Source organism: Daktulosphaira vitifoliae, unplaced genomic scaffold, assembly GCF_025091365.1.
Source record: "Daktulosphaira vitifoliae isolate Bord-2020 unplaced genomic scaffold, ASM2509136v1 Scaffold_5, whole genome shotgun sequence".
NCBI lineage: Eukaryota > Metazoa > Arthropoda > Insecta > Hemiptera > Phylloxeridae > Daktulosphaira > Daktulosphaira vitifoliae.
This window is the reverse complement of record NW_026099576.1, coordinates 27174033-27241032: the sequence shown is the minus strand read 5'-3', so window position 1 is coordinate 27241032 and position 67000 is coordinate 27174033. Positions and strand designations below refer to the sequence as shown.

The 67000-nt window shown below is 31.3% G+C and overlaps 2 protein-coding genes across 3 annotated transcripts; one reads left to right on the top strand and one right to left on the bottom strand.

The window, feature by feature from the left end:
- Window positions 1-7028: 7028 nt before the first annotated feature.
- On the top strand, window positions 7029-13986 carry LOC126907755 (alpha-tocopherol transfer protein-like). 2 transcript variants are annotated; one of them, XM_050689342.1, is made up of 9 exons: window positions 7029-7158; window positions 10939-11207; window positions 11754-11913; window positions 11995-12145; window positions 12193-12202; window positions 12286-12380; window positions 12454-12564; window positions 13516-13609; window positions 13688-13986. In XM_050689342.1, exons 2-9 carry the CDS (start codon window positions 11030-11032, stop codon window positions 13840-13842), a joined length of 954 nt encoding a protein of 317 aa, XP_050545299.1. In that variant the 5' UTR covers window positions 7029-7158; window positions 10939-11029; the 3' UTR covers window positions 13843-13986. The 2 variants fall into 2 exon arrangements, with proteins under 2 accessions (XP_050545299.1, XP_050545298.1); XM_050689341.1 differs by having other exon boundaries at window positions 12454-12570.
- LOC126907761 (low-density lipoprotein receptor-related protein 2-like) lies at window positions 13968-55765 on the bottom strand. The gene is made up of 48 exons (XM_050689351.1): window positions 55328-55765; window positions 32111-32260; window positions 31870-32001; window positions 31124-31384; window positions 30764-31015; window positions 30556-30672; window positions 29550-30485; window positions 29331-29474; window positions 29058-29267; window positions 28789-28984; window positions 28469-28722; window positions 27935-28378; window positions 27505-27770; window positions 27229-27442; window positions 26874-27150; window positions 26626-26803; window positions 26363-26546; window positions 26095-26297; window positions 25835-26019; window positions 25476-25776; window positions 25182-25413; window positions 24913-25118; window positions 24588-24847; window positions 24354-24525; window positions 24049-24274; window positions 23765-23989; window positions 23158-23678; window positions 22659-23096; window positions 22291-22598; window positions 21576-22231; window positions 21314-21495; window positions 20795-21242; window positions 20021-20642; window positions 19282-19861; window positions 18924-19215; window positions 18534-18858; window positions 18119-18414; window positions 17296-18054; window positions 16974-17234; window positions 16763-16903; window positions 16170-16688; window positions 15932-16103; window positions 15790-15881; window positions 15570-15722; window positions 15345-15500; window positions 14993-15248; window positions 14813-14924; window positions 13968-14740 (listed from the first exon to the last, which is right to left on the bottom strand). The coding sequence occupies exons 1-48, from the start codon at window positions 55443-55445 to the stop codon at window positions 14435-14437; spliced, it is 13938 nt and encodes a 4645-aa protein (XP_050545308.1). The 5' UTR covers window positions 55446-55765; the 3' UTR covers window positions 13968-14434.
- Window positions 55766-67000: the final 11235 nt, after the last annotated feature.

Genomic DNA, 67000 nt, shown 5'->3' with positions numbered 1-67000 from the left:
ACGATAACAAATTAGTGAACATGGTGTCCACTTATGTTGGAAGTCAGCCAATTGGGGAAAAAAAAAGATTTTTTAGAAGTGAAAAAAAATACAAAATGGTTCCGTGCCCCAAGGCAATTGATACATATAACTCTTATATGGGGGGAGTCGATTTGCTCGATTCAATGCTAGGCTACTACAGAATAAGTATCAAGTCCAAAAAATATTATATCAAAATATTTTTCCATGTTTTGGATTTGTGTGTGGTGAATGCATGGCTGCTATATCGTCGAGTTCATACCGATAACTCTTATTTACCACTAGTAGACTTCAAACTCTTAGTATCGGAAGTTTTATGTGAAAAACAAAAAGTATCACCGAAAAGGAGAGGGAGACCAACTTTAGAAGAAAACACAACTGAGTATATGTATAATGAAAAAAAACGGAGGAGAGGTCCTTGCAAGGAAATTCCTGAACAAGAAGTAAGACTGGATGGGTATGATCATTATCCTATTCATACCAACAATCGTATAAGATGTAAATATCCTGATTGCAATTTTAAGACTATGATAACCTGTCAAAAATGTACAATACCTTTATGTATAAACAAGGAGAGGAACTGTTTCCTTCTTTTCCATACAGTTTAAAATATGCCATATGTATTACAAACATTGTTTAAATTTTTTTGTTACAAGATATGTGATTGTTATTTATGTGTAAACATTTTTTAATTTTTTTGTTACAAGATATGTGATTGTTATTTATGTGTAAACATTTTTTAATTTTTTTGTTACAAGATATGTGATGGTTATTTATGTGTAAACATTTTTTAATTTTTTTGTTACAAGATATGTGATGGTTATTTTTATATAAAATTGTTTAAATTTTTTTAATTACTAGATATGTGATTATTTTTATATATGTTATTATATAAAATTGTTCAAATTTTTTTAATTACAAGACAAGTGATTTTTATTTTTATACACAAAGTAAAAAATATAGTGTGTTATAGTAATGTAAGTATTATTTCATAGCTGCATATGTCCCATATATGGCACATAATAGTGCTGTATACTCTAACGCATAAGATCCAAATATGGCACATAAATAAAAAAATCGACTTAGTCCCGGAGAGTGAAATCTTGAGTAGATTGTCGTAGATTTTGTGTCTTTAAAAATCGCCGAAAGAACTGGTTTAGACGGGGCAAAATGGCTTTTTTTAGTCTGAAGGGGGTAGACCAACGATCTCTACCGTGATCCTGGAAGCTGAGGCTTTGTATTCTAATTGGTTAACTACATGTAGGCGTTACTTAATAATTTCTACAAGAGGGAGATTTTATCGCAATTAAAGGGTTATTTTGTATCTTGTATAATCATAATATGTGACATACATGTACAAATGATATCATATTATATGGTAATATTGTAAATAAAAATATAATATAGCGCTGCGTGGAGGTGGAGGCAAGTGTTTGCGAATGGTTGGTTCAATAATTCGCATTACACGAAGTAACACAAATGCTCCATCTTAATGCGTCGCAATCACTGCCTAAAGTCTTCTTGGACAACAATTTTTAGTCAAATCGTTTAAAAAGAACTTATGATATATTTTTTTTAATACTGTTATCATATTCATTATAATAAAATTAAGGCATCGATTCACAAACATTTCTGGTAAAACGTTTTATGTACTAGTTGTGACATCTTGATTAATAGTGTATACTTACGTTATTACCACCATAACCGCTGCCGTCGCCGCACAGAATAATCTTCTGGATGATGCCTTTTGAATAATTATATTTGATAATCAGCCATAGTCTGCTATTGCGTTAGTTAAACATTTTCACCCTATTTATTAATATTGATGACTATTATCAGACTTCTTTTCTTCCATTTATAGACATAAATTTTAGTAATAAATTATTTTAATTCTGTATGCAATAATGCCTATATTACAAATCATTTAAATTGTTTTTCATGATTTGTTAATTGTTTTATATTATCTTAATAATATTACTACTAAAATTTATACTTCTATCATTGCCCTTGTGCACTTATAAATGAATAAATTAATTAATTATATTGCACACATTTCATGAATTAATCTATAGAATCCCTCAAGTATTTAAAATACGTCAGCAAGCAACTATTATAACTGAGTAGGTGAATATCAATTATTTGTCACTATTTGTTCAGTGCTGAAAGAAAATCTATTTGTTAATACTTATAACCTAAAACAAACATTGAGTGTTATTTTGGTTAAATACCATTGATACAAACTAAAATCTTCGTCATTTATTTGCATTTACTTCATCACGTTCAAACTGGCAATATCAAGTAAGTCGTAAATAACACAAAGACATCGCCTTAATGAATATAAACGAAAAAAGGTTACTCAAATTTTATTAACAACAATAAACTATTGAATGGTAGTAAAGCATAAAGTTAATCTAACGTATTTTTGTAATATATTTATAACAATGTACAATATTTTTTGTTTTTAGAAAATAATGATAAAAAAAGTATAAAAGTCATAATAGTTTTGTAGGAAAAATTGAATAAATTTTACATCATAATGAAAATAAATATTAAAAGTAAATAAACATTGACTTTCATTAATCAAATATATTATATTAAACCTATTCTAATAAAAGGGTAATCTGAAAATTATACTAACGATAAAAAATCAATTATTTAACTTGAAATTAAATTTTTAATATTGGTTAATGCGGAACATTTACTTTTTTTACTGAAAACTACAATTTTCTTAACAATTTAAAATTTAAATTGTTAAGAAAACACAAATATATTATATATTAAATATACAACAGTGGCGTGCGGTCAGGGCAAGCTAGGTAAGCGACGCATGCCCGGCCAAAAAGGAAGAAATAAAAGGATTAACAATTATAATGTTAAATGACAATTTGACTTATACATTAAAATTACAATTATTCATTAACTCTTATTTGAGTATTCAATTTAAAAAAATTTATTAGGTTTCTTTGAAAGAAATTAAATGAATTTTTTCCGTATAGGCAATTTCTTTACAGAAGCGCTCGTATTTTAATTCCAATATTTTTAACACGCTTATATTATTACGATACATGTCGGATTATTTTCGTTATTAATATAAAGAACTTCTGCATAAAGAAAAAAATAATCCGGAATTTTATGATAAAGTTATAAATTAATTTTTGAAACAAGAAAGACGAATGGAATTTATCTATAAATAACTTTTAGATTGTAATTTTTATTAATAAAATACCTTTTTTTGTTTTAACTTTAAATTTTATTTTAGCGCTTACTCAGCATAAAATATCACCGCACGCCACTGATCTATAATATATTAAATAAAACACAATGGAGATTAAATTTTAATCTACATTTTTCATCGAACTTATTCTTGTTCTATCTTAATCAAATTGCAGCTGGATATATATTTTTTTAATCGGCTAATAATTTTTGTTTAAAATAATCAAACAGCAGGTAATGAAAATTTATAAAGAACAAAATGTGCTAGACCATATAATTCTAAGAAACATTAATATAATTCTGATATTACGTAAACATTTTATCTCTTCTTCTAAACTAATTATTAAATTAACTTTCATTGAATTTATACGTTTGTAATTATCTTATTTTACTTTCATGAGCAAATCTTGGAACATGTTTAGGAAGCAAGTGGCATAAAAAATACTAAAAGAAAACTACTGGAAATTTCAACATTCATAGCTAATTGTTTATTATGAGTTAACTGTAAATGTTTTTATTTTACAATTGTCTCATCATAATTAAATTATAAATTTTATAATATGCATTAAGTTTTCTTTAACAATACTTTTAATAAAACTGAAGAACAAGTAATATAATCTGTCCGGGAGATCAGGATATAAGTTTACCTAACATTATGATGACAAAATAAAATGCATATCATTTCTCCAACAATTGACACTTTTATAAGTCTATTCTAAAATAATATAAAATTAATTAAGCATTATGTAATATACATTAATTACATTAATATACATAGCATACAATTATCTCGTAAATAATGTATACAAAACAACGTTAAGCTTGTACTTTTTTATTAACTTTTAATATTACTAAATTACATAATAAGTCCATGTATAGTTTTTATGATGTATCACATTATTTGTCTTAGAAATATTAGACTAATTTATAATAAAGTTTTATTTATTCATTTTAAGACCCTTGAGATCAATTCAGACCACTGAATAATTAAATATATTATCCAATAGAAAAAAGATACCGAATCGTAAAATTATAATTTTCTTGATTTTATATTTCTTGTGTACTCTATATCTTCTGGTTAGTTATAAATTATGTAAGTATATAACCAAAAAAAATTATGTAATATATAACTATATTTCTTTAAGTCTCACTTAATTTTCTAATTATTTGGATATCTTGATTTAAATTACAATTAATTTAAATTGAAACAATAAAACGATGTATTAAAATAGTTGACAAAAACTAGACTGTAATTTACAAAAAATTTTCTACGTATTAAAACGAAATAAATTGAAAATATAATTGATGTATGGGAACGTAGTACTACGATTCATAATATTTAGATTCGCCTAAATTAATAATTTATGTCTAAACGATCAAATTACAACATTATCAAACTTAGATTTAGAAAATTAAAAAAAATAATTCGGAAAGAAAACAAGGCAGGTTTGAAATAAATATCGTCAAATTACTATTATTAAATGAGTTGAGTTTTTACCCATTTAATTGCGTATTAGGATTCAAATTTTTAACTTCAATAGTTTTAGTTTTTATAGAGGTGGCCAAGAACTGTTCATGCACTCAAACCTATTTTAAAAATATTTCAATTATTTTTATAAACAGAAGTGCGCAAACAGTGTTAAATGATATATACGCATCCTAAACTTAATTCAAAATGTTTTTACATTAATCTAACGTACTTTAAAGTGTTTATTTAGTAAAGATTAATAACTTGTTGATTCATATTATTTTGATCATTTTATTTTTACTCCTACTGAAATGGTTTATCACGTTTTTTCTGGACACTAAATTATTAAATAGAACAATAACAATTGGAGACATAATTAAAAACTTTCTGTATTACATTTTGAATTGCATAGTAAAAGAAACTACAAGATTAATAGATCTATATTTTTTTTTTAATTTCTTACTTATCAACATCAGTCGTAGATGACTATCTCAGACTAGATAACTAATCTCAGTGACTAGATAAATTTATTCTATTGTAAAGGTGATTTTGATGATATACAATAAAAGTATACACGTTAAAAAAGAAATCAAGTGTATTATTTTTCAAACTTTAACAACTAACATTTATTGTAACAAATCGAAAAAAAATATATGCTATGCAATTAAACAAACATAACTTATAATTCTTAAAATATTCTATCATATTTTGATTAATGAAGATCAAACGATACAAAATTTAAAACAGATCAATGTTTACATCAGAAAATCACAAATTATATCTAGTTACTATATAATTAATAATTAAATATTTTTGAAAAAACATAAGATCATTATTATTTTATTATATAAAAACATTTATTTAAAGTAGTGATTGGAAATATGTAACTATTTTATAGTCATTCAAAAACTATTTAATAGTTATATTCGAATTTTATGCAAACTATTTGATAGTTTTTTAAATATTTGATTTTTTATGCTAAAAATGAACTATACGGTTGTATAAAAAAAAAAAAATCGAATAGTTATTGGATAGTTCAACATATTCGGATATGTCCATCACTAATTTAAAGTGTTGAAATATAAGGGATTCAATAAGAAGTTTTGAAGAGAAACTTTTGAGAAAAACTTTTCAAAACTGATGTTAAAAAAAAAAATGCGGGAAAGAATTATTTCGAGAGACTTAAGTAATTTTATCATATGGTAAAGGACTCAGATATTAAAAATATAATTTTTTTTTTAAATAAGCACTAAAAATGGTTTTTAGTAAAAAATTAAAAAATTTTAATGTTACTTCCCTAAAACAAATAATAAAATATAAATTTTTAAATTCGTTTAAAACTACAACTTTTGAATTTATAGAGGAGATTGTAGTATGTTGACGATTGAGGCAAGGTGATTATGATTACTACTTTCATTAAAAGATTTAATTAAAGCTTAAGAGTGTCAATTTATTCTAGCCTCCACTATATCATGGTACAATATTGATGATTTAGAAATTTTCTTCTTGAATTAACAATAATAATCTTTATTGTCTGTATAACATCGTAAAAAAAAATGTTAAGTACTATTTTACATATTAGAAAATAAAAAATAATTCTTAACCTTAATCGTTTTGATGCAGAATTACAGACTTAACAGACTTTTATCGGAACACTTTTTAAAATCATCATTATTTAAGTTATTTTAAAAGGTTTCATTTGAAAAAATTTTTAGATTTTTTTCTGAACATTTTTGAAGAGAAGTAACCAGAGTATATTTTTTTCTTGAAAAAAAAAAAATAATAATAAAAGTAAAAATCTTTTGACACTTTTTAAATAATAATTGTATTTTTTAAGTAAGAAATTCTTTAATTTAATTCCATTTAAGTTTTATTCAGTGTTTTATATTAATTGCATAGAAATGAATCATTGCTAAAAAAAACTAAATCGTATAGGTGAAATTAATAAATTTCTTAGATAATACACAATAGATACAAAATAAATTTTATTTAAAAAATTCTGTAATTCATTCAATTTGCCTTAAAATTCTAGAATGCTATTCTATTTGAGAATTTTCTCAATAATATTTTAGATGCCAAATTTTTGTTTGTGGTCTTTGATGGTATAAAATTGAAAATGTTGTCCATATATAATCTTATGTTTGATGATGAAACTTAAGGATAATATTCTCATGTAATACTACATTGTTACTGTCATGTATCAATCTTATGTACGTAACATAGTTTAACATTGTAATTATGATAACCATGTCCATACCTGTAAGAGCTGATATCATGGCCCATTGATTTTTATGGAAAGGGAACAGAGTGACACGCGTTTGCAATAGAAAGGGAGAAGTAAATACTAGTAGGTCGTCCAAATTGTTTTCTTTTCACCGCTTACTTCTAAACCTGCAGCCAATCGGTTAGGAATCGCATCGACGACGACGACGACGACATCGTCTGCTGCAGACAACCAGGTAAGTCATTTTTTGAATATTGTCATTTAAAATTGTGATCTAATTCTTTCCAAGTATCGAGTAACTTTTAGAGAAACTTTAAGTTTAAAAATTGTAACGAGTTCTATATATAAGTTGGAAAAGTTTTAATATTCTGAATAATAGTATTAGTAGTGAACATGAAAGAAAATAATTAAGAAGGTGGTGGACACCTACATCCAGTTTTAAAAATGTTTTCGCACATAAATTCAAAAAACATATGTGTATAATTGTACTGCTGCAGACTTCGTTATGCTTCAATGTAGGGCAATATTGAGTATTAAGTAAAAACATGACTATACGCCAGTTCAAGGCCATTAATTTGAAAGAGAAATAAATAATTTTGAAGAACTTTAAGATGAATTAGTAAAGAACTATGGTTTGGTACTATTCGTGGGATTAAATTGCTAAAACTTCATTTATAAATTTTTCTGATCATAATAACTGACAGTTATGATATAAAGTTCGTCTACTCAGTCGTTTTATCTAATAGAACATATTAAAGTGATCCTCTGGATATAGAAACAAAAAAGAGAGTGCAAATAACATGACCGTCATCATTTAAATACACGTTTTGTAGCTTCAGGTAATATTTTTGGTCGTTGATTTTTTATTTGTTGGCTTTATAAACTTTAATGTCCATACAATTTTTATTTTTAGTTAGTTCTATTAATATATATATACATTAAAATTAATGAAATATATCCTTCATTTTAGGATCATATTTAAGGTTATATAACAAAGGGGTTAATTTGTTATAATTCTTCGTGATCCAATTATATTAGTTGTATAACCTTATTTTTTACTATAATAAAATCTTCATTTTTTTATTATAGAAAGATGTCTTAGTATTTAATGGTATATTGTCCAACAAATACTATAACATAGGTGCAATTTGAAAAAATATTTGAAAGGTATAATTTAATTTCTCCCTACCTTAAAAATATTTCTTTATAGAAATACATGTAATTTTCATATACCCCGGTATTTCATATGTACCGGCACTTTTTGAGAGCCTATTGTATACAGTTTCAAACTGTTAATAAAAAACTTAATATATACCCAAGGAAATAATTGCACCAATTTTGTCATTGATGTTAGCGAAAGTAGACTTTTTTTAATCTCTTAAAGAATAGATGTTATTCGAATAAGCAAACAGCATGGAAAATTGAATGACAAGGCAAAACCAAAAGATATATGTATTAAATCATTTATACAATTTTAAGGGTACTTGTCTTTTTCAAGTATTTATGTATTTAAGGAAGTGCGTAACCTTGGAAATATAAAAACATTTATTCAAATATTGTTTACATTTCATGTAAAGTTGAAGAATGATGGAATATTATTTTTTTGTTATTGAAGTAGAATAGGCTTAGACTATATCATAAGTATAAGAGACAGTTTTCCAATAGAATGCAAATTATTTAAAAATGCATTTTTATTTCGAGTTAGATTTATTCAAATATTAAATAATTATTATTAAATGAAATACTTATTGTTAACATAGGTTTGTGGTATGAGTGGGTAGACTTTTAAAACTTTTTTTGACTGTTTTTAAACTGGAAAAAATTAATAATTATAAAAAAATAAAAAAAAAACTTAAAATAATAATATTTCCGTTGACATTTGGAACTATAAATTAACTTTAATTCGATTATGTATTCTTTCAATTTCATTTTTTTTGTTATGTAAAAATTGCAATTAAATTTGCAATTTATCTAACACCCTAGAAAATTAAGAGAAGAAAAACACGTCCAACATCCTCTTTAACTAAACAAAAATCATTTAATAAGTTTATATGTAGAGTCATTATTTCAATAATATTTAGGTGTAACATTTGAACTAACTAGTATATATAAAATGGGTAAACAAAAATCTACATTATCATCATATGATTTTAATTTCAACTTAATTGTTCAAAAATTGCATCATTGAACGCCAATCCGTCTTTGACGTTGGTCTATTCTAAACGCCCACTCCAAGTTCCGTCTAAACCGGTTTACAGTTATGCAATCTTTAGGCTCATAGTCTAACGACTTTCCTTTCATTGAATCGACCAAAAGAAAAGATTTAAATCCAGTAACCTTACTATATTGTCGACAATTGCTGTGTGCATTTAATATTTTGCTATTATATTGTGCGTCGAAAATGTTACAGCTTCATGTCAATATATTTATAGCAAACGTTATGTTCTTACAACATATAATTGCTACACGGACAATACTTGTTTCAAATTTGAGATTTTTAGACAATCAACACCATGGTAACAACTTAAACTTGAATTGTTCCTCTTGAGATTATTTTATGAAAGCATTAATATATTTTTATGATGATTTTAAATCAGTTTTATATGACTATCTGTGGGACGACGTCTTTGTCTGTAACGGCAAGTGAAAGTAAGACCACTGATACAACAATATAATTTACTGATGTGCAAACGTGTGATCGAAAATTTATCCAAATCCTATTCTAGGTAAATACACAGTTTTCCAGATTGTTGGCTTCTTTCGAAAATATTCACATATATAAACTTAGACCACTAACATCAATGGTCTATTTTTAATTATGAAATCGTTAAAAAAAAGGATACGTAGAATAACCATACAATTTGATATTCATAAGCGTTTGTTATAAGGATACTTTTATGGTCATGATGATGTATACATCTATAAGTAAAATTGAATGATAATCATGATGTGTAAAAGAGTATTATTATTCATAATTTATGAAGGATAACAAATATGAAAATATTAACCAAGGTCAAAAGGGCTCATCTTCAATTCCTAAGGANTGATAAAATCGTTAAAAAAAATAATAACTAAAACTAAACCACACAATTTGATATTCATAAACGTTTGTTATAAGGATACTTTTACGGTCATGATGATATATATATCTATAAGTAAAATTGAATGATAATCATGATGTGTAAAAGAGTGAATTATTATTCATAATTTATGAAGGATAACAAATATGAAAATATTAACCAAGGTCAAAAGGGCTCATCTTCAATTCCTAAGGATATATTTCCGCTGACGTGAGATGAATGAATTAAAATAGTATATAAAACATGCATGTATATTGTTTATATTGCAATATTGAACTAACACTCATGGAGCTAAATTTGAAGGGCAAGTAAGATGTTAATACATTATTAGGCAATAAAATCATTATTAAGAATTGTCAATTCAATTCGTGTATCAAATAAGATCTATTTGAATCATATGATAGTTTGGTTATTAATCTAAATAACAATTAGAGACGTTATTTATTCATTAACTCTGGAGTAGGTCAGATTCGTTACTAAAATATCTCAATTTACGAAAAGAAAACTGGCTTTGTTGTAATATTAATACGGTTACATGTTTAATAATCGTCCTANTTAATACGGTTACATGTTTAATAATCGTCCTAGACTATGCTTATATAACTATGGGGTAATCTTTCCGGACCAGGAAATGTACAACTCGGACCGAAGCCAGAAGCAACAGCGATGGTTACGCGAGTACTAGTCATATTAGTATACATTACACTACAGAGAACAGGACAATTTTCATAAAAATTAAGAGGTCTACAACCGTAACAAAATGATTACCTATAAGGTCTTTTGTTTGATTATTTCAAACAATAAAAAGTTAATAAGAAAATTACACTATTATATTATTGTTAACCGAAAATTGATCTACTGCTGAGAAACGCTATAAGATACTGCAATTTGCTATTATTATAATAACTTATTAAACAGTATTTTAATTTTTTCAGATACAGTCTCGAGTGTAAAACCCGAGCCACTCCTAAACAGCCAATCTACTTATCATCATCTTTTGACGTTAAAGAAAACAAAAAAGACATCATGGGAGTGGGTTACGATAGTGACGAAGAAAACACAATTGAAGAATGCCCACTAGCCGACGATCTCAAGCTAGTGGCCAAACAAGAACTACGCGAAGACGATGATATTAGAACTCACTCACTCAGAGCCATGAGAAATTGGATAAAAAAACATCCTGATATTATCAATTGTCGCACAGGTACTTCTTTATCTGAATATGTCCACATTTTTATAGAAGTAGAAAATAAATAATCGCAACAAAATTATAACACTGATTATACTGGGCAAAATATAGATATGGCTAAAATATTTTATGAGGTTAAATTTAATTTCTCCCTTCTTAAAATGATTTTTTATGAATAACAACACGTTATTATTTTGAATTTAAAGAGGGCTCGTTTAAAACTTAGGGACAAAACCCTATATACGTCAAGGATAATATTTGGTCATAAACAATGCGACTTACCTTGAAATAATATGAATAACTAAAAAAAAATTTTTTTAAATCACGAAAATAATTGTTTTAGACTGATAAAAGAAAACATGGTAATATATAGTTATTATTTGTTATTATTTATTAGTATTAAAAAATGTATTGATATTAATTTATTACAATATTAGAGACATATATTTAGTAGTATTTTTAATATTAAAAATAATTTTAGTAAACAGTAATTTATTTAAAATAAATTAATCACGATTAATTTAACTTGAAAATTAATAAATGACTTTTTACTGTTTTTAGATGCACCCTTTTTACTTAGATTTCTAAGAACAAAAAAATTCAGTGTACCAATGGCACAAGAAATGCTAGAGAGGTATTTAGTTATAAGACAATTATATCCACAATGGTATCAGAAATTAGACATAGAAGATCCCTTAATATCGGATATTATTGATAGCGGGTAAACATTTCTAATAATATTAACATTAACCTTAATTAACCAGTTGGAATTTTACTTTAATGACTATAATTTCAAATTTAGATTCCTCATACCGTTACCTGGCCGAGATGAATTCGGTAGATGTGTTCTTTTTTCATCAATTGGCCGGTTTGATCCATATAAGTACACAGCGGATGAAATGATTAGAGCATATTCCTTAATAAGTGAAAGTTTGTTGGACGATCCCGAAAATNAGCATATTCCTTAATAAGTGAAAGTTTGTTGGACGATCCCGAAAATCAAATTAAAGGTATTTAATGTTATCTTAACGTTTATTTATTTTTCATAGTGACTGACAAAAAAAATATAAAAATTATTTCATATTTATATTAGGATATAACTATACCAACGACGAATCTGGTATGTTAATGGGTCATTTAACAATTTGGTCATTCACCAACGTAAAACGTATCATTCGCATCCTACAGGCAAAAAATTTTTATCTATAAATTTTGTTTTGAAAACAAATTAACTATATTTTTGTTCAATTTGTATTTATAGAATTCAATACCAATGAGACATAAAGCATCATATTTTATCAACGTACCAAATTTTGCAGACAAATTTTTCACAATAACCGTTTCATTTTTGAGCAACAAATTAAAAAGTCGAGTAAAAGTAAAAAATATTATTATTATCTATTAATGATGAAAATTAAATTTAAAAGAGATATGCATAGATAATGGAACATTAAAAATAATGGATTTTTCACACTTGGAATAAAACTGTTGTTTTTAAACCAGGTCACAAATGACTATATTAAATAAAATATACCTAATTTCCTGAGATTTTATGATTTTCATTTTATTCAAACCATAAATCTAAGCAAATATTATACTAGAGGCATTCATTATAGATATAAAAATAGTTAATAAATTATTATATTGTACAGAGTGATCGATTTATGGTAAACTACTCGATTGTTCGCAAAATAAATACAATATTTGAAAAATAATTTCGATATTATTTTAATTACATATAATTCTTGATTTACCAGCTAATAATTATTTTTTACAAAAAACCCTTATAACTTAAAGAGGTGTCAATTTTTTTTTTTTAAATATCAACATACATATGTAATAGTTTATAAAAGAGGAAATTATCTAATTAAGAAAATGACTGGTCAATAACAAATTTTGAACCAATATTTCAGATGTTATAAACAAATTAAAGTAATGACTGAAGGTGAGGAGTAGGTATAGCTATTTTTATTACTAGCCATTTTCCTCCCTGTACTCTTCCCTTTGCCAAGGTATAAAAATGAGTGTAAATTTTAAAGGACTAGCCCAAAAGTTATAATTAATCAGTCATTATTTTAATTAGATAATTTTCTATTTTTATGAATTAATTAAATAGCCTTATTTATTATAAGGGTTAATCTTTAATAGTAATTATTAGATGATAAATCAAGAGTTACATGTAAATAAAAAAAATAAAAAATAATTTTTCTAATATTGTATTCATTTTGCGAATAATTAAGTGAGTGGTTTATGATAAACCTATCAATCTGTATAGTATTTTAATAACGTAATATAAATAACTCTTTATGATAATTTTTTTTAGTTCTTTACCGGGCAAAAAGAGCTCCAAGAATGTATTGATCCTAAATATCTCCCAAAAGAATACGGAGGTGAAATACCTTTAGCAACCATGATAGGTAAGTAAATATTTTTATGACACAATCCAACATTCAATTGGATATTTATCATTATTAAAAATCATTTTTCTCTTTTAGCTGATTTGAAAAAGAAACTTCAATCACAACGTGATAAGTTATTGGCTCTAGATGATATGAAAATCAACATCAACAGCAAAGGGAAAATTATCAGTGAATTTGATGACATACAAGAAGAACTAGTAGGATCATTTAGAAAGTTGGAAGTAGATTAAAGATGTATAGTTTTATTATTATTATGTTTGTTATCATAATATTATTTTATCTATTTTCGTGATTATATATTATAATTAGTTATGTTACTGACTTTATTTCTAACAAGATGAAATAAACATTGGGATTCAACAAGTTTCATTAAATTTTATTGTCTTATTTTTCATTAAATTACACATGATGTCTCTAGTAATAATTAAAAATGTACATAAACAAAAATATATAGTAAAATTTAAATATTATAATACACTTAACAAAAATATTATGCTCTAAATTATGATAATCGATATCACAAGTTCAAACGATTAACGCGTTTTAGTCATGGTGTAAACGAATATTATTCTATTTTAACACAATTACACCATGGTATTGGTCAGTCGCTACCAGTAAAACAAAAACTAAAAATAAAACACAGGCGATGTTATATAAACTGGCAACATTAATTTTTTTACAATAAAAAAAAAAAAAATTAAAATAAACTTGTCAAACGCTTTATTTTTAACTTCATATCATTAAAAAAACTCTCGCACCATGATAATACTTTCTTTGAGAAAAAAATAATTAATTTTTTTTGTTTGTCTTTCTTTTATTCTTTCAATCGTCAGTTTCTTCGACCAACATTTGTGTGTCTTTACCCGTATCATTCATAGCTGGTTCTAATTCTCTATGTCTACGCTGTATTTGTGGTGAAGTCTTTTGTATAATTGTTGACGGCGCAAGAATTGCAGACGCTGGTTCTTGAACAATACCTTTGGTTTTGGTAACATCCAATGGTACTTCATAAATACCGCTACCAGCATCCGATTCCAAATTACTACCGAGTGCATCATACATTGGGTTACTGAAGTCACGGTTTTTACCACTAATATCCGTCATATTATATTCTACATCCAACGGTTCCTATATTAATTAAAATAATAATTTTATTAAAATAATGATTTAAATAAATACTTTTAAATTTCTGGGACTTACTCCTCCTCCAGAACCGTTAGTAAAGGCGTTTGGACCAAATTCAACATTTGTACCTTGCCTAAATGAAACACTTTGTGAATTGGTTAAACTTCCCAAAACTGCTCCCTTTCCACTAAAAATGAAATTATTAATTAATTTTGAGAATATAATGCTGATAAATAATATAGTTCAAGTACTTACAATGGACGTTTACGTATAAAAACAAAAATAGCTCCGGCGATAAGAAGAAGTAAGAGTCCTGTAAGTGGAATTACCAACATTGAACTAAATAATCCCGTTCGCCTAGCTCTTCTAGATGTAATATCACACAAACGTCCACTGAAATCTGGCTGGCATATGCAATTAAGTTCAGCAGACGATCCTAAACCAGATTCTACACAAACCCCACCGTTTTGGCAAAGACAAATTTGCGGTGCTGGTTTTGGCGGCTCTTCGGCTATAAAATAATAACACATATATTATATGTTAATAAATATACACACATTTATAATTATAATAATAAACAACTACATTGCTGATAAATAATATTTACCTGCGTCGCATATTTTTTCACTTGCGCCCTGTTGGACATGTGTGTGTTCGGGACACGCACAATACACACCTCCTGGTACTAGTAAACACAAATGTGAACAGCCAGCATCTTTGCAGAGATTTAAAGCAGAAACGTTGTATCTTTGTTTATGATAAACTAAAATGTAAAATTTATATTAATTGTTTAATGTAAAACAAAAAAAATATAATAATACAAAAATCAAACCTTTAACTCCGGCAGGATTGACTAGATCTTTGGCTAGAGTAACTGGAACACCACGACCAAATTTATCTTGTCTCATTAGTTCTCCAGTTTCTCTTGTTAACCAATATAACTGATTTTCAAAAAGATCTAATGATACAGGATGATGGAGATGTTCTATAAAAATAAATCATTGTTAAAAAATACAAAAATTCTAACATTTTTTAAGACTACAATTATATACCTCCACGTAAAACAACTTGGCGGTTTGATTGATCGTATTTTATTGTTTCAATTGTATTTAACTTGGTATCTACCCAATATAAAGAATGGNTATTGTTTCAATTGTATTTAACTTGGTATCTACCCAATATAAAGAATGACCTACAGCTATATCTACAGTTAAACCAGTAGGATGTACAATTCTAGTAGTAACTAATGATAAACGTCTAGAACCATCCATCCAAGACATTTCTATTTTTGGAGACTCTCCGACATCAGCCCAAAACATTTTACCCATTTCAGGATCCAAAACAATCGATGAAGGTGATTCCAATTCTAAAAAATTAAAAAATAGTCGTTTATAATATAGCGTATTGAAATTTTTAATTTTAATGAACATACCACTACTGATAACTGATCTCCTATATCTTCCATCTTGCTTAGCAACCATTATTTGTCCTTTGAATTTTTCACCTGATCGGTCAATCACAGCCCAATATATATTATCACCTATCCAATCAATAGCGACAGCAACAGGTTTATGTGGGCCTCTCATATTAAGATCTTGAGGATAACCCATCTTAACTTGACCGCCAATAGCATCTACCATGTATGATCTTTTAATCGATTGATCAAAAGTATCTGTCCAATAAATTATTTCATTCTTTGGATCAAAATCAATAGAATGTATACGCTTTTCATTAGTTAAAACTGACAAATGTCTTCTTTCGTTTGCCTCATAACCTCGTATTTCTGGTCCATTAGTGTAAACAATAGTTACTTTTGGATCTAAAGCTTTGCAAACGCCGCTAAACAAATCACTTAAAACAAAACCTTCGCGACAGGAACAAACATAAGATCCATTGATATTAGTACATTCTTGAGAACAATGATGAAGTCCTAATTCACATTCATTGATATCTAAACAAAATATTAGTGATAACATTACATTGCAATAATTACAAAAATTAATATTTTTTTCGATTTAAACTTACCTGTACATCTTTTACTATTTGTACCAGGGCTAATTTCATATCCAGCATAACAAGCACAACTATATCCTACTCCAGAAGTAACATTTAAACAATAATGTTCACAACCACCTTTATTAGGGTCTGAACACGTTCCAGAATATACTGTTTAGAAAATTATTTATTATTATCACAATTTTAATTATTTAATTACATCATTAATCATAGAACTTACTGCATCCTTTTTCGTCAGATAAATCTTCACAGTCATATTTCCTATCACAAAGTTTAGATTTGTCAACACATTTGCGGTTAGAACATGTGAATTCTGTATAATGATCACACTGTCTATTATTTTGTGATAATCCACAAACACTCAAATCATTTTCATCCGAACCGTCTCCACAATTATCCACTCCATCACAACGTTGGTACATAGGTATACAGTGTTTATTGTCACACAAAAATCGGTTATCCAATGTACAACTTAAATTTGCTATTAAAAAAATATTAAAAATTAAATTTTATTATTTGATTAAAATATACTCAAGACTTACAACATAAGTCAGATGCTTCATCAGAACCATCACCACAATCATCTTCTCCATCACAAAGTTCAGAGTTGAAAATACATAGTTTGGTAGTTTTACATTCAAATTTAGAAGCAGGACAATAGCGACCTCCTGGATATCGTGGCGGACATCCAATTTCATCACTGAAATCTCTACAATCTCTATCGCCATCACAACGGAAATATGATGCAATACAATGACCGCTCTTACATTGGAACGTGCCATTTTTACATTGGAATCCACCACAGTTTAGTTCGTCAGAATTGTCTCCACAATCATCATCGTGGTCACATCTCCATTGACCCGGTATACACTTTCCATTTGAACATTGAAATTCTGATTCTGAACATTGTCTATAAAGTCCTTTGCACATATCTTCAGATTCGTCCGAATTATCTCCGCAATCATTTTCAAAGTCACATAACCATCTTTTTGGTATACATCTATTATTTTTACATTGAAAATCTCCAGCTGATTGACATTTTGGACAATTTTCAGGTAATTCGTCTGATCCGTCACGACAATCATCTTTACCGTCACAAAACAACCATTTAGGTATACAACGATAGTTAGTTTTACCAGGGCATCTTTGCCATCCAGTAGTACAATTTCGCTGTCTACACATAAATGCAGGCTCATCTGAGTCATCACCACAGTCATTATCAAAATCACAAACCCACAATTTCGGTATACAACGACCATTTTTACATGAGTACTCAGTTTTTGGATCACAAGGCCGATTATCTAAAAATATAAAATACAATATTGTTAATTAAATGGAAAATATTTCATTATAAGTAAAACATACGGCAAATTGCTGGATCTTCGTCACTTCCATCTTTACAGTCTGGTTCACCATCACATTTCCATGCGTCAAGAATACAACGCCCATTTGAGCGACATTTAAATTCTAAATTAGGACATGGTAAGTCACAACGTTTTTCGTCAGAACCATCTCCACAATCATCAATTCCATCGCAAATAGTAGCCGATGGTGTACAGTTACGATTTTCACACTGGAATGCTCCTCCTCGGCAGGACCTTGTTGGACATTCGCTTTCAATTTCATCTGTACCATCAGCGCAATCTTTTTCTCCATCACACCTATATTTAAGAGATAATTTATTAAGATTTTTATATTTTTTAGTATTCTAAATTAAATTAAATTGTTATCATTAGATAGCAAAAAAATATTACTAGATTTAATATGAATTAAAACTTACTTCCAGAACCAAGGAATACACTTCTGATCATTTTGTTTACATTCATGTTGACCAGCAGTACAATTGGCAATACAAGTTTTATTATCACGCGGATCTAAATAAAATTGATTAGGGCAAGCACAAGTGTATGCAACAGGACTTTTAGAATTCAAGTAACTGTCTGGTGATGGATCTACTCCTGGAACCGGTCGTAATAAACATAAATGTGAGCATCCTCCATTATCACTTCCACAAGGATTTGGATATGGTATTTGCCTAAGAGGATGATACACGTTCAAATCATAAGGCCGATGTGTTGTGTTCCTTAGTACTTGATAATGCTGGCCTGTAATATCAAAAAATATAAAGGTATAAATCACTGGTATTTATAACTATAATAATTATAATTACCAGTAAATTTATTTGCTTTAACAATAGCTTTTAGATTCCAATCAGTCCAGAAAATTTCGTCTTCAAATAATGACAGAGCAAATACATGGGGTACTGATTCTCCTGATAGTACAATATGTTTGTGTCTTCCTTCTAAATCAACTGAAGCTATATAATTCAAATGAGCATCAGCCCAATAAACTCGTTCAGTAAAGTAATCGATGGTCAGAGCATTTGGCCAAGCTATATCATCCTCATAAGTTAATATTTGTGTGAAATTACTACCATCCATACCAATCTTACCAACGTATGCCTAAAATAATATTATAAAAAAATTCAATTTAAATATTAAGTAACTAGGATTTTTTTTAAATTTTACCTGTAGTTGCCAGCTAGTGAAGTATAAATAACCAGTTCCTGGATGAACGGCAATAGCTCTCGGATCTTGAATACCCGATTTTAATGTATGTCTATTTGTGCCATTTAATTCAGCTACTTCTAAATGTTTACTGTGCCGATCAAGCCAATATATTTTTCTTCCAACCCAATCTACAGCAATACCTTCCAAACCATGACTGTCATGTCTTATAATTTTCTCTCTTTCTTTACTTCCAATAGGTGTTCTATAAATTGTTTTAGCACTAACGTCGCAAAAGTATAGTTTTTGATCCAGATAGTCAAAATCTAGAGCGACAACATTCAATAGATCTTGATGATTAAGTGCGTATTCTGAAGCATCTAAAGACATATTTCGAACATAATATTTATTTGTGAAAATTAACCATGGTTTTATTTTATCTCTTCTCTTGCAAGAACGTTCATCAGATCTACGATCGTAATATGTTTCATCACATTTACAATAATAAGACCCAGGAGTGTTCAAACAATATTGAGGGCAAGCTCCAGGAATTTCCATACACTCATTAATATCTTGACAAGCTTTTCCATCATCCATTAACCTAAAATTAAAATTAAGTTTAAAAAGATACCAATATATGATAAAAAATATGGGACAAAATCATTAAATTTTTTATTAACGTAACAAAATGCATTATATATTATGTTTAATAGAATATATAATTATTATTTTGTTACAAATGATATAAAATAAAACTCACTTATATCCTTCGTTACATTCGCAGTTAAAACTAGTTGGTGTATCAATACATTTGTGTGCACACTGATTCAGTTCTACTTTAGCACACTCATCAACATTACAATGAGCTGGTTCATCACTGTCATCCGTGCAGTCTGATACTTTGTTACACACTAATCGTGCACTGATACATTGACCGTTTGTACAATGGAACTGATCTATTCCACATGATGTGGTATTTTTACCAGGACAGTCAAATTCGTCTGAATTATCACCACAGTCATCTTCATTATCACACCTATATGTGCTTCTAATACATTTAAAGTTTTGACAAGAAAATTCTTTTGGAGAACAAGTTTTATATTGTGAATGACAATCTTTGCCTTCGTCTGTACCATCACCACAATCATTGTCATGGTCACAGACCCATCCTTTATTAATACATCGACCATTACCACAGGTAAACTGTTCTGCACTACAGTTTAGTACAGTTGAGCAATTGAGTGCTGTTGAGTTTTCATCAGCTCCGTCAACGCAATCGGGATCACCATCACATAACCACTTTCTTGGAATACACTGCGGACGGTTCCATGCTTTGTTTGCTGCACATGTGAATTCCGTAGTTTCATCGCACTTACGATTATCTATAAAAATAACAATAGACGTAGAATAGATAATTAAAATCTAAATTAAAAATTTTAAAACAAATTTTACAGTTAACTAAAAACTTTAATAATTATTTAACTTGAAGAGTACATAATAAAATTAGCTTAATTTAATTAACAAAAAAACGTACTGCACTGATGTCGTTGATCTTCATCTGAATTATCCAAACAGTCATTGTCACCATCACATATATAAATTCTAGGTATACAATTGCCATTATCACAAGTAAATAGATCACCAAAACATGTTCGTCCTTCCGATTTACAATACTCAGGAGGTTCGTCAGATCCATCACCGCAATCATCATCACCATCGCAATACCACGTAGCTGGTATACAACGATGATTTGGACAACGGAAACTGTTTGCTGGGCACGTTCTTTGAGCACAATGAAGTGGATCTTCGTCACTATTATCACCGCAATCATTATCACCATCGCACAACCAGTATGGTTCAACACAAATGTTAGTTTTTTCACATTTTAAGTGACTAGCTGGACAAGTAATATTTTTGGGACATCGATCATGAGTTTCATCTGAAGTAATGTTATCTTTACAATCATTCACGCCATTGCACACCTATTAAAAGTTTTTCAATAATTTATCTATAAAATATGCATATCAAATTTTATAATCACAATTTAACTTACTTGTGACATGGAAATGCACCTATAATTGGCACATGTAAATTCGCCGTCAGCACAAGGTGGATAAGTACAACCAACTTCATCAGAACCATCTTTACAGTCGTTTTCATGATCACATTTCCATGTTTTAAATATACATCTTCCATTTGCACATCTAAATTCATTGGCACTACATGAATGATAAGCTGAAAAAAATATATTCACAATTAAAAATAATTTTTTTAATTTTCATAGCTTAAAAACTCATAAAAAAAATTGCACGCACTGCAATAATTGACATCTTCGTCACTGTTATCACCACAGTCGTCATCGCCATCGCAAGTCCACATACGCGAAATGCATTTACCATTACGACAATGGAATTTATTAGCTGCACATGTAACATTTTTGTCCACACACATACGGCCCTCATTAACTAGTTTGGTGTTGTCGTCACACCTACACTCAGCTGTGCCATTAAGTCCAGGGTGGCAGCTTTGAGCGCATCCACCGTTATTAATCGAACAGGGATTTACTGAGCATTTTTGTCTATCCTTTGAATAAATTGCAATGTCTCTTGGAGAATCATCTAATCTCTTGACAATTTCTATCATATTAGCTCCAGTATGCTTCTCAGCTCGATAGACTCCTCTTAACTGAAGATCAGTCCAATAGATGTAGTTTTCATGTACAGTCAGTGCAAATGGATAAATAGTAGCTGTTATAAGTACTTCTCGATTTTGACCATCTAGTGTTGACCTTTCAATTTTTTCTCGAACAGCGTCAGACCAATATAACATACGTTCGTCAAAATCGATAGTAAGTCCACTAGGCTGAGATAAGTCTTTATCTATGATAGCTTTTTTTAGTGACCCTGCCATAGTAGTTCGATATATCATTCCAGCAGTACCAAAACGTCCCCAATCAGTGAAGTATAAAGTTCTAAAATTATAGTAAATAATTAAATATAATATAAAAAGAAATATGAATTTTTTACTTACCCATTACAGGGATCGACAACAATAGCACGTGGCCTATCCACTCTAGCAATCATGACTACACCAGAACCATCCAAATTCATGGCGTAAATAGAATTATTAAAAGAGTCAGTCCAGTAAATCTTCTTTTGGGTCCAGTCATAAGATATACCTTCTGGGTTTATTTTACGACTTAAAATTGTTTTGATCTGATTGTTAACTGGGAAGTTACTCGAAATAGACGATATTTGAGCCATTGGACGAATTTGAGTAAAGAACAGTTTATTATCAGCGTAATCGAAGTCTAAGCCAACAACGTTGGACAAATTTCCCTGGAAATATTTAGAATGTTATTTATAAACAAAAATAATATTATAAAACATTAAACTTACAACAGGTTTGAATGGAAGTGTATTGGACAGAGGATCTAAACTTGCAGATCTTATTTCAGTTCTTGTTGCGTACACCAAATATTCACTTACAGTGTCACACTTCGTACCTGTACCTGCACCTATTACACCAGTCGCACAATCGCATCGAAACAAAAATTTGTTTACTGAATACGTTGGTGGAAACGAAAAACATAATTGTTCACAACCTCCGTTACCAAATCGAGAGCAGGAATTTGAATCGTCGAACGGTTGTGTGTTTGCATCGTAAATAGCTATATCACGTAATCTAGGAAGTCCAGTTCTAATAGCAGTTGGAGTCGATGTATTTCCTGGTAATTTAGAAGCTTTGAAAACACTTTTTAAATTTCTATCTACCCAATACATATCTCCTAAATGTATAGCAATACCCATTGGATTAGGAATATTTCTTCTGACAACCTGAAAATTTAATACATTTCTATAACATGTAACTAGAGACTGATAAACAATTTTAAATTACCTGTCTTTCACCTCCGGTGAATGAAACCTTTTGAATAGTATCTAGTCTAGCGTCCACCCAATAAACATCATGAGTAACCATATCAACAGTTAAATCCTTAGGTTGACTAATTCCTGTTGTCACTATCGGCATCCAGTTGGATCCATCTAAATATGCTTTACCAATTTTAGGGTACTGGCCGTAATCGATCCAGTAAAGTAACCGTTTGATAGGATTTACAATTAATTCTTTTGGTGCATCCGTTGTAGTTTTAACTAGTACTTTACGCATAGAGCCATCTAACCAACAAACTTCTACATAGTTTTCATGAGGGAACACGTTTGTAAAGTATAGATTTCCTGCTATCCAATCAATAGTTAGACCTCGTATACCATTAGAACCAATACCATCTTTAATAATATGTTGTAGTTCTGTACCATTTGGCCTAATTCTATAAATACCATTCCATATTCCACGATTAAATTCAACCCAATATATCCAATTTTGCGCAACATGAACATCCACATGTAATATATGATGTCCTAATAAATAAAATTTATTAAAATAACATATAAAGTGCATTTAATTCTTAATTGTTAAAAATATTAAATAATGTACTACTAATTACCTGGTCCTGATATAGGAACAATTGCATCTAATGTATCACTAAGGCTATATCCACGAATCAAATCTACTTGAGAAACAACCGCAAATGATGTATGTGGTGTACATCTTGTATCTAATTCCTTTTTATAGCCAACTGAACATGCACATACTCTATTACCATTATCACTTGGAATACATAATTGCTGACAACCACCATTTTGGGTCAAAGTACAAGGATGATTGGTATCTAAGATTTAAATTCTCATTAGACTATATATTTTTTATTATAATGAAGTATAAACATACTAATTTTTTTTGAAAATACAGTTAATGATTTAAGATCAGGGTCATTATCAATAATAGTTTGTATGTTAGCTCCATCATCAGCATTAACTCGCACAAGATGATCATATCTAGAGTCTATGAAGTATAAGTATCGATCATAGATACCCATTGATTTAGGAAAAGAGATGCCGTTCTTATCACTTAATAAAGTTCGATGATTCATTCCATTTACACCCATAACTTTAATCTATAAATCATTATTACTAGTTGTGATATCAACATAAAAATTTTAAAGTAAAAAATGTTTATAATAAAATTATTATTACATAGCTAGGATATTGAGTGCTGTAATAAATATTTTTTTGGTCCAAATCAATAGCGATCGATTCTGGCTTATTATCGTCATTTATTAATACTTGAGGGTTACTTCCATCCATATTCATTTTTCCAATCTTAGGTCGCACACCAAATCCTCCTTGATCAGCCCAATATAATTTTCTAAGAATTTTTTAAAAAAATAATTTAAATGTTCAACATTACTCCAAATAAAAATATTATACCCTTCACTTGGATCCAAAACAATACCAATAGGCGTTGCTACTGAATTTTCTTTTCCATTATTTGACAATAACACCATTCTATACTTATTTATGCCATCTATTTTAACTAATTCAATGCTAGACGACTCTCGATTTCCAATATATAAGTTTCGGCCAATCCAGTCAAAAGCAATTACAAATGGAGCACCTACAAATCCTGTGAGTTCACCTAATAATGAAGTTTTATTTCCTCCATGGTATGGTGACATCATAAGAGTACACTATAAATAAAAGTATTATAAATTAAAAAACATGTTATTTTATATTTTTAATTAAATTTGTTTACATTTTCGGTATTAATAGTTTCGTCCTCTTCGTTTACTTTTACACCTTCAACCCAAAAAAGATTTTTCGTTTCAGTATCATAATCTATTTGTGAACCTCCTTCAACTCCAACAATAGGTATTATATGACCTGTTGTTTTATCTCCTGGTGTTAGACTAACATCAATAATTTGGGATGCTCTCATAACTAATAAATATGGTGATTCAACTATAAAATACACATAAATATTAATAAATTAAATTTTAAAAGCTATGTACTATAGTTTATTACTTTCAATACATCTACCCGTGCTTGAAACTTTGTAACCTGGTTTACATTTACATGTATAGCCATTTGGATCGTAAGGTGAGAGTAAACAAAGTTGTTCACATGTAGCTTTTTCACATGGATTAGGAGTAATAGGCTGTAAGGATGGATGATGTACAAGAATACTTAGTGGTTGAGATATTAAATGAGAAATAACTGTTTGATTTTTTCCCTTAAATTTGTGAGCTGATATAACCTAAATCAAAAAGTTATTAATAAAAAAATTTTCATGCATAGTTATTGTTTAGAATTAATTACTCTGTTTAACTGTCTATCAGTCCAGTAGAGTGTATCTTCAAATAAAGTCAGTGAATGTGGATGGAGCAAATAGTGACTACCAGCAATTACTTGTTGACGACCAGTACCGTTATAGTAACAGAAATCAATAAAATCGAGTTTAGAGTCAGCAAAATATATGCGTTGATTTACTATATCCAATGTCAAACCATTGGGCCAATATATTTTTGTACTTATAATAACAGAACGGTTAGAACCATCCATTCCAACACGTTCGATTCTTGGGTTTTCACCCCAATCGGTCCAGAATAACCAACGTGCACTAAAATAATATTGTTAATTAATAGCATTAAGCTTACGATTTTCAACTGATTACTTACCCTGGACTAGGATCTAACATCATCCCTCTAGGTTGTGTTATATTTTCTTTGAGCAGTATAATTCTGTTAGTACCATTTTCATTTGCGACTTCTACCGTGTTCAACCTAGAATCTAACCAATAAATATGACCGCCGATCCAATCATATGCTAACCCCTCAACTAAGTCTAGACCAGAAGTAATGATCTGAAACAAAGTATAATTTTTTTATATTTCTAAATTCATTAATTTTTTCATTTCATGAATTTTGTATATACTAACATCTTTTGGCTCACTGCTTTTATCTAGTCTTGATATCTTTTTTAATTTCATATCTGACCAGAATATTGTACCAGAATGCATATTTGAAGCTGTAGCTACAACATTTTCAACAGTTATTGGCACTCGCTCAAGACCTTGTTCTTTGAGATCAGCCACAAGTATAGAATGACGATTTGATATGATTAAAAATGCTGCACTATGATCTAGATAGTATTAAAATGTTTTATTTTATGATAATAATTTTATTGAAAACTAAAAATAAACTTACTTAAAGCTTTACAGGTATGCTTATCAGACTCTAGAATATAACCTGTTGAACAAGAACAGAAGTAACTTCCTTTAGTATTTGTACAATGTTGTGAACATAGACCAGGAGGGTCACATTCATTTAAGTCCATACACTCATATGTGTTATTCAATACTTGACCACGGGGACAAGTGCACAGAGGACCCTTATGAGAAATAAATATCCATCATTAATTTAACAGTCACAATGTTTTTATACTAGTTATGCAATTTAAACTAACTTACTACTGGAGTTTGTTTACAACCGTTGGTACAAAAACTACCCTGTTTTTCACACTCTGGAAGATCACAGTTTGGTCCTTCGTCAGCACCATTAGGACAGTCAAATTTTCCATCACAAACTTTAGTTATGTTTATACACCTTTCAGTTACATTTGGACATTGCCACTCTCCAGCCTTACATCTGATGAAATTAAAAATTATAATCTAAGTTATTACAAATAAATTCCAAGCAATTTATTAAATAAGTATACTTGAAAGGTGGAGCAGTGCAAGCTTGTTTGTAATCTTCATCAGACCCATCACCACAATCGTCTCGACCATCACAAACGTACGCTTTAAAAATACATTGTGAATTATTACATTTGAAGTAATTTGATTGACATGACACTTGTCCACATGTTTTTGGTTCATCAGAATCGTCATCACAGTCTGCTGTTCCATCACAATACCAAGTTTTTGGTATACATATGCCCGATTTTTCACACCGGAATTGTTTTTCTGTATCGCACTGATTAGGTGCAAGTGTTGCTGAAGATAATAGGTAAAATATTTAGTCTAATAGGTAAAAACATAAAAAAAAAGCATTTTTGAAAATAAGATACTAACGACAGCCAAGTTCATCACTACCATCATTACAGTCTAATATACCATCGCACTTGTATGTTTCTTGAATACATTGTCTAAGATCAGCACATTTAAATTGTGTAGGTGAACAAGTAATTGGTGGACAACCTTCTTCATCTTGATTATCAAAACAATCGTTGTCACCGTCACATACCCAAGTCTGAGGAATACAATGTCCTGATCGAGGGCAAGTAAACTATAAAAAATACAAGATATTAAATTTTTTTCATATTTCACGAATTCTTATATGTAATCTACTTGGAAGTAAGCACATGTTTTTTCAGCGCAAAAATCTCCCTCATCAGAACCATCTCCACAGTCATTTTCGGAATCACATTTCCATGTAGATGGTACACAGCGACCGTTATCACACAGAAACTGAGTTGTAGAACAAGTAACGTTTTTACAGCCCGTTTCATCACTATAATCACCACAGTCATTTTCACCATCGCAACGGAATGAACTTGGTACACAACGACCTGTTCCAGAACTACATTGGAATTCTCCAGGAGCACAAGTTGGCTCTAAAAATATGTATTAAAATATAAATTAAAATTAAACTTCAATATACTTGAAATATTTATTGTTTCGATAGTTTATTGCAACCTCAACTTTAAGTAATTAATTGTATACTTTTATAGCAAAATAATTCCGTGTTGACTATTTAAAATAAATCATTTAAATTTACTTGTACAGTTTTGTTCTTCGTCGGAGTTATCCAAACAATCATCATCTCCGTCACAAACCCAAGCTTTTGGTATACATCTCATGTTGTTACAAGTGAAATCCCAAGTATTTGGGCATGCAGTCAACGGAGGTTCAGCGTTGGGATCTGAAATACAAGTCTTGCCATCTGTATCAATTTTCTCTCCATATGGACATCCACATTGAACTTTGAGCATGGAAGATGTGTTTGATGGAATCCCAAAACACAACTTTTGACAACCACCGTAGTTTTTCATACTTGAACATGGATGAGAATAATCTATCAGTTGTTCGTTTTCGCTGTACATTTTCACACCATAAAGACGATTGTTTTGCGGTTCTCGTACTTCTATACCAGCAACAGCTCCGGTTATCTTGTGTATTTTTACTATAGCGTCTAATCTCCAGTCAGTAATATACATCCATTCTAAAAAAATTAATTAATTAATAATTAATAAAAAAAATAAACATGTAAATCAAATTATATCGAGTATTTGTAAATAGAATTTAGACTTACCATAATTTATGACTATTGAGAATGGATGTTTTATAAGAGAAGTATTTATAGTTTTTACGTCTGTACCATCTAAATTTGAATTTTGAATATGATCTAATAATGCGTCACACCAGTAAAGTCGATCTGTAGCAAAATCGATGGCTAAACCGTTAGGCCAACCCAATGTTATATTTCTGAACACTGTTAAATTTGTTCCATCCATATATGATCGGCTTATATTTGCTGGACGATCCCATTCAGAGAAAAATATAAAACTGAAATTTAAAAATATGCATAGTGTAATTAATCGAATTAACAATTAAATTTTTGATTAAAAATACCCTTTGTTTGGATGAACAACGATTGCTCTTGGTCTCTTCATATTTTTCAAAAGTACTCTTTTATTGGTTACATTGCGAGTACTCAAAACGTTCAATGTCCCTTTTCTGCTATCAATGTAGTACAAATTTTTAGCAACCCAATCAACAGCGAGTCCTTCTACACCTTCATTTTGCGACGCTAAAACAATTTCTCTACCTGCAAAATTATTAAAAGAAAAATCGTCAGTTATTTTAATTACATATTTTAAAAAATAGCAATTCACACAAACCTGTTCCATTTCTGTGTATTCTATATATAACATCTTGAAGAACATCTGAATAATAAATATAGTTATCACGTGCATCAAAATCAAGACCAACAAATCTTGCTCTTCTAGAAGCCACTGGTAATATTGCGTCATTAAATCCTTGCGAGACTTTATTCAAAACTTTACCTTTGATAAATCTTTGTTGTGAATACAACAGAAATTCATCAACCACTACATACGATAACCAAAATCAATTGAGCATTATAGAATAAATTTTGTATCGCAAATACTTACAAACACAATAGTGCATATCTTGAGCTAGTTGGTATCCCATATTACATGCACATCTATAGGCTAAAGACCCTTGGCCTTCTCCTCCCTTGGTAACAATGCACATGTGTTGGCATCCTGCATTATTTTTGCTACATGGCGATAGCACTATCGAATTATAAACATAATATGCATTAGTTCCACTATCCTACTCTTATATAAAACCAATTTATACACACTTACCTTCTCTTTGGACTAATGAGTGGACAATTTTTATTGCTTTAGGATCCTTGACATCGCGGTTTTTATACACCGATGATACACTAGTAGGATCATATTTATTTACGCTTAAAATACCCTGTTTAGTACCATCTGACCAGAAAATTCGGTTTTCAAATACAGCTAGCCGAGAAGGTGATGGTACCTGTGGACCTCTTAAAACTAAATGCCGATCGTTTCCTTGATAATCAACCGTCTCTATATAGTCTAAAAGAGAATCACACCAGTAAAGACGATTGTCTAATATATCCACAGAAACTCCTGAGGCCTTATACACTGCTTCAGTAACTATAGCTTTTGCATCACTACCGTCCATATTAGCACGAACAATTTGGTTTCCATCAGCAATAAACATGTAGCCTTGTGTAGGATCTAATGATATATCAGATGGATTTGTTAAGTTGCTGCTTAATACGATAGCGTGCCACCTGCCGTTTAATTCAAACACATCAATTTTTTGACCAACTCCGTCGACTACGTATAGCTTGTTTCCTATCCAGTCTACTGCAATAGCTATTGGTTCCCACATACCAGGTAAAGTTATTTCAGATGGCATGGCATTACCGTCTCGAATAAATTTTTTTGGTTCAAGTAACTGAATTGATTTGATTTTCTTAAGCTTAACGTCAGACCAGAACAAAGTGTTGTACTGATAGTGATAATCAATTCCACTGGCAGATGTAGTGTTGGCTAACACAATTTGATTCTGGTATTTAGCATCCATTTTGATAACAGACTTATCTTGAGCAAAAAATATTTGATATGGCAGAGTCCGATTATTAGCTACACACCTTTTACGTTCTACTAAATCATAGCCAAGATAACAGCTGCAAGCGTATGAACCATCTAAATTTTTACAAATTTGCTCACAGAAACCCCATTCGGCACATTCATTTCGATCTAAAACAATTTAATTTATAATAACTTACTGAATCTAGAATATCGAATATTAAAAACCACATTTGCTTACCTATACATGACTTTGAGTCGTTAGCAATTTTACGTCCTTCAGGGCAATAACAGGTTCCCCCAGTTGGCGAAGCTTGACACTTATATTCACAACCCAACGCCGGACAACTTAACGTAGCTAAAAGTACAACACGCACCAAATAAATATAATTTATGGTACACAACTAAATATACATCCAATTGTAACATTACTATGTATTGTTACTTACAACAAGCAGCTTCTTCGTCTGCATTATCATCACAGTCTTTATGTCCATCACACAATTGTGATTTGTTTATACATTTGGGCCGTTTGTTAGGCCCACCCTGAGGACACAGGTATTTTCCAGGACAAGATAGAGCTGTACAGTTCAGCTCATCGCTACCATCGTGACAATCTGCATACCCATCACACTGATAATTAAGTGGAATACAAAGCCCGTTGCCACATCGAAACTGACCAACATGACACGCAGCAAAGTCTTAAATTATTAAAAAAGTTTAAAATGCAATAGTAAGTTTCACGTCACTAGTAATACTTTGTACTTTTTACAATGGTAAGTTAACAAATTATAAAACAAACAACTTACTGCAATTCTCTTCGTCACTATTATCACCACAGTTGTTTTGATGATCACATTTCAGTTTTGGATCGATGCACTTTTGGCCATTTGAACAACGGAATTTATCTAACGGACAAGACATGTTGATGGTCGGTCCACAGTTTTCCTCGTCCTTCAGATTGCGACAATCAAAATAACCATCACATTTCTTGGACTTGGGCAAACAAGGTCCACTGCCTGGACCATTTACTTCACACTTAAAGTCATCAGTTTGACATTTTCGATACGCTAAAAAAATTCAACATCAATAATCAACAGAGAATTTGTATTTAAGTTTGTAGTTTGTATCTAAAATAAAATAAATGATAGGTCTTTCCAAGTATGAAAAGAAGTAAAGTAAAACAAGTAAGTATTATAAATGAGCAGTAAAAAAACGTATTACTTATTATTTTTCATGTGTAGAGTGGAAATACTACACTAAGTAGATAATATTATCTGGGAAAATTAATTTTAGAAACTATCATAATATTATTCAAACCAGCTGCTTTATAAAATTCACTTCACTACTATTATTACAAAAGTAATTTCAAAGTACACCATAATTAACTACCTGGTAAATCTGTACAGGCGTCGTTTATCATTATTAAAAAATGCGAGCTCACACACATTCACTGATGGCAAGTCAAAATGTTTTTTTAACAAGATCTTGACTATGATGAGATCTCACGAATCTATTTACTATTTGTTAATAGACTGTTATTCAAGAAACTTACTACAATCGGCCTCGTCTGAACCATCCACACAGTCCACGGTAACATCACACCTGTAGTGAGGTGGGTAACAATACGTCTTATTCCAGTGATATTGACGACACGGCAATAAGAGCGGTTCGCACTCGGGTGGAGCTGTAAAAGAAAATAACATTAAGTTTTTGTTGTATATTCACACACTTCTCAAACAAGTAATTAGTGCTGGTAAAATTGGTTATATATATATGATATTTTAGATACTCACGGCAACTTTGGAACTCGTCCTCGCCCCCATCACAGTCTTTTTGGAAATTGCACAATAAATCGGACATTATGCATTTGCCATCAGAACACCGAAACATCCCGGGGCCACATGCCGATGCTCCTAAAGTTGGCGGCGTTATTTTTTCCACAACTAAAAAAAAAAATACATATTTATTATTATTTTTCAAATAGAGTATCGTTTTGAAATAATTTTGGCACATTTATTATGCATTTCAAATATGGATATTTGACATATAAGGATTTTTAATAGAAATGCTAGAATAAAACATGTTGTTTCCTACAATTCAAAATACCAGGAAAACACTCGAGGTTGAATATTATATATTATATATATATATATATATATGATTACATTATCATTATATCTTAATTGCAAACGCTAGTCTAATAAAATTCACCAACAACAATAAATGTCCAAATGATTTCATTTACCATTTAAATTATTTTTGAATATCCTTGTTTTCAGTATTAAGCAGAATTTCATTATCGAAAATAATCGTTAAAAAAATGTATTAAGAACTTAAAATAGTTTTTAAATTGTATACTCTTGATTACTTAATTTTATAGATATAAACGTTTCGTGACACTATAAGGGTATATAATATATCTCTAATGTAATTTTAGATAATATTTTTAATTATTTTAAAATTTTTACNTAATGTAATTTTAGATAATATTTTTAATTATTTTAAAATTTTTACATAAAGTTAAATACAGCTGTATGTCACTATAAATACATTAATTCTGTATTTTTGAAAATTTAAACATTCATGATTAAACGGACCGTATTTTAGCATATATTGCGTATTCATCTGTTCAACGAACCATTGAACCAAGTCGGGCAACAGTGAGGGTTCAAACGTGACTACAATAATTAGTTTGTAAATAATAAAACAATGTTATACATATCATATTGAATATCGTAAATTCCAATCTTGACGACAATCAAATGTGTCATTTCAAGAGCTAAGCATTGTACAATAACCTTACATAAACTGTGATTTTAAGACTCAAGTTACAATAAACAAACACGTATCATCCAAAATCTAATTGAGCGTCAATAAAAGTAAAAAAATAATACGTTGAATCCACGCTTTGTTGTGAAACACCATAAGAATTTTTTTTTAAACTGTCAAAACTATATGGGTCCTCATTTCGCTAGAGAATCAGGTCGTTTGCGAATTAACTTGCAACCCACGTACGTCGTCACTGAGGGCATAATATTATAAATATATGATGATCACCAGGACTTTAACGCCGTTGTTAGACAAGCACATAAGGGCAACAGTTGTGAATCATAGGCGGTGTACGATCATTGCTTTTATGACAACATACTATAGTTTTATTGTTTAATTCCAAAAATTAAAGATAGTAAATATTGTAGACTTCGTTATTACTATAACGTGTAACATTTAAATATAATTTATACGTCTTTAACGAATTGATATAAAGAGCAATAAGATTCCTATATGTATAAGGTATAGGTATTAATTAAATATACAAAAAAATGTTTAATAAAAATGCTTTAGTATGTACCTTTATCATACTTTAACGATTTTAATGAAATATCATAATATAAAAAAATTTAATTTAAGACAGCCAATTATTGTATTCTAATTATTCGTTCAATAGTCAGTAACGCCAAGTAAGTATAATTACCCATATAATCTTTTGGCGATAAAAAATAAAACAAATTCCTAAATTGACAAGTAAAACAACTAAAACGATAAATTACAAATGTAAAAGAGTCAATTTATGAAGTTTTTCCTTTTTAACGAACTATAGTCAAGTAATTGCAGCGTATGAATTACCTTGAAAAATATTAAAGGCGTTGATAGTTATTTTCGATTGAGTTCAATAAAAATCTTAATATCATAAAAATTTTGTGGTTTTGATCGGAGGTTTAATGTATAAAAACTATTTGTTTAAAACATGTTTTTAAAAAACAAAAAAAGCCATATGTAGACATTTTAACCAAAAACAATGTCTTATAATTGCGTGTATCCTACTTTAGGATAATTAAAATGTCTAAAATTTAAAAAAATCTAATTTTTATAGAAAATGAATTCGTAATATATTTCTGTAGCTATTTTTCAAGGACCGTTATTATGATTTTATTAATTATGATTTTTTTAAGATAGTAAAAGAAATTCGTGAGTTAAATAACCATTGATAATATTGTTATTAATATCAAAACCCCATTTTTACTACATACCACATTTAAGAAAACAGTCATACATTTTTATATATTAATAATTCATTGGTAGGATGACCAAACGTACTGTTTTACGAGGATTTATTCTTTTATGGTGTATGTTAGGTCACTTTGTCAAAATATCCTCCTTTTTTTAACAACGCTTATTGCTAATGTAATAAGAAGTTAACAATAATTATTTATAAAATAAAAAATAATATAAAATCAAATAATGTTTGTAAACCATATCTATCAATTTAATACTATCTTTAACCATAGTTAACTGTTAAGAATAAAAATAAAATAATTAATTTTTATGAATAAAAAATATCATCAATTTTACTTATAATGACTTCAAAAATATGTATAGAAACCAAGTTGTATAACTTATTAATAAATTAAAAAAATTTAATTCCGTATGAATATATATATATATATACTTGTTGCTAATTTCTTAAGCAAAAGTGGTTTTTGCAAGTATTTGATAGATTATTTATTTTTTATTACTCAGTTATTTTATATTCATAAAATTCGTATGTAAAATAATTATTTTATTTTAAATACATACATATATAAAACTGATTATTTTTTTTTATATCCTACCAAACTTATTTTTGTATTTCTGTAAATTTCCAATGGTTAACTTATAATATTTATAACTCAAACAAATCCTTTGATCTATGTGAAATTATAGTTTCTTATTTTTAAAGAAATAATATATTAAGTTACAATTCTCATTTTACAGGGTACAAAAAAAATTTATATTTATATTCTTGAAAATAGAAAATGATTGATGTTAACTCGATCACCTTGTACTTATAATCATTACAAGTAAAAAAATAGAAGTTGAAAAAAAATCACAAGAAAACCGTTAAACATTATAAATAAAGTGATTTTTAAGTTTTTACCTTTTACAGGAAATTTAATGGCCTTGGCAAAATTTTAATAACATATTTACATTCGTCATAAGAAAGCAAAATCAATTTTTTTTATATGGTAAAATACAGTATAATCTAGTCAAAATGTGTAATAGATTATATAATTAAAGAACACAACAAATAAATGTTTAAATACATTGGTTACAAAAAAGCAATAATTAAAATGCTTGTTACTTTATAAAATTTTGTTAAAAGTTTAAAGTTATTATACATAGTTTTATGGAACTTAAAGATATAGTTATTAGGTTTTTAATTGCAACATAATACATTAAGCAATGTTGTCTTTACGAAAATGATTTACTCTTAGGATTTTTTTAAATGAAAAGTTAATAAATACATTTAAACGTCTATCTATTGAAACAATGCCAATTCTCATAAGTCATAACATTTGCACGTCAAAAACAATTTATAGTTACTAGAAATGAAAAGTAGACGTCATACAAATGTTGTTTTGATCGTTTAAAATGCTTTTTACATTGTCATTTGTATTTTATAACTAGTCGTTTTGAGGGCCATTAATGATGTGTTTTCCCGGTAATACTTAAAAGGGAAAAATAATTATATTCAACAGCGATTGCCCAACAGGTCAATGGTGTAACCAAACTTTAGCTTGGTACATTGATTGCTGAACAATAATCGTTCATTAATTGGACATTTTTGACGTTGGGTTTAAGTGACGGTCGTTGTGCAAAGTAATCAGATAATAGACTTTAAGTCGTACAGTGATATTAAAACAATACATGTCATACAATTAATCAATCATTCGAACACAATAGAAATGATACCACACATTATCAGCTGTCGGCGCTATGCATACGTTTTAAAAATAACACAGCTACTCCTACTATTTCTCATTGTAGGCTTTAAATTTTTATTTAATAAATAAAAAGAATTCTTTGTATTCGCGCACCTTCCATAGGTCGTGACGAAAGACACCCATATAAACTCGCGCTCTCTTCGTCAAAGTGATTATTTACCAAAATTACACTTACACGTGTATTATATTTGTACATATAATCTGTGCCATTCACCTCTGTTGGCCAGTATCATCTTTGGCATCAGATAGTAACTGCGAGTGAAAGCAAAAAAATTTACTACAAAACTCACTGGTGCAATGACGACCCATAATTTTTTTTTTCATTTTATAGACAACAAACGAGGTAAACTACACGTATTTATATGTGTAAATACTTGTTCAAGAAATTACATACATGCAATGAATTTAATGTAATAATGTGCTGAAAACATTAAAATGTCAAAGAAAATAAATAAAATGTTTTATTAGAGAGATCTGATGCAATTTTCGTTTTTATTAAAAAGAGAAAATATTTTGTGGTTGAAAAAATAATTTTTACATAATTTAACCATATATATATATATATATAAATATATATTAATGTAAGATTTTTACATGATTCAAATATTACCTAAGAATGACAGTTATTTTCCAGAAAAGCACGAAAATACTGCCAAACATTCGATTTAACATACATATTTAAAAATCTATTATTTCGTAGCCAGACAATACTGAATATAAATTATAGTGCACTATTTTAAGAGATCAAATGCAAGTTGAAAAATGAAGATATTACTTTTTACAAATTCAAACGGGCACAATGTATCTGTAAGTACTTTGCTAGGAACATAAAACACGGTTTTTTAAAGCCGTTAATAAAAAACTAGAACAATAATATTTTAACGATGATAGCCATATTTCGCATATTTATCTCGATTCGAAGAAAATGATTAGTCATACAAAGAGTTTCCCATAGCACGTCAAAATGCTTGTAGGCCATATTGCAATTAGAAGGTAATGAAACAATATCTGATGGCGTATCTATCGATTTTTTCCAAACTAATAAACAACTGCGCGAGGTTAATCATTAGCCAAAGAATATTTAGCCTGATCTTTTTTAAAGTCTCGATTAATGATCGTATAAAAAAAGCATTATAAAAGCATTTCGCTGCACTTGCCAACAATTTGAAGATTTTTATCCCCGAGTATTATGTGTAAGATTACAAGGTTCATAGTGTACCCCCCATAATCACATGAACGTTTATTACCTGGAAAATACGTCAAAAAACCGAATTAAAACTGAATTAAGACTATCACAGTTCTTCCTCGTAAAATAACAACACGTAATACACTGCCTAATGGACAATGTTCTAGGCTTGATTAGATTTTATGAAGACGGTATTCCACATGACCCATGATACTTACATATATGATGTCCATAATATTGTAATTATTATTGTTTTATAATTTTTTATGATGGTAGCCCGGTGCTTGGCAACAGGATATAATACAACGCATAATAATATGTGTCATACGTGTTTATGTAGGCCACGTACCTAAGTAATAACTTTTTGTTGTATTGTCCCATTTTTGACTAAGGCGTTATCGTGCCATACATCAACAAAAAACGGACATGCCGCTGTCGATGATTTTAGAGTGTATTTTCATCAAAATGTTTGGATGGAACACTGGCAGAATTAATTTACGATGTTTTTTTTTTTTATGAATAATTTTTTTGCTCATTAACTTGTATTATATTTTCTACAACAATATATATATTGATGCAGATTTACTAAATACAGTAATTACAGGAAGCGTGCTTTATCTCGGTATAATAATGGTTAAAATTGAAGGACACATTTACTAATCAAAAGGGGGCACTAGAAGTCGTACGTTTTGCTATTTTTCTGTCGAAATAAACGCAAACAAAAAAAACTGTTCAGAACAAATGAAAAACTACACGAATAATGGAAAAAATAAATAATTTCGCTGAACTCCGAGATTTACCATAAAAACGAACTGCGCTATATTATCTGTGTGTACAAATATAAACACTAACTCGTATGATTTGATCGACTGCGCGCCTATAAATTTGTATTGATTTTCATCATAACTGCGCGTTGATCTGCACGACCTCCGCGCAAAACGACCGGACTTTGTGAAAATGATTGCGTACACACTGTCCCTTAATGTGCCGCAGTCGGTAAGTACGTGATCGACGACCCGGCGGTGGCGATGCGAGTGTTATGCAACAGTGTCCTGGAATTAAGCGACTGCAGATTTTCCGTACTTTTGATTTCTTCTCTCCCATGGCAAACATGACCTGCATCCAACCCGAGAGCCCGAGTTCGTTCACCCGGTACTTGTGTCGGGTCACACCCATCTGTTTTCAGCCGACCTCTAACAGGTTTTTTACCCGCGGCCGTGTGACGGCAGAGAACACGCGTGATGTGGACGCGGGGACTCTAAACACAGGTATATATATGTACACTGCATACACCACACGACGCCGTAAAACATATAACTCACACGAGTGTGCAGTCAAAAAATTATATTTTGTACGCGTTCACGCCGCATAAGTCTGCAGTATTTCTTCTCAAAACAAAAATATTTCCGTGGCTTTGCGTACAGAATAGCGCGCACGCCACTGTTCTAGCTGTTACCCATAAGCTCATTACGGCTGCCACACGCGTAGTTATAAAAAAACGGTATCCAACGCGTAAGCGGTGTGCGCTATAGATTTACGCGGTAATGGATTTTTTTCCCTTCCGAACGGTTAAATGCAATGGATCTGGTGAATCCTAACAACAAACACGATCCCGTGCAATAATGAATACGTTAAATTTGACTTTACTTCTCCTATACATTGGACATCGACGTCAGTTTCACCGACAGTCACAGTGTTTTCTCAATTGCACAACGTTGCGTTATTGTTTTAATCACGTTCGAATAAGTTCAAAAGACTCGCAATAAGGCGAGTGCGAACGTTTAGATTTTGTTATCGGGTTGAAACTTGATGTAAACTGTATGTGTACAAGTTTAATATTTTAACGGTACACGATTGCGGTGACTTTAACGCCGGCGTTGTAAAACCCATGGCGACGTTAAAAATTATTACTGAAAAATCGTCGTGTGCCAGAAAGTTTGCAAACTGGTAAAATAAATAAAAAATAAGTAAGATAATAACTCTACGTGGACTCATTTATGATAATTTATGCGCACAGCTTTTTGGTGTGTATGAATATGCAATTACATGACTCATGTGATTGCGACAGAATAAGTATTGTTGATTTCCCGGCTTGGAGATTCGTTGAAATTTAATAAAATTAATCTTTTCGTATCCATTTCAGAATGCGACAATCCCACACACACGTAACGTTTTGCGGTCGCATTCGCAAACTCTTCTTTGTGTAAAGTACCGAAAACCGCAGACTTTTACTAATCAAAATAATAACGTCGAGGTACACTAATGAACGTCGCTCTATGCGCTCGACAGTATTATACTATATTTGTTATTGTTTTCACCACTAGATGAATGGTCATTTCTTTTAAAAAAAATTTTAAGTACCCGTACAAGAAATCTATTGCTTTATTTATGATAACGCACTATCGCTACTAGCTGGACGTGATCGCATGACGTTTCAACACACGGTCAATGGTATTACCAATTTTCTCGTGCACAAGTCGACCGGTAAAAAATGGTCGGGATAATTGCACGAGAGCCGATACCAAACGTTGTGTTTCTCTCTCAACAGTAGGTCGTAAAATCACTGGTAAACGTTAAAATAATTGAACGCACAACTCGAATTTCCAACGTATAGGCCTCATTATAGATATTTAAGTGAATCGAACACAATTGCAGCGGTTCGGTATGATGAGCATTGCTCGTCAATAACTTTCTGTTCACAATGGCCGTCTTCGGGTACAATAACAACACACCGTTCGTTGCTTTAGCTCTTTCGTTCGCTAATTATTAATGCATCTGTTGCAAATACCAATACAAAACGATATGTATTAATAATAATAATAACACTTATCATTCTTATTTATTGTCGAGTGTACACCGCTGCAGGTTATATTATTATTCTTCTGCGCACACCGATACGCGTCCTTCACAGCTAATATCCTATAAGCGTGCAACACACATTATTATTAATTTGAAGTGCTGGACAAAAACATAACACGAACAAAATGGTTTTACACAGATAATTTCGGTGAAACTCTACCGAGCGATGACGACGCCGTACGGTATTTGCGGTCGTTAGATACCAATGAAAAACAACTGTCCGATTTATATTGATTTTTTAACTCATTGTTTGTTTGAACCAAAAGTTGTCACAAAAAAAAAAAAAGAAGAAACTCAGTCAATAATTACAAGACTAGGCATCGCAGTGACTATAATCTCTAGGTTTGATGCTTCATGAACCAAAACAGTAGGAAAAAATCTCATACTCGCGGAGTCCCGTTGTCTTTTATATTTTAGATAATAAATAATTATGATTTACAAAAACAATACGCTATAAATGGTGAATGTTATCCGTACGTTGGACGTTTCTCATCTGGGAGTGCATTCGATTTGGTAGTACGAATTCTCCTACACAATATCAGATCTCACACACGCAAGAACAATAGGGATGAAATTGTCAATTGGCCACGTAGATCTTGTCAAGGACTTAACGTGCAATGTAAACAAACTATGGCTCCAGGGTGTCCGAAATACGCGTACACCGTCACATTAAAACATTGTATTCATTATTTCTATTATCATCATATACATAATAATAAATAATTAAATCACTAACAAGGATGATCAAAATAGAAGGGAGATGAGGTGTATAATGTAAATGAGAATTCGTGCACGAAACGAACAGTGTGAGAACGCAGGACAAATGGATTCGTATAACGCTATTCCTATGGAAATTAATGATATTGTTATCAAATCGCAGCGGATTGACTTTGCGGCGAAGATAATGCCATTTCAACGACATACAGATGAATATCTTCGGGTTAGGATACAATGATACTTCAACAACGATATCAAGAAGTTTCTAGATTTGTATGAGGTTTTTATAGATCAATTGTTTAGTTATATGCGTGTCAAATAAATCGAAAGTGAAGAGCAATCAATGAGAACCCCACGTGTACTCTTACCACTAAAAACTCGGAAATAAAAATATATATATATATAACAACCATATAACATATTTGACCATATTAATGCATTCAAACGATATGATATGCGCGCATGAAATAGTTTGAGTGTGTTTTGCATCGATGGCGGCAATGGATATACTTAACACGAGCGTATACCAACTGTAAACGACCTTGGCCGGTCTGACGCAAAAGAAGAACATAATCATAGACGGTAGCGAGTCATCAAAATATTTATTTTATTCATACCAAAATTATTTAGGTTTTTTTAATGGCAAAAAAAAACAGATTGGTATGACATTAAATACCAATTTCCACGTAAGGAGGAACACGCACACACTCACATTACTTGCAAATATTTACTAGCAATTTTCAATCCAATGAATACCAAATCGATGGTGCTGTGCACACAGAAATCCCGTTTTCTTATTAAAATAATAATACTCTCGTTAATGAGTCGTACATGATTTCCCAATTTCATTAATATCGCACATTCCGATACCGCCATATAGCCTATTACATTATACTTTATACATTGTCCACTACTAATATCACCTGTTACAGTTATAATATTCATTTTTATAATTTCAAATCGTTTAAAATTAATTTAATCGATTACTCAAACATAATGTACATACAACAAAATAACTATTTAAAAGTTTTTAAATCTTTTTGAAAATTAATCAGCTTTTATAATGTGTATATTTCTGTCATTTAAAAAATAAAAACATTTATAAAAAAAATAAAACCACAATACATTTTTCTAATTATTAATTGCTTTTCTAGAAAATTGAAAAAAAATTGTTGTTTAATATGACGCGAAATCATAAAATACATTAATTTTTCTTGTATTTTACAGTAAGTAAAGTTGATTTGAATTTTAAATTTTTAGTTTTTATATTATGTAACATTCCTTGAAGTACAAAATCGACTACCGTAAATAATAATGGACTAAAAATGTAATTACTTCAATATACATATACGTTTTACCAATAATAACTAACTTTTTTATTACATAATTTAATAGCTACCAAAAAACTGTAATATTTAATTATTATTTAACGTACATTGCTGTGGACATTGTCCATTAGTTAATAATTGATGAAGTAAATTTTAAAATTCTATGGTAATAAAATATACAATTGACAAATGATTGAATAATATATTTTTATGAATTCTAAAAGTTTCTTATTATTATTATTATTATTATTTTTAATTAATCGACTAAAGTAAATAGTCATCAAATTTCATGTCCTATTTCTTAGACTTTCAGAATATACCGTTAAATAATATAATCTTTACTTTAAATAAAAGTGTTTATTTAACAATTATTATTTCTACTTGTAACATAAAAATATGTTTTTATTTACCTATTTCAAAACAATTGCTAATTGAATTTTAACAAATACAAGTGACTATTAGACACTCAATTACTAAACACATTATTCGCATCTCAAATTTTAAGACAAATACTCCGTTATAAACGTTTTGCAGGACACATTCTCAGAATATTAATGTATTTTCGTCGAGTTGTCTTATTTAAAAAAAATCTCCAATATTTATGTAAATCAAGAAGTGTTTATTTAGTTTAATATATATTTATTATAAACTAACAAAGCTATTAAATATTCCTACTCGATTATGGTTAGAGAATAATTTGTTAACCATTATCATTCTGAAAACAATTCTGTGGGAGCATTATTAATATAACGTTCTTCACGATGTCAATTCAACGGTCACTACATTTATTATTTAACTGTCAATTTGTACAAAATTTAATAACATCTCTACATAAATTATTTTTTACGTTTATTTATGACCTCTTAAGTATTACAAATTTTGTTTCGACGAAGAAAAGTTGATATCGTAAATTATATCATACTTTATGAAGTATCAATTTTTTTTTTAATTTTAAAGAAATAGTCGTAATTAAAGTGACTCCTTAAAAATTATGAAATGTTTATTTAATAGAATATTTTTTTATTAGGATTTATTTTTACGTATTTCAAAGTCGATAAAACTAGTTTCGTTTAAATTTTTCTCGGAAATAACGTTGACCGTTTGAGTATTTAACATATTACAAATCAGTGACGTAGCCAGAACCATTTTTTTGAAGAGGGGAAGACTTTTTTGTAGTAAAAATTTATTTTAATGACCTTTACATTATATTTTCTTGCTCAATATCCACCTAAAATTATAATTATTTGTAAATAACTTGGTCATAGCACGAATATTCTGAGATAATAGCTCCTTCAGTTCTCTCCCCAGACTACGTCAATGTAACAAACCCCAATTACTTATCAGGCGTGTTGCAGTATAGTACCATAAATGTATGATAACAATATTTGTTGTAGATATATATTTTTTAAATGCAGTGATAAATAAAGTTGTAAAATCGCAATTTATGAAAAAAACTGTATCACCTTGAAATTAACGAGCGTATTTATTCACAGTTCGTGAGTAACAGAAAATGATTTTTCAAAAAACAATATCCAAAAATTTCTATTAGTGTAAACATATCACGAGCAACGGACTACTTGATTTCAGATTAGTGGCCACGCGAGGCTTAACTGAAATCGTTTTTCTTGATTTTATAAATTAGTTCTAGAGACAAAAAAAGAATTTCTGAAAACTAATTTAAGACTTTAAGAGAAATGTATACGAGTTCTACTCGCCAAAAATGATTGACTGAAAACATTTGGACAACAAAATAGATATATTCCAATCAGCTAGAAAATCAGTTGAGAAATTAAGTCTGTGATGTAAACAGTGGTATTCCAGCGATAAATTTTCGGAACACAGCAAAGTACCTTGTTGCGTTTGTACGTGCAAGTGCACATTGTACTCCATGTTTGTTATATACATACAGCTGTTGGCTAGATAGAATTTATTATTTTTATTATCACCGCCGTTCATTATATTACTAAACAAATCGAGGGAGGAGATGACCACCAAATTGGCCGGAAGAATTAGTTTATAGCAACTCTTCTTTTTATAGAGTTAAGTGATACACTCGGGACAGCGGTTATTAACATTTATAGGTCGCCGAGTTATTATTGTAGTGAGTTGTCGCCCGTTCCATTGTACGGCGTATTATGCGGCCTGAAGGACTGCGATGACGAAGAAGAAATCACAAACGCAAAGGCCAAGCAAACATTATCGCGCGAATAGTAATTCCGATCAATTAACTGTAAGCTCTAGAGGGCACAATATCAACAGCGCTGGCCCGAGAATAAACCGGCTGCAGTAAATACATCCGAAAAAATGACGAGGCATTTGCCCGCCAAACATTTGACTACAGTCGTTTAAAAAACGCGCGAGAAACTCATTAAAGACAAAACAGGCGATGGCGATTTTTATTTCAAATGGATCCCATTTCCGACTTTGAGTAATTAAATACTTTGTAGAGATCGCGTCAGATTACGGTCCTCGAGAATTGCTTAACGACTTCATAAAGTCATAACTCTGTAAATATATCAATCGTCACTCACTGTCGCGTTAGGTTATTAAGCTTTAATAATAAAAAATTTTTTACGACGTGAACCCAACGGTCACACCAAATTATGAGTAGCTCACCGGCCGGACGGAAACGGATCGATAGATATTTGATTGGTAATATTTTAAAAACCGACAAAGTTTTTTATTCTGACAATACTAACCCCGTACAAATACTATGTCGAATAAAACCCATTCTATGAAATATCAGGACATCCTACTGGGAATAGATATTTCCATACTACTTGACGTATGAGATCAGATAGCATTCGCATTTGTACATGACACAACGATAATGACACTCGAAATTTAATCGAAATCATATTGATAATTAATAACAATAAATTAGTTGGCATACCATCAACTAACCTGGCTGTTATTACATAATAAAGGTTAACAATAATTATGCACGACGGTGGTGATATTTTCTACGTGTTGTTTTTTTTTTTTTTCAGTAATCCGTTAAAAAAACACGTTGATTGTAACTAAGTCACGTCATCTACACGAAATATCTATTGGTTGTGGGCAACAACATTCCTCCGGTCAACACAATCTGCAAGGGGCCAACAGTGAGGTGCTTTTCAAACGAGCTTGATATTCTTCACGATATTCTCGCGCACACCTCCTACCCCGACACAAAAGAAGAGCATCCATCGACTCCTGCGGGTGTTCCATAGATTGTGCGTATGTATTATGAAAGTATATTATGTGTCTGTCATGTCCCGCAGTTTCGACCTTCGACGAGAGCGGCTAGGCCTTTATGTGCTCCGGTCTTGTAAACCATAAGGGTTCACGGACCTAAACTAATTAGAATTTATACTTGAGGTATATAATGTATATCGCGAGGAGAAGTCAAATAAATCATAATCATAAACGCACTAGAAGTCGAATTACTTACGCATTGTTTTAACGCGATTGTCCGCCATCGATGAAAATTAATACAAAACCGATATGAAAAGCTCAATTTACACGATTAATTACCGGCACTGGATGAACACTTCTTTCCGCGCGCAATTAATTAATTGTTGTTAACATTTCATTCCACGACAAATTAATTAAAACCAATGCGAAGGAATAACAATAATATTATTTAAAAATAAAGTTTGGTAAATACTATGCATCACATGTTGCAATGCCAATAATATAAGTAAAAAAGAAACTTTCATTAACATTTATTTCTGACGAACCTTTACAAAAAAAAAAACTCCAAGGTTAAGTTTTCTATGGTAATAAAAAACAACTCAAGTTAAAATTATAACGTCTGAAAACGTATCACAATACAGAAAAAATCGCGCAAAAATGAAAAATTAATGTATTGTTTAGTGCAATTACACTATCATCATATTTATTAATAGTGTAGCCGATACGTTGTCATAGCACACGCCGACACGGTCACTAGTTCTTGGGTAAAAAATGTTTAAAAATATATGTTTTTAGTGAATATTACACTGTTGATGAAACTACAAATTGTTACGACGTTTCGGCCAATGTAAACACTGCGCTTGTTGTTTATCACATTATTCCATCGTCTTCGTATCAATGTAAATTTTCCAAGAGCCGATACAATTATAAAAAATTATTGAGCTCGTATTAGAAAAATAAAAATCATCTGACAAACACGTTGATTAAAAAGAGCGATTCGAGATGAAAAGAGAAAAGAAAGGAGACTCTTATTGAAAGCAACCAAACGTTCATTCACAAATTCGGTCAAAAAACAATGCAAGCTATAAAGTCGTGACTAGACGTGATAACCGTTTAGTATAATGTGCAGCTCATATGAACCGAAATATTTTCTACGCTGGCTTTAGAAAATAGGACGTTATTAATTTTTTCATATTAAGATTGTAAAGTTAATTTTTATTTTTTAATAATGTTGTTGCTCTAGATGAATATAATAGCGAAATCTCACGTTAAATCACAATAATGGCATTGAACAGAGCCGGCTAGTGTGATCTGAGAACCCGCATGATGAATAATACATTTTTTGTAGTCTATACGATTGATTAAACCTTTTATTCGTGTGTGTGTGTGTGTGTGTGCATTGCGGCATAAGTAGGCCGGGAAACACAAAACGTTTTGTATAAAATATGTGTAACAATAATAATCAGAAAAAATGTTATTGAACAATAATTATAATTAATGTAAACAGAAACTACTCGTGTGCCATATTTGTACAGTTTGTCTTCTTGTGTTCAAATATTATCACTACAATGTTATTTTCAGGCTGAACTCTTTAAGCTTTGGCGATCTCTTCACGGTCAGTAAGTGGGTCACCCCACCCTGACGTTCCTACAAACTGTACACGATGGAGAAGTCCACCGATTTTCACGGTCGCCACTGACACACATCAACTCCGCTACCGTCTCTACTACACCGGCCGTCGACCGGATATACGAATTGTAATAAAAAAAATATACAAAAACATTATGGAAAATAATAATATTATTTTACAAACCACTTTATCTCGCTACGGCACCAGATATAAATACAGTGATTGCTGACGACAATAGCTCGTGACAAACGCTTGATAATACGATAATTCATTTTTTTTATCTTCAGCCAACAATGAGCATAAACGCGAAGCTATTGGATAAAATGGATTTGTTCGCGACGCTTAACGAATACGATTCTTCGTGTGTTTACCTTTGCAAATCTTTAACGAACAAGTAGAGTTTATTTGCACAAAAAAATTAAGTACAACAATAATACTATACACTAATGGACAACGCAGTCTTGGCAAGTCGTGACACACTTGCAACGACTACGGACATCTTCCCTTTTCCTCTCCGTTTCTCGGTACGTTATCGTCATGTTCACCGGCGGACTGGTAAAATTAAATTGTTTTGTAAACCCGTCGCCGTCGTAAGTGTGTCATCGTCAGCGTGTATCGATTATTATCACATAAAATGGTATTATATTGTCTGTGTGTTATGGAGTACGCGGACAAACATTGATGGTCGTTTTCAATAATAATATGAGCAGTCCACAATGACACTAACAGAAAATAAAAGTCAAACGCTTCAATTGACTGATGTTATGAACCGTGGAAATAGTAGGCCGTAGGACGGGTAATTTAGTTCCAACGTCGGTGATTTAACTTATTTAACAAGTTCAATCAAATTAAAAAGAAAGGCGGATACGGGCCAACACCATTTTAATATTATCTACTACACAACTCTTTACATTGCATGTACGAAAATAAAAAAATACAATATCATACGAGTATAATTTAAAAGAACTTTATGAAAAAAAAAAAAAAACAATAGCACTCAATCAATATTACAGTGGGCTCACTTTATTTGCGCCCAACAGTCATTTAAAATTGGTCACTTCAATTCGCTGACCACACTAGAGTTGAAATAAAAAGTCAGAAGTTATACCTACAGGTCAATTAAAAAGCGAGATTCTCATTGGGTTCGAAATAAAGTTAAAACAAAATTTCATCTCTCAGTACGTCATTTAATAATTTATAAAGTGGATAATTCGATTTGAACTCAATTAATTTGCAACATTTTTAATGCAGCGCAGTGATACAAAACACATTTTTAACTGGACAAAATTAATGCGAGTCAGAATTTCTATTTTTAAGTAGAAAATGAAATAGATTAATATATTTTTAAGGTTGCTGAATTTAAATTTGATATTTTTATAACAACTCTTTTTTAGAGGATTTTGGTAAGTCTTTTATTTGAAAAAAAACCCAATTTTATTTTTAATGACAAATTAAAAATATATATATATTCTGGGCTTAAAAATGTACGTATAAAGCAGAAATATTATTTTGTTTAAGATTACACTAAATGCGTTGAAAACAACAACAATGTTCCTATTTTGTGAGACGACTGAATTTCAACTAACTTCGCGCTCACAAAAATTTACGATCGAGAAGAGTAAATTATTGTTACTAAAAGAATACTCCTAAAGTTTGACTTATGACTGACTAATTCTTAATAATCAACCGTATGCAATTTTTCAAACTTTGGTCGAATGTTGATATTTTTATAGTTTCTACTTTCTGTACACGGAAATACTAATTTTTTAAAACTTTCGACAACTCAGAAAAACTTGTCGACGTTAAGTTGACCCTAAAACGTCACAGGTGTCTAAACTATGTTTATTCGAAATAAGTTTGACCATTAGGGAACGATATTCCCACATGCATCTAATTGATACGTCGATACATTATGTATAGGTTAAGTGAATTCTGACTTCAACAGCATTCGAGCCACACCATTGCGATAATAAAAAATTAAAATAAGTTAGTCGGATGGATACAATCAGTAATTTTACTGTTGGAAATTTTTCTCTGCATCGCTATTTTTTTTTTTTTCTAATTTCAAACAACAAAAACGTCATTTAACAATTTCTCCGTCTGTATCGTTAAAAACTCAAATATCGCTAATCATTACGGGGAGGGGGTTTTCCGACTCCTCTACTACTTTAGCCGTCCGGATTTCGTACAAAACAACCGTCGAGTATTTCACTGGGTAGGACACATAACGTCATCAAGTACACACACAAAGTCAGGTATTCTTATTAATGGGATGTCGTAGATAACTACACAGACCACTCCCCGCCCGCCGATCGCGCGACGACGACTGAAACCGTACCTCACTAGGTGACCGTGAACGCGACCGGCCGTGTCACATTCACAACAAATAACGCAGTAAACCGGCACCGAAGGTGACCTGCAGCCATTCGGCAGTAGATGTTTTTTACGGTGCTACTGATGTCTCAGCGAGAACATAATAGACTCGTCCGAGCCGCGTTCCTAACGGAGAGGGATAACACTGTACGCGCACCTACTAATTGTATCACAGTCGCAGCGGCCCTGGGGGCTTTGCCGACTCGTCCGCAATAAATGGATAACGAGGAAAATACTGCGATATATTACGAGTGGATGACTACGGACGTGCCAAAAACAGCTGCGCCACAAAATTAGATGACACGGTCGGGTCGCCTTGACGTATCGAAATAACAGTCGCGACCGCCGCTCGTTATCCTATTGTAATGTTTTCGCATATAAATTTCTCCCGCGTTTCCACCAAAATCCGAACGAACAGGTTATCGCACGCGATTATTCGTTCGAAAACACTGGGACACAAAGCGTTACCGTATGCAAGACATGTTAATCCTCGTGGAAAAAAAAGCCCATTTGTTATTATTTGGTATGCCGGTCACACGCCGGTGTAGGAAATCAAAAAACGCAGTACCCCCTCCAATCGGTCGATGAGTAAATTACTCGAAACTTAGTCTTGGCGATAAAGCGGTGCAAATATTTGTTGTGTACACCGTACCCACGTCGTACGGGGCATTACGATTTGGAGGGGGCCACTACAGTGTAAGTCAGGCGGCACGGTGGTTGCACCCTTGTCTTCAGTAGCTGGAACAATCAATTTTCGTCGCTAAGAAACCAAAAAGCCGAACACAACAAACAAAAGCACCTTCCGAGTACACGTGGAGTCGCCAACCAAGTTTTACTGCCAAGTTTAGAGTAAAAACTAAACGTCTACCAACCCATAGAATTTTGACAAAAACTTGTAATCCTTCGAATCCAAACCCTGCCCCCCCCCCCTCGGAATTTCAGACAATCAACCGTCTTCGTGTACAAAGAGCGATTTGCACGCAAACAATTATTTCAAACATTATGTAATTTTGTTTCGTAAATTAACAAACAGAAGTCAAAATATCTCGTGTGTATTTAAAAAAAACAATAAATATCATTGGAATTATGCAATTCCGTTGGACATCTATTCGCCAATAGCAAATAACAAAACGTGTTTTTGCTTGTTGTAATTTTTTCCTCCGCACATTTAAAAAGCATCAATTCCACAAAGTGCCGCAAGTGTACACATTGCAGCTTAACGATCCACTCACGGGCAGTCAGAAATGCATAAATAATGCAATCATTCTATCTTTTAGCCGAAAAATATTCGGTAGGTTTTGGAATAATTTATTTGCATAGCCGACGCTACAATTGCACAAACATTTATTGTTNATTCTATCTTTTAGCCGAAAAATATTCGGTAGGTTTTGGAATAATTTATTTGCATAGCCGACGCTACAATTGCACAAACATTTTATTGTGTAATAACACAATAAAAGTCTCATGCAAAATATATATTGTTTTCAAAGGGAAAATCAGTTTTTAAATAGATTCACTTAAATCTAGTCGAGCGTAAAAAAATTGAATTATCACGAAAGAGCAAACGACGCAATAATGAAAATATCGAAAAAATTTTACATTTATTTTTCAATAGAAGAGACTTGAAAACAAACAATCGTTGTTATGGCTATATACCCATTGTCAAAATACCTATAAAAGTAACTTGTTTACCCCTCCAAACTGGATCAATAGTATAATTTACAATTCTATTTGTACAATTAAATGTTAAACTACAATTTACTGTTACTCGTTATAAACTATACTCCAACTAGCAACCACAACTTTACGAAACACTTTGAGAATTGTTTTTGGCCATTAATTTTTAACTCGAGTGTTCGCATTAGTGAACGTATTCCACAAAGTAATTATTATGTTTTTTTTTATCAAGAATATTTTTTCATCACGAGTGTCACCTTTTACGTTATCCTCATTAATCAACCCTAAGCCAGAAGAATAATTACACGTATAGAATACGAGCACGTTATTAGATACGGGCAACCCTAAAAAAGTTCCATGGCAATAAAAATAAGCGATAATGTTGGTGTTATTACCGTTCATTGTAACAGTCGTTTTGTTTGAAACTCTAAAAATTGTTATTAGTGTAATAATTCTCGGGATCAGCCGTTCCGGGGACAGTTGAATGCTGTTATCGGCGATCATGCACGAGACGGAATGTGCCGGTGCGTGTAATCCGTAAAAGCTTAACACGGGGAGAATTAACGTAGAAAGCTTATAAGGCGTGCGGACTGACGACAACGAGAAAACAGTTTTAATGTGTAACTCGTCCCGACATAATATTATGAAAAAATATCACCGAGGTGAAGGCGACGGCTAAGGCCTCACGACGACGGCGGCCCGTCCCAGGTAACCAACGCCCATCATTGTTTGGGTAAAACTCATAAAGGACGGGAAAATATTCGTTAAGCCCGGGACTTTAAATGCCGGCGTGTCACTCTCTCCCGCGCACCGACGACATTACCACATGATCAGTACGTCGCCATTCCGTATGCATTGTATTTGTGTTTGTATGCACACGCTACATGTCATTACGGTACGTCGTTGTCGTCGTAATAACAATATGGACCGCACAGACTAAATACTGTCACTAGTATTACCTACACCCAAGTAAACAGACGTTCCTCGGGCCGTGTACACCCGTCGAGAACGGCAATAACTGTGATCGTAACGATTGTTGTGTAAAGTCCTCAAGCTCACTGGCACATCGCGTTACAGTACCCGTACGCGAACACTCGACACACGAAATAAACATCTCGATCCGCGTTGATGAGTATTGCCACACGATTAACATTTTATTTTGTCATTGCCGCGTTAATTGAAAATTGTAAATGTGCGCCGCGAAAAGTACGAGTGTTATCGGTTGGCGAAAACCGGTTGTCCCAATGGGAACCCGTTTCCATAAAGAAAACGTCCCACTTGTAGATAAGTTTATCGCTGTTGTTTAATTATTGTTGAAAATATACCTAAACGTGTTATAAATCACACGGCCGCGTTTTTAGCGTATAGCACTTTTGTAATTGCATTGGGATCACTGGGTAACGGCCGCGTGCTGGCCGATCATAGTTTACATGTCAGCAAAAAGCGGCACAAACGTTACAAATCATTTACAGAAATTACACGAGATCTCATTTGATCGCTGTGCTGATATAAGCACCAATTTGACCTCGTTAAAAACAGTAAATTTTAATAGTTTCATAAAAAATTACAAATTCAATGACTGACCGAGAGGAGGACTGTTTTTTTAAATGGGATTTACATAGAAACACGATAGGCGAATGAAATTCTGCACCTTTATTTCCAATACGCTCTGACAATATGTCAAATAGATGACAGGTTTTGTGTTTGTTTCTTTCTTCTTCGCAAAAATATCGTTTCTTTAACGGGTAACTTGAGAAGTAGAAAATAATATTCAAATTTTATCCGATATAAATCAATACACTCAAGTTTTCTCGGTATCATAAACATTTCCATGTTTTATATAAAATGTCGAATACGAGGTAAAAATGTTTATAAATTCATTTATATTATATTTAAATAAATTTAAAAGAAGTATACTTTATTCCTTTTTATTTGCATATTTGGTGTTTACTAATAACACAATGAATATTCGTGGGAAATAAAGTAACAAAACGTAATAATTTGAATAGAATTCGTTCAGTCGCTTTTGCGCTGGTGCACACCTAAACCAGTAATTTGAAAACAGTGTCTCACTAACGGTAGCAACAGGTTTTTTTATTTCCTAATCGCCCCTGTCAGTTGTTGTACAATAACGGCGACCGAAGTGATACGATTGAAATCGTCGTGAAATGCAAAAAACGACCAGGTCTCGTTGCATGGGAATCGAACGGCATACACGTTTGCTAGCACACGCTGCCCAACAGACCGGAGGTGCATCGTCATTCGCCACGGGTTTCGCGTATGACCTTCCCAGGCAGCCGGTGATTCTGCTGCGATATACGCTCAAGTGCCGCGCGCACTGATGTAAATATTACTATGGTATTTCATCGGCATTTTTATCGCCGTGTACCGAGTTTGAGAGCCGCGCGAGAGTCCAAAAAGACGAAGGAAGAAGACGTTCGACCAGTGTACGCATAGACAACAACGTGCTACGAAGAAAAAAAAATCTTGGTAATAAAAATAAATTGTACAGCCTCGATGTGTATAAGGTATTTTTATCGAACAGGGCAACAATAGACAGTATACGTAGCAGGTCCAGTAAAAAATTACAAGTTTGCTGTTGATAGTTGTTTTGTTTTTGGAGTCCTAAACATTTATTACTTGTCGCCTGCCCGCGACGACGACGCACAGTAAGCGCGACAATCGTGTCGTTAGCAAAACGCTTAAACACAAACGTAAGGTGGACATTACTATGCGGTTTCTGTTAATTGTTGCGATCGAAACTGACAACTGAGAAATAACTGTGAACGGTTTCTTGAAAACGTAACGAACAATCACAAAGAAATGCTCGCCGGCTAATTGAACTCTGCGCGGTCAAAACTCGTTGAATACCTTCGTAACGAACTGCAAAAGTCGATTAAACGGCCAAATCACCGTACACACGGGCGCGGAACAGATAGAAACGCTAAATGCGATTAGCGAAACGGCTTGTGTGCGGTCATTGGCCAGTGCCAACTGTGCCATTTTCTCTTTTTCTGAACAATATCAGCTTATTAACGAAGAATATATTTTCTAAGTCTGCGATCTGCCGTGCCAATTGAAATATCGTTATACACGAAAGCGATCCATAAACATTTCCGTGATATTTCTAATTGACTTGTTATACCCAAAATATAACGCAGACATGGCGTCAAGCCGATTGCGCCTCCGGACACGATTAGTGACGAATACCGCCGTTTGCACATAATAAATAACACGTTTTAATTGCGCATTAGGCGGTGGACAGGGCGGAGTAGATTTTCCAGGGAAATTTTTATCCTCAAAACTACTCGACGGCCTTGGCGGTCGGATTCATTCAGTCCAAACGACAATAGCGTGTGTATATTTCGAGCTTAACATGTTTTACAACAATACACCGCAACGTCGTGTCGGCTATGTTGTGTTCTATTTATAAGGAAAATCAATATCACGTCAGAGGTGATTTGTACATAAGCCGCGGAACGTTTAATAGTTAGCCTATCGAAAACGCTTTCTACGACTAGATCATTAATTTTCATCAATACGTTATTTTAACGACAATACCCAAATAACTATGAAATTCTGTAAAACGGTGAATACCGTTTAATTAACAGTATTTTCAGGACATGGGCATATGGCGACTTTTACGGACGGCCGACATATTCCATTATCCGCGATCGAAAGTCGGGCCTATTACAATGGTCGTTAAATTAGAGACTCGGATATCAACAAATACGCCAGCCGACGGCAAAGCTCGGAGTAGTTGATAAACCTTATCAACACCGATAATCACGTATTATAAATTTTTAAAAATATTATTCGTTCCAAAATAATCCACATTAATAGTTTTCTTCACTATGTGCACGCGTACTAAACACGAGTTGCAGACGACGTGTTAATTTAAATGTGAACGGTCGGTGGCTGTGACGTTACAAAGATGTATAAAGTTACTCAATAACAATAAAATAAAAAACGGTAAAACCAGTCTTACGGCGACCCCGCGGCCGTTTGATCATACTAATTAATTAAAAAACTACATGGACCCGATCCGACCACACAGTCGACTGAAAAAAAAAACATCACTAATTTTTTATTTGTCCGCCGTTTGCGAAAAATGACAACGTCTCAGAATGAAGGAATTGCTCCAGATAATACTTGATATCAGGTAAAAAGTCGACAACTGAATACATTTACTACTTTACCACGATTTTTGCACGGTCAAATGCGACAGTATACGCTAACGCTGTTCCGACTGAGCGGACCAGCTCCACAAATACAATTAATAAGAAAAAGCTCATAAGTACCTGCATCGCGAGCGTATCCGGCTGCCGCCAACAGAATCGCGGTGGCGACCACGACGTGCAGGCCGACCGTAAACGACGGCAGTGCCATGCCGTCCGTTCGGGTCACAGTCTGCACCATTTGATGAGCACAGCGCACTTTATGAACTCAGAACATCACAGCGACACAAGACGCACGACCGAACGTAACGTCAGTGATGACCGCAAGAGACATGCACACGCGGCCGAATCGGATGAAAAAAAAAAAAAAAGCACGAACTAGACGGAAAACCTAGTAGGAAAAAAATAAACGGTCGCAAAAGTCACAAGTTAAATTATTATTTATTTCAAGTGCACTGAATCGCGCGCGTTGTCACTGAATGCGTCAAAGTCACAAACTACCGGCGGTGGTGGTCACGACTCGGCACTACCTACTTGTTGACTGTGTTTGCCTGTGGAATGAGCCACTGCCGCTGGCCCGCTCTAGCCGTCTCTCTCTCTCTCTTTCCCCCGGCCGGTACACGTTGAACTAAACCGAATACGCACGCACGCACCACGACCACACGACGTCGTTGGACGAACGGGGCACACGTACGGCGTGGAAAGCGACGTACAACCGGATCGTACACACACACACACACTCGACCGGCATGCACCGAAGAAAACCGGTGACCGGTTCGGCTGTACAGGTGCCCGCGGTGAGGTGAGGTGGAACCCGAGCAACGCCTTTGAGTTTAATTATTTTTCTACCTGCTGGCGCGTGCAGGCGCCCGCCAATCCACCCCCGACCACACCGAAAATTAAACAAACTACCCCGTCGGTATCACTGCGGTGGTCGTGCGATGCGGTACGTGCCATTGACTGATAACAATCAGTATCTATTTGGGCACTTATTTTGTGCCGGAAGTGTCGACCTCGACCGGATTTACGCGTCCTATGCGATACCCCAAGGAGTGTCCGTCTTGTAACAAGTGAACAATTTTATATAAATAAAAATAAAACACTTTCCCACACTGCTACTCTTTTTTTATTCTTCTAAACAAAAAAATTAATGAAAAATAAATTTCGATAACAAACAATTTTTTCGCTCTTACTTTTCGAAGTTAACTAGTGAGTAAACTAAAAATTAAATTTACTTAAACGATTTTAACACTTTATAAATTATTAAAAAAACTTTTGGTATTTTTTTAATAATCGTTATTAAATTTCATTAGGAAATCTATCGTGATGAAAAGCATTCGGTGAATTATATTTTTCAAACACGTCTATTGCAGTATTTTAAGGTACCACCTACCAACGAAGGAGTGCAATAATTACCTTACACATGCCATTAAAAAATTATAATGAGAATTAAATACTCAATTTTTTACTCATTAATACCATCGTACAGCTGTTTTACATTTTTTTTATGTATAAAATACTTATTGTTTTCTTTTGTATCAACCCGAATAAATAAATGCAACCAATCGATTTCCACCCTAAGAATTAGTACTTACTACGAAGAAGAATAATTTAAAAAAAAATTCTATCTATCTCTTAACTTTAAAAAAAAAGTAGGCTAATTTTTATAGAGACGTTTGTGTTAGCCAAAAAATCTCAACAAATTTAACATCATAAACATGTCAATTGGTTACCAGTAAAATTCTATAGATGTTCAGTAAGTAAGGAAATAGGGTTTCTATTGTTCTCATTGTTTGTAACAATTGACCTGTTTTCTTACTTTTTGAACACTCTGTATAACGTTTTTTATTCATTTAATAATTCCAGTGGTTGGTTGCGTTAAATAACACTATTAGTATTGATATCACCAGTTTGATGTTAAATTTTACGGGGCGCGGAGTAAATCATAATTGGGAGCGCCTGTGCCGTACAATTTTTATTTGTTTGAAAGGGGTAATAAAAGTTGTGCTCGTGTATATCCCCTAAAAACAAAACCCTTATTAAGACATTACTATGTGTGAGGATCCACTAGACCTAACACAGAGTCTCGCTCTTACACCGGCACTGGATATTACCACGATTAAACTATTTACCAATTTTTATTCAAATAGTTATGTCGATTAAAAAAAATGTATCTAGTTTATTGGTTTTCCCATGTTACATCCAAATTCAACGGTGCAAAACATTGAATTTGTTTAACCGAATGTTGAGTTGTTAGCAATATAACATAGTATGTTCTACATTCGACTAATGAAAATAAATTAAAACCGTCGTAGGTGTTTATATTGTTACATCAATTAACATATTTCTTAAATAGGTAAATGATAGCATTTATTTTATTAATAAACATTATACCAGGTATGAAAAATCATTATTATTCATCGAAATCGTATAATGTTTTACGAGGTGTTGTACAAAAATAATTCGATGAACATTTGCGCGACTGTTTAATGATGTTATTATTTTTCAATTATCCTTTGACCCAATATCACAAATTACATTATAAATACGAAATTCTACTTAAACTAGCCATTTCCTTTTTAATAGCTGTTACTATCTCAATTAACTTACTACGCATAAATTATAAATCTTAATCAATCAAAGGAAAGCTGTTTGTTTACTAGAATTTTCTTATTTAATTGCTCAAACAATAACTTACTGATTTATGACAGTAAATTTTTCTATGAATTTAACCAATAACAAAGATAAAGGGTAATTAGGGATCTATTAATACTATTAGAGACTCGTCGAGGAGGCCAACTTGATACGTTAACGAGAAAACGAAGATTATTGAATTGTTCTTATCTCCATAAGTATTATTTATGGAAACATTAACATCTATAGGATAAAACAAATTTAAAAAGCACATTAAATTACTACGGCTGAGCATTTTACGAGTTGATGGCAGTGGCGTAATTATAAGAGGCACAGAGGACATGCCTTCTATTCTGCCCTATTATGTTGATAAAAGAGTAAAAAAAAAATGCATGATATTTTCTCAAATAAAGAATGGTTTGTGCTCCCTTTCTCAATAGAGGTCTAGCCAAGGGCACAAAAAGGACTATAAACCCTTAGAAAAAATTCGAAATACGCCGCTACTTATTAATTTATAAACACGCTCCTAGGTATTGACATGCTATTTTAGGATTTATGAGTCATTGTATTGATTATAAGATGTATTCAAACAATAAAACTTAAATGTAAACTATTCAAAGTTTAGTAGATTAGGTACCGATATCGATGATTATAGAGTCAATATAATTGTCTCCAAGACATTTTATGTCTTTAAAATTTATGTTCTAAGATTCAGGAGAACCGTCCGAATACATAAATTATAAATTTTAATAAAATACGAAGAAATGTGTTTTTAATTACGGCTCTTCTATAAAATTTAATCATAAAAAAAAAAAACGCTTAAACCATTATGCACACCAGAAAGAGCAAGTAAACTTTGACCTCGGTTTTAAAGTTTAGATATATAATGATTTAATTGACAATAAATATATATTTGCAAGTCATTAAATAAATATAAATTAAAAATCGTTGTCGCCTATAAAAGTTTAATAAATGACAAGAAGCAGTGTTTGTTATTAGTTTTGCAACAAAAGGATCTATGGTCGAAAATCGTACCAAGGGACGCTGAAAAAATAAAAAGCTAATTGTTTTATTCTTTGGAAATAAATTTGATTATTGTTATTAATATATAAATAAAACACAAACGTTATTAAACAGTTCACTTATTTTGTATTATGTCATCATATGGTGTTTACTGCCCTAGTGCACTGCCCGTGCCCGTTACAATACGCTGTATAGATAAATCGATAATGACAACATGCTACACTTATGGTGTATTTTATGTACAACATGCATTGACAAAATGTAATGCTAACGATGCATTTTTGTGTAATTAACTTTTTAGAAATATTTACAACAATAGCTGTAAATCAAAATATTAATCTACAACGTTTAAATGTCTTTTGAATATCAACTCAATATTGAACAGTTAATCACAATTTATAGAAAACTCAATCGTCAGGAAACCTCAAAAGACTAAACTTGTACTCAGTAACCAGATCGATATATTTTAATTAAGTATTGTAATAAATGAGGTATTCATTATTTCCAATTCGACCAGTAATATTTTAGTGACAATTATTGTCTTATTATAAGACAATAATATTTTTTCAAAACTAATTATCCATTAAAATTGTTATAATAATTGGTTGTTCATTAATATTAGTTAAACATGGGTGTATTGCAATTAACAAACTTTATGCTAACTATATTGGTCTAAAAAAATTGACTAAAGCACTACAAAAAAGTATGTGATGCAAGGATATAAATTTCAATTAAAATCCATAAGACATCTAGTACGAAAAAAAACTTATTTTAAAAATTTCCTTATGTCTATTTCAAAGATAAGCATACTAAGTTTTTATTCGACATTTCTAACAAATTGCAAATACAATTCTTTAACGAAATAATCATACGCTTAATTTCAAAAATATTAGTTTCAATATTAACTTTCATAAATAAAATTGCCATTATTATGTAACTCAACTCGCTTTATAATAAAATAAATGAATGAACAATGACATTTGAATGCAACAACTTCCGACTCCGGTTGATATTAATCTAATCCAATAGTGTCATTAAGCTTAAATAACAAAAAATGTTTTATATTTTTTAACATTTGAAATTTTTATGTCATATTTTTATTGAAACCTTGGCCAACTATAAGCGATATTTACTAACCATTTATAAATGTATCTAAATCATTAAAAAAAACATGCATTATAAAAAATCTATTATAAAATTCATTTAAGAAATAATTTAATCTATGGGGAAATATGTTGACTCTATATATAAACTTTAATTATTACTCGATGAACACATCTCTGATTTACAAATCCTAGTACAGATATTTTTGATGATTACCACGTGAGATAAGAATACATTTTCATCAGTGATGAGAGCAGATAGAGATAGGTATCTACTAACCTCTATTTGAGTGACCATGACACTTATCCAACATAAACATGAAACTGTAATCATTTTAAATATATTTAACTTACGAGTTAACTTTTTGAAAACAAATAATTATTTTACAAACACACAGAATCGTGTAGTTGCGACGATTTAGTACAATTATTCACAGACTTGTAATTATATTAAGATGATCGTGGAAGTAGTTATACAAACATCAAATATTAAATAGAACATTTAGTAAAATAAATGACAAACTTAATTTACATAAAAATTAATGCTTTTTAAATGTATTTGTACACTTGAGGTACTTACATACTGAGCGTTTTAACCGCACACGACTAGAATAAAAATTCGCATAGAATTTTTATTCACACCATAAAAATCGCGTTCAGCCGCCAAAAATCGCTCATAATTGGTTTTATGCGATTAATCTCCTAGTGTGTAAATACTTTAAAAACTGTTTGACGCTCACAGTGTGATATCCAAAATGTACCTCAACTTCCGATTTATTTCATTACTTATTTTTTAAAATTAAAAAAATATTTACTGACATAAGGGATGATCATTGTTGAATTCAGATATAATACAGAAGGCTTGGAGCCTTCTCTGGCATTTTGATAGACCTTTGATAATAATCGCGCTTTATTATTTTTTTTTTGTTTAATTTTAATTTATAAAAAAAAAAAATGTTCTGCTTGCACCAATTCTGAAGGTCTCTCTAGAAAAAAATTCTGAATTCCACACTGGCGTCAACTATTGCACTGAGTAATTATTGTAATTTAAATAATTCTACAGACAATTACTATTCAAATATAAAATTAATTTTCAAAAATAAAATAATTATATAACTTGCAACTAAATGGAATAAACAAACAATTAAATAATCAGTGCTGGGCTATATTGCATATACCATTTTCATGGAAACCATACAAGTCATGTTATGTACGGGCCTTGTTTTCCTGAACCTAGGGCTATGGCATAATTATCAATTGAATGAATTGATCTTAAAACAAATTATATGTAAATTAGTATGATGTATAGGGAAGTCTATTATTACATAAATGGGTTGTTTACATTAATTACAACAGGATTTTGTTTATACTTTATTTATAAATTGAAAGTTATTTTTAGTATCCAATGATTATTTAAAAATTCGGCATAAGTTTTGAGTTGATAAAAAAGTATAATTACCAAGTATAATAAAATATGAAGCACTGAATTTTAAACCAAAAAGAGAAATTATTAACAGTTTCCTTTTTGGACCACGCCTCCAAATAAATTCTACGAAGGACGTTCTCGATGATCCGAAGGCGTATTATCTATTTGACTGTTTTTTTGCACTGCACTTCAGTTATTTTACAAAATGGATTAATGATATTTTACTAAGAATTGAGAAACTCTCAGCAGATAATTAGACGTTACTAAAATTGAAATGAACTGCAGAGCAGTCGACAAAATATTGATTAAAAACAACGTTTTGTCTTAAAATTAAGTTATAATTTTGAATTATGACTTAATTTTAATATACAACTTAATTATTTAATTTTAAAAATGGATCAGTTTACCTGGTCACTAAAAAATATTGTCTATCTTAAAAATTGTACGATGGGAAATATGAACCTTTTCATTGTTGCCAGTTATATGAGACCAGATTTTAGATCAACATTTCTTTGAAATCCAAATTAAATACGTTTAATTAATACAAAAGTCATGGCGGGGAGGAGAATATGTTTTCTCGACCTCCCTTGGCTTTAATGTACATTATCATTATTCTTTGATGTTTTTGATTTCTTTATGTCGCAATTTTTTCCCCTTTTGTTTGTAATAATCAGTCCCTAACGTTATTCATCAAGTTTCGTGCGCAGAGTATTTTTTTAAAAAGCCACGACGTTGATATCACACGTGATTTTGACATTGAAACTTATATTTTGTTTTCAACACAACAATAACTCGTCCGATGGTTCAGTCCATTCTTCCACCTACGGCTGTGTTGTACCGAAGAGCACAGTGCGGAATTAAAATGCAAAATAAGATGACGACTGGAGCGGCTCCCTCGGCTTGGCAGACAATAATATTTGCCGTCAGTGACTGCACAGTCACGGTGGGATAAAAGCATAACGGGACATCGAACCCACGCCCACGGTTTCGGTGCCGCCGCCATATAATACCATTAAAAAAACCCACAATATACCTGCTGTTAACACACACGCGCGCACTATATGTTTGACTCCTCAGACCATAGCGCACAGTCGCTATTCAATCCCTCAAGACGCTCAAGTGTCCACAGGAAATCAACCCGGAAAGTAAATCTAATAGCACCGAAATTGGGTTCTTGTGTTTTTAGAGCCCAAACAATGGAACGTTGCCGGTAGGTCGGATCGCGGTATAAGACGTCGACCGCAGACGATCTTAAGAGTTGTTGTCTTGAATTAAATGATAAGCTTTTAGAATCTCGGACAAAAGTCCATGGAAACAAAAAGCCACGATAAAATTAGATGAATTAATAGAAATAATAAAAAGAATCCTTTTATAATTATACAATTTATAAAATAGATATAAATTTATATAAAATATAAACACGAACAAATTAATAAAATGATAACTTATTATCTAAAACTAATTTTATGTGAGATCTCTTCTAAAAATTTAGCTGAATTCTTATAACCGTTTTTGTAGTGCGCACATAGCTCTTATAGACGTTATTTTGGGGATGTTCCAGAACAATATTTGTTAGCGGGTTTCTAGTTTTTATTTGTGCTATTTTTGATAATAAGCTAAAATGTTAAGCTTTATTTTTTTTAAAACTTATAATCACCCAAATTTTTGGGTGATTATAAGTTTTGAAAATATATGATTTTACCCTTCTGTCTGATTATTAGTCCGATTAAATATTACTAATATAATATCATTTATATTTCATTGACTAATTAGAAATATTGGCGGTGTATTTCTTATTTATAATATAGTTTATAATTTAGCGGATTTTTCTAAAAGTTTCGTCGAAATAACTATCTTGTTCCTATGCTTTTGTTAAACATAAACAAAGCATAGTTCTTTTAATTTATTTTCTGATAAAAAAAAACTAGTCCATCTAATTGTGAACTACAAAATTGTGAAAAAAGTTGATTAGAAAAATCTAATGAATGAAGACCAAGATGTTGTATTTTATGGTGAGTTTTTTGTGTTAAAAGATGAAAAAAATTTATCGACATATTCTCCAACAAAAAAAATTTGACAATATTTTTATTCCATCTTTTTATAATATAATCACACATTGTAAACAATGTTAAAAATGCAAAAAGTCATAAATTCATAGTTGTAGTACGAATACTAATAGAAATAATTATAATAACAAAAAACCAGTTATAAGCAATAGAATCCAACACAATAAAAATAGAATGTTCATAAGTACTATTTACTAACTGAATAGTAGTGATAATACTTATGTGTTATAAAATTACATATAAAAATGTAACTTAGTAATGATTCTATGTAATTTAAGATTAATTTTTTTGTCATAGCTTTTTTTTCGTACCATTTTTTACAATGGATTTTATTTCCATGGCTTTTATTTATTACGAACTTTTTTCACGGATTTTTTTTCACCTACCAAGCTTTATAAGTTTGATAAGTGGAATACATAAAGAATACTTATAGTATTCTTTGTGTGAGTATTTGCGTATGAAAATTAAAATCATCAGTTTTAGATACATTGACCTTACACAAATCTAATGAAATAAAAAACCCGTTTGTTAGAGTAGTAATATACCTAATTATTTTATTATAATCCAAGTTCCTTTAACAAACGAGTTTATTAAAGTTTAACAAACAAATTTAAACTCTGTATTAGCTAACTTGGTAATAATACACTATCTGTAGTATACGTGTATAGATATTTACAGTAGAAACACTAAGTAATCAGTTTGTCATAAATCACTCGATTATTCGCAAGATAAATACAATAATGAAAACAATTTTTTAGATACATATATTCTTTGATTTAAAAATAATTCTACAATGAAAATAATAAAAAAAAAGGTCCAAAATATCGAATTTTGTAGGTTTATTTCCTATGCCCTCTTTTGTTATGAAATTCTGGCTACGCCACTTGATGGTAATGACAATTTTTAATAATTATAAACAAAGAGAACAATAAGGTTAAAAGATTATATTATACAGAGTGGTTGTCTAACATGACTGATGGAATAACATTAAATAAATAAGACATAAAAGCATTTTTTGTTTTCAGACATTAATAATAATATTCTACGTACTATGATTTTTAAAGAAAAATTTGGTAAGACCAACTTAAAATTGTGTCAGCTTTTGTTTTTAAAATGGTATCATACATTTAACCAATTCACAAACTAGGAAATTATCTATCTATGATAATGACTGGTCGATAACAACTTTTGGACTAGTATTGTAAATGATATCAGCATTTTTAGCCATGGCGGGAGAACTGATGCAGTTTATAAATGTGTAGAGATAAAAATAAACAGAACCTCGTTTCACCTCTACTCTTTATATAAAAATGTTAATAACTTCCAAAATACTGGTTTAAAAATTGTTAACGACCGTTCATTTTCTTAATTAAATTATTTTCTTATTTTTAATCGGGTTAAACATATATGTTTCCATTAAAAAAAAACTAGTGTTGATAAAAATTTTAAGGAGTTAAGCGGAGAAAAGAGGGAGGGAATAGAACATTATTTTTAAATATAGAACGTAGGATATTATTAATTTCTGAAAATAAAATATTATTTTATGCTTTATACTTTTAAAGATATCACGCGAGTCATAGTTATACAATCGTCCTGCATTGACGTTTAATTGATTTCAATTGGAATTTTTATTTAGAAATTTGATGAGATAATTAATCATTTTGTATCATTTATATAGGTTCGTAAAAAAAGAACTGTAATTTTTGCATAAAAAAATACTTACAATCACATCACCGTTATAAATGTATTTTATGCCTGAAGTTGTTATATTGTTGAGCTGAGCTTAGAATTAGGTAATTATTATTCAAAAAATCATTGCACGTCATTTTTAAACACTATTGTTCTGACTCCTAACAATATAGTAGAAACATTTTATACTTAATTGTGAATGAATAAACAATAGAGTAATAAACAACTGTAGTTAAAATAACTGTGACGTTTGCAGGATTGCGGATAGAATGAAAGGGGCCATCTTTATTATTACACTTTAATGATGAAACTATAAAAAGTTTACTCAAAAAAATATCAAAGTTTTTGTTGACATTTTGTATTGTGTTATTACATTTCAAGATGTTTAGTTAGTTAACTTCAAAACGCAGTGCGATCGATGAATGAAAAGAATCATTATGAGTATATTACAGCTTTTTAAAATATCTCCACATACAACTCTTTTTTTTTTTTCAATAATAATTACTCAACTTCAAAATATATTTGAGTTTGATGTTTTAAAATTATAGCGTGTTTTAGATAATATTTTTAATGATTCAGAATTGTTATCAATATATTATGGAATGATAAAAATAAATTCTAAATCATTAACAAGTATTATCCGAAAACACACCCCAAGCATTTGTAACGGTTAGTCGCTGTACGTCAAATTATTACGCCTTAGATGTTTGTGGCGATCACAAAACGAAAAATTTCAACAAACTTTTAAGTGTAACAAAGCGATACTCGCATTGCCAACTTTATTTCAAACTTGTTCTCACAATCGACAACAAACAATCACTTGAGCGTACACGAGCAATAATTGAACGTCACTACGTGTTCCTATCTCAATGTGCACGTACTGTAATGATTTATGGAGCTAAACTACGGCCGGTGCACAAACTATAACGATAATACCCTATTACGTTTCAGCGAGTGTTGCAATAAAACATTAATGCCCAACGAAATCACCTTTTGCCTGTATATTTTACAATATTGTAATAGCTGTCGTTTAATGGTACCGCTACACGGCTCCGTCGGCGGCGGGCGACACTTTCCCGTTGGACGTCTAATAATATTATAGATTCTGACTAGGTCAACGTCGTGTCTGCAGGGCGAAAGGTGAACGACCTATTGAGCACACGAGCGACCTCCGCTTGTCGCTGACCAAAACTACCGCGTTTCATATAGTAGGACCTGTATCAAAAACCTGGTCTTTCCACCGAAGCCATCACGCGATTTGTTTGTTTTCGTTGCAACGACAAATTAATAAATCGAAAAGGGTTTCCGCGAGAAATTCAGGTCGGCCGAGTAAGTCAAAACGCACCGACCAAACCGTCGCACCAGTGATCGTCCGGCGCTCTCGGTTTTTGATTTCTAGGTCAGCGCAACGACCAGCGTTGCCCGGTCACTGTACGGTTTACGTGCTCTCTGCCCAACGCAGGGGCGTATTTAAAACTCGTTTTAGGGAGGGGGAGGTGACTTGATTTTCTTACTTTGATAATCATGCTAGAGTAAATTTGTTTGCTAAAAAGTGATGACCAAAGAAAAAAAGTCTATAGAGCCATATTTCGTAGACATCGGTTTTAAAAAACATTGATAGCGCTGGTCCAGGATGAGCAGGCGATTGCCTCCATTCCTAAATATTTAAAATCTTACTCAAAACGGGTATGATGAGTCGTTATCCAACGGCAGTAAAACGAAGGGTAGATAAAACCCGCTGCTCGTTAAGATCAGTAGTGCCGCGGTTTCTCTTAACCGATTTGACGTTTCAAGTTGAAATATGGTTCTGAACGTCGCAAATAATGATTTTACCTTTTCAAATAACAACGTAATT

Coding starts and splice junctions, on each gene's coding strand:
- LOC126907755 (XM_050689341.1), top strand. CDS start 11,030: ATGGGAGTGGGTTACGATAGTGACGAAGAAAACACAATTGAAGAATGC. Junction 11,208..11,753: donor TATTATCAATTGTCGCACAG/GTACTTCTTTAT, acceptor TACTGTTTTTAG/ATGCACCCTTTTTACTTAGA. Junction 11,914..11,994: donor TCGGATATTATTGATAGCGG/GTAAACATTTCT, acceptor TTTCAAATTTAG/ATTCCTCATACCGTTACCTG.